This window comes from Microcaecilia unicolor, chromosome 14 (assembly GCF_901765095.1).
Source record: "Microcaecilia unicolor chromosome 14, aMicUni1.1, whole genome shotgun sequence".
Lineage (NCBI taxonomy): Eukaryota > Metazoa > Chordata > Amphibia > Gymnophiona > Siphonopidae > Microcaecilia > Microcaecilia unicolor.
Genome location: NC_044044.1, coordinates 21,794,643 through 21,866,458, shown reverse-complemented (window position 1 = coordinate 21,866,458; position 71,816 = coordinate 21,794,643). Strand labels below are relative to the sequence as shown.

The window sequence follows — 71,816 nt, the reverse complement described above, 5'->3', positions numbered from 1 at the left end:
ATTTCCCCTCAGGGCTTGGTGCAGCCCATTGTAGAAGTGGCAGCTGATTTTCCTCCATCCTTGGGCTTCGGTGTGCCACCTCAACAGCATGTCCAGGCTCTGCAGACCCAAACTTGAGTATTCCGTACTGGGGTGCCGAAAGAATGGGCAGCCTGTGGCATTTATATGTGACAGCTAAATGTTGACATCTAGGCGCTATTCAGTTTCAGTGGGAAGTTTTCTCGAACCACGGATAAGCTGTAGCTTGTTTTTATATAATTCATCTTGGCAGGTTCTTAAGCCCTAGCTTGGTTTTGCACGTCATCAAATTCTATGAGTTATATGATGACAAATTCAGACTATTGATGCAGACCTTGTAAACCGAAACATGGCCGTGTCAAATCGTATGGATTGCCAATAAAAGTATCTTGTGCTTCTTTTGTCACCTCCACAGTGGTGGTTTTTTTTTCTTAGGCGCCTAACTGCCATTTTCCTCCATTTGGGCACCTAACTTCCATTTGAGTGCCTAAAATTAGGTGCCTAATTAGCACTTAGCTTGTGGCACTCTATATAAAATTATGGGGTGAATGACACTGAGAGAAACTACTACTACTACTTATCATTTCCATAGCGCTACTAGACATACGCAGCGCTGTACACTTGAACATGAAGAGACAGTCCCTGCTCAACAGAGCTTACAATCTAATTAGGACAGACAAACAGGACAAACAAGAGATAAGGGAATATTAAAGTGAGGATGATAAAATAAGGGTTCTGGAACAAGTGAACAAGGGTTAGGAGTTAAAAGCAGCATCAAAAAGGTGGGCTTTTAGCTTAGATTTGAAGACGGTCAGAGATGGAGCTTGACGTACTGGCTCAGGAAGTCTATTCCAGGCATATGGTGCAGCAAGATAAAAGGAACGGAGTCTGGAGTTAGCGGTGGAGGAGAAGGGTGCAGATAAGAGAGATTTACCCAGTGAACGGCGTTCCCAAGGAGGAATGTAAGGAGAGATGAGAATGGACAGGTACTGAGGAGCTGCAGAGTGAATGCACTTATAGGTCAATAAGAGGAGCTTGAACTGTATGCGGAAACGGATAGGAAGCCAGTGAAGTGACTTGAGTAGAGGGCTAATATGAGAATAATGACACTGGCAGAATATTAGTCGTGCAGCAGAATTTTGAACAGATTGAAGAGGAGAGAGATGGCTAAGTGGGCGACCTGTGAGAAGCAAGTTGCAATAGTCTAAGCGAGAGGTGATGAGAGCATGGATGAGGGTTCTTGTAGTGTGCTCAGAAAGGAAAGGGCGAATTTTGCTGATATTATAGAGAAAGAAACGACAGGTTTTAGCAGTCTGTTGAATATGTGCAGAGAAGGAGAGGGAGGAGTCGAAGATGACCCCAAGGTTACAAGCTAATGAGACAGGAAGGAAAACAAGCTTTTCTCAAGTCTTAAGACTAGTGAGGGTATTTGTGCCCCACTTCCAGGTGTGCTGTCTAGGCTGGAGGGATTTACATGAGGAAAAAAAATGAGAACCCCCCACTCCCATAGGATCAGCATCAAACCTGATATTCGTGCTTTTAGGTACTGCTTAATGACCTTGCCTAATACAAGAAAGACTGACACCAGCTTTTCTCTTGCAGCTGCTATTGTCTATGCCAGAATGGCACCTTTGGAAGTGATAATGGACAGGCCCTTCCTATTTGTAGTGAGACATAATCCAACAGGTAAGCAGTAACATGGCTACAGCTACACAGCTTTCCTGCATCTGCCCTACCTGTCCTTTTGCTGATACCCTGTGCCTTTCCTTCCATCCCTCTTCTACTCACCTCTCTCTTAGCTAAGATTTCCCCATGTCATCCTGAACAGCACTAAAGTTTTTTTTTTCCATCTTCTCTTCCAGGATCTGTTCTGTTCATGGGCCAAGTCATGGAGCCTTGACGGATCCCCGTTTCAACATGAAGTAAAGCAAACAAGGTCCGGAGGGACCATGGACTGAGCCAAAGGATTTCTGTAAAAGCAGAAATATTTTCCATGGTTTTGGAAAACACTCGGCACCATGTGCCCTCTCCCATTTCAATTACATGAGAATTTTCTGGGGTGGAACATTACCCCCCTCCCCCAAAGGCAGCCTGAAAACCCATATGGTGGACCTAATGGGACTTTGAAATTTTGTGGACATATCGGCTATGAACTACCTCCTTACTGCAGAGCAGGGCGGTGGCTCTGTGAAACATTCTCGGGAGGGGGGGGGGGGGGTTGTTTTTCTTTAGACAGATGGTTCCCAAAGGCTAGGTCTCTTCGCTTTAAGACAGTATAACACCAAATGGGTAAGGTGTGCATAGCTGTCCGCACTGTCCAGGAATTTCATCATAGTTTATTAATGGAGATGGCCTTGTCTACCATAACTGTTGCTGCACTGGCTTCCCTCTTTTTCCATGCCCTTGTAGAGTGCTTAAGTCCCAGGGTTTTTCTTAATAGAAGAATGTCTCTGCTGGGAAGGCAAAACTATTTTTTATCCAACGTATGCTTTCTCTCCTCTTAGTGATTTTGCTTCCCAGGTTGGTTTCTAGTCAACTGTGTCCAAGCAGTTCCTCCCTTGTGTACAACTAGGGTGGGAGAGACAAGTATTAGAAAGAAAAATGCTATTTTTCTTTTCATGTTTGCACTAATGATGTGTACATAAGTAAATATTAGTGGAGTGTTTTATGTTATGTAGCCTGAACAAAAAACCTTATGCACCAGGGCCAATTTCATAGTAACTGTGCTCACATCTTGCTGGCTCTGGCTGGGCAAGCAGTGCCCTCTAGTGGCACCAGGATGAAACCAGGCTTATGTTTTAATGTTTTGCTTAGCACCTTTTCCTGGTTTTACTTACTGAACCTTGGATTTCAACACGAAGTGAATCATGGGCTCAAGTGAAATCGCTGATGTGCCAGGCTCTTTAGATGTGAATAACACATGTCTGTCTGATCTATCTCATTACACACTCAAATATTTCATCAGGACACGGGGGGAAATCTGTAGTTATTAACCTTGTGCAACCTGGAATCAGGCCAAAACCCAGTAATTTGCAAAAGACCATTTATCAGGGGAGGTGCTCATCCTTCCATACTCATGGAAATACGTAGATATAAAACTGGAAAGGTCAATGCAGCACTCGGAAACATGCAGCACTTTACAACTTTCCAATCTCAAAAGCATAGATTTCAGTTTTTATTTATTAAAATGTTAACCTTTTATTTTTTGACATATGTAGACACTGGGGATTATTTTTATATTGTATGGTGTTTGAGATTATACTTCAGATGTTTATATGTTATCGTTTTATACGTAGTTCATGTCCTTCCATAGTCCTGCACTGAGATGCAGTGCTAAGTCAGAAAAGCAACTTACCTGTTGAACAAATGAAATTAATAAAAATGCTGCTTTAGAACTTGTACAGAGACCTGTGCTCCTGAATGTGACAGCTAAACAAATCAGAGATGAAATGTGCTGTAAGATCCGGGTATTATTCATTCAGCCTGTTTTTCCTGGCTCCCTCTTTTGTTGAAGCTGAGGTGGTTGGTGGCCCAGTTTACCAAAGGCTGGACCTTTGATGCCCCTGGTGTTAGCTTGCTAAAGGGTACTTGAAGGATGTACAACAGGGCTGTTTGGCCTTTGCTATGCAGATGGATGTACTCCCGTTATTATCGTTTAACCTGCCCATAGAAGGTTTAGTTCCATTTAATGCTATGCCAACATCACAGTTCAGTGCTATGAGAGCCGTAGGGCTGCATATGAGCTGTAATAAAAATTTAGGTTCAAGTCAAATACCATCTACCCACTAGGTGCCAACCTTGGATCCAGCAGACATCACGAAGCAGTAGGTTTATTCACTTAACAGTGAGGAATAATTTGAGATCAGATTTCAATTATGCAAAAAGGAAGGGGAAAAAATAAGTCGGGAATTGGCTGTATTCCATTTTCATTGAGAAAAGGACTTAAAACAGGGGAGATTTAGGTGGAATTTTGGGCACATAACATTACTGGCATGAACCTCACTTGTAAGCTAGAAGATGCTGGTTATGGTCTCACTTACTCAAATGTAGCACTTTTGTTCTTAATAGTTGAACTGTGCCAAAGAGAACTTCCATCTGGGGAATCAAGCGTTTGGAGTTACCTAAAAAGGTGATGGAATCTCTAACATGGAGGTTTTTAAGAGCAGGACAAACTTTAATCTGTCTGGAGGAACGGATTTACTAAATCCTTTTTTTTTTTTAGCTCATTTTTCTACAACCTTTCTTCCTTCGGGAATCTCCACTGTCTCTCTTCTCCCTCAGTAATTTTTATTTGGAGTCTCCCCCTTGTCTCTCCCTCTTACCAAAGCTACAGACTCTACTAAATTTTTTTCATATCCTCAACATTCCCTGCAGCAGCTCGCTCATATTACTACCGTCTTAGGGGCAATGTTTCCACATGGGTTAGTTTTGAGCATAAATAATCCCAAAATATATTTTCCTAGACAGAGAATCACTATAAATAAAGACCAACTGTATTTAAAAATTTCTTTAAACAATGAAACCTCAACTGCCATAGGGGGTCCCACAATGTAACCACCCCAAAATGCGCTTCTATCACTGGTTTCTTTAGTGAACCCTCCAAAAATGGAAGATCACTAAATCACTATCAGTATACTCTTTATTTCAAAAGGCATTCAATAAACCCAAAAATGTTTCTATATCGAGGTCAGAAAAAGCATATATATTGAAAAAAAACTCATGCACAATCAACTTATCTCCACAGCTGTGAGGCAAAACGTTGTTCATCGTCAGAGAACATGAAACAAGAGAGCCCTTGTCTAGGATTTTGCTCATTTGTGCAACAATGTTGGTTTAGCTGCGCTGGATAATGGCTTTGTCTGGAATCGCCTGTTGAAAGTTTAAGGTTGACGTTTTGCCTCACAGCTGTGGAGATACGTTTATTCTGCATGAGTTTTTTTCAATTTTTCTGAGCTCAATATAGAATTTTTTTTGGAGGGGGGTATTGAATGCATATTGAAATAAAGACTATACTGATAGTGATTTTAGTGATCTTCCATTTTTGGGGGGGGGAACATTGATTTGTTTTTGTTTTTTATCCCTTTGGGAGCTGTTTTTCGCTGTTCCGTTTTTTTCAGATTCACTAAATAAACCAGTGATAGAGGCCAATATTTGGAGTAGTTACATTGTGGGACCCCCCTGTGGCAGTTAAGGGGTCATTGTTTAAAGAAAATTTTAAATACAGTTGGTCTTTCACTAGCAAAATACATTTTGGATTATTTATGTATTAGACATTTTGCTTTTCAATCATTTATTGATCTATATTGGTTTTGAGCATACCATGGCAGTAATGAACCTCACTCCTAAGCAAGGGTATGTGGATATGATCTCAGTCTCTCAAATTTACAGCTGACACTCACTGTCGTTATCATGCAAAAAGAGCTTCCTTTGATTACGGGTCTCCCCTTCTCTTGTATGCTGTAGATCTCTCTGTCCTTAGGACTTTCTAGTCCGAGTCTCCCCCTCACCCTCAGACCTATTATGAATTCACCCCTCCTCCTCCTCCTCCTCAGCACTCTCTGACGTGTCATGGGTGCTGCAGTGCAACGTCGCAGGCGGCGGCTGAACGTAAGTTCTAAATGTTATGGACTCAATGTAAGCTGTTACTAAGGAACATAAAATAATTCTACTTAGCAACTCGTTCTGACCTTCAGGGGCAAAGATGCTGAAGCAAACATATTAACTGAGACTCTGAAGAGAAGATGAATGATGCACGTATTCATATATGTAGGTATCCATTACACAATTCAGGATGCGAGGATTTGTTCCGATGGTATAGAAAAAAAAAATGCAGGTGGCATGGTCATTTCTATGTAGGCATCTTTATCCTCTCCAGAGTCAGGGAGTTGTGACCACAGGTTTATTGCAGAAGGGCAACTGTACTGTCACGTGGCACAGCATGGTTTGTATATTTATTTATTTATTGCATTTAGTACATACATATAAGTAATGTCATACTGGGAAAAGACCAAGGGTCCATCGAGCCCAGCATCCTGTCCACGACAGCGGCCAATCCAGGCCAAGGGCACCTGGCGAGCTTCCCAAACGTACAAACATTCTATACATGTTATTCCTGGAATTTTGGAGTTTTCCAAGTCCGTTTAGTAGCGGTTTATGGACTTGTCCTTTAGGAAACCGTCCAACCCCTTTTTAAACTCTGCTAAGCTAACCGCCTTCACCACTTTCTCTGGCAACGAATTCCAGAGTTTAATTACACGTTGGGTGAAGAAATATTTTCTCCGATTTGTTTTAAATTTACTACATCGCATGCCCCCTAGTCCTAGTATTTTTGGAAAGCGTGAACAGACGCTTCACATCCACCTGTTCCACTCCACTCATTATTTTATATACCTCTATCATGTCTCCCCTCAGCCGTCTCTTCTCCAAGCTGTATAGCCCTAGCCTTTCTTCATAGAGAAGTGGTCCCATCCCCGCTATCATTTGTATCCCACATTTTCCCACCTATTTGCGGGTTCAGTGTGGCTTACAATACATTGCATTGATGGAAGTACAGTTTGTTACAACTCGATTATGGTTACATTGTGAGGAGTAAAGTGAGAACAAAGTCTTTGTATCGCAAGGGGAAAAGGACAATGGAACAGAACAATGGAATAGTGGAAGAACAATGGATACTGATAGGATTACAGAACAATAGCTAGAGAACGTTTGGTTGTTACATTAGTACCTGTAGGTTAAGGTTTGAGTGTGTTAGAATTTCGGGGGATAAGAGTATACATGAGTGTGTATTGATGCAGTATTAACAGTATGCGTGGGCTTCATGTGTTTTAATCCTTTCGATAGATTTCTTCGAAGAGATAAGTCTTCAACGATTTGCGGCAGTCGGTCAGCTCGTAAGTCGTCTTCAGGTTGCGTGGTAGTTTATTCCAGAATTGCGTGGATAGATGAAGTGGATAGAATGGTTTAGGTCATGCCTTCAGTTACCCCGAGCTTGCAAAGAATGGCCCCAGCAACAGATTAAAACAATCATAAAAATTACATCTCAGTCATACTCAATATATCCTTTTTTTCATGTGTGTGAATGAACACACACACACAACTTTATCTCCATATCACACCACACTGCAGTATCTCTTTCACTACTGTATTCACAGATATACTTTACATATATTTTCATGTGTCCATATACACAACGGTGACTGCGTGGCAATGTTTATTATAATTAACCGAATAATCTTGGTTACATCCGCAGAAGGGACAAATGGCCTCAAAGGATCATTTACGACATCTCTGGCTATTCTTGTGCCAATCCAATAAAAAGTATCATGGCGTACAAAATCTCATCTTGCCTCCAAAGTAAACCTTATTAAGAGCAGTCCCATTTTATAAGCAAATGCTCCTGATTTAGTGGGTTACATCACTGCTCACCACGTGATCCAACAGTTTCCTGTCACTGCTTCTACAACAACCGAATGTAGAGGCCACAAGTCACAGCCCAAAATGCTACAGAAGTACCTCGAGGGAGGCAGTAAGAGAGGGGGAATGCAAGGGTTTAGGTGGGCAGAAAAGACACAGGTTTGAAGCTGAGGTGAGAAGGAAGGAAGAACCCAACCATTAAATCAGCGCTTCTTTTTTTCGTGGCACCAACCACTTGGAATAATCTTCCATCTCTGATCCTCGCTATCATTTCAAGCCTACCCAAATGCCCCAACCTAATCTCGCCAACTTCCACCCCCAATTCTGTTCTGACTTAAATACCAACCTCCCATCCTTCTCTTTCCAGCTCTCCTTAATTTTATCCCTCCTTACCCTTTCTCCCAAATTACACTATCCTATCCTGTCTACCCTCTTTTATCCTAGTCATATATTATCTAGCTCAACTTATCATACACTACTAAGCCCAACTTTACATTGTTTTACTACTGTTTTATTAAAATTCTATTAACTTTGTATTTCAAATTACTATGTAAGCCGCATTGAGCCTGCATTATGTTGGAAAGAGCGGGGTACAAATGTAATAATAATAATAATAATATTTAAATCTGCTGTGTAGACTTTTCTTTTTGAGCAGACGTTTCAGAAGCTGTGCGTCTCATAAATTCTGGAAGCCTTCCTGTAATTACAATTGCTAGGTGTTGATTGATGGATGTGACTTGACCTATTTTACAATTGTATACTGTATTTGATTAATGATTATTTATCTTGGCTGAATGAATCTAGCATATTTTATTGGCTGTGGATGACTGTTACAGTAGCTTGGTTGCTTGGATCTTTTCTATCATTTTAATAGGGTTCGGCAAGCCTTAAGATGGAGTCCTACAGACATTTGTAGCATTCCTTGCGTTTCCCCCCACTCTCTATCCTATCTGATATCTCACTCATTGTTATGTATCATTCTAATGATCACTACTTTCACCTTTCTTTGGCTCTTATGTTTTCTTCCTTTCTAGCACCATTAACATGCTAGTAGTGGAGGAGTGGCCTAATGGTTAGGGTGGTGGACTTTGGTCCTGAGAAACTGCGTTCGATTCCCACTTCAGGCACAGGCAGCTCCTCGTGACTCTGGGCAAGTCACTTAACCCTCCATTGCCCCATGTAAGCCGCATTGAGCCTGCCATGAGTGGGAAAGCGCAGGGTACAAATGTAACAAAAATAAAATAGATACTATTGGAGATTCTACATGGAATGCTGCTACTATTGGAGATTCTACATGGAATGTTGCTGCTATTGGAGATTCTACATGGAATGTTGCTGCTATTGGAGATTCTACATGGAATGCTGCTACTATTGGAGATTCTACATGGAATGTTGCTGCTATTGGAGATTCTACATGGAATGCTGCTACTATTGGAGATTCTACATGGAATGCTGCTATTCCATGTAGAAGGCTGCGCAGGCGTCTGTTTCTGTGGCCTAATGGTTAGGGTGGTGGACTTTGGTCCTGAGGAACTGAGTTCGATTCCCACTTCAGGCACAAGCAGCTCCTCGTGACTCTGGGCAAGTCACTTAACCCTCCATTGCCCCATGTAAGCCGCATTGAGCCTGCCATGAGTGGGAAAGCGCAGGGTACAAATGTAACAAAAATAAAATAGATACTATTGGAGATTCTACATGGAATGCTGCTACTATTGGAGATTCTACATGGAATGCTGCTACTATTGGAGATTCTACATGGAATGTTGCTGCTATTGGAGATTCTACATGGAATGCTGCTACTATTGGAGATTCTACATGGAATGCTGCTATTCCATGTAGAAGGCTGCGCAGGCGTCTGTTTCTGTGGCCTAATGGTTAGGGTGGTGGACTTTGGTCCTGAGGAACTGAGTTCGATTCCCACTTCAGGCACAGGCAGCTCCTCGTGACTCTGGGCAAGTCACTTAACCCTCCATTGCCCCATGTAAGCCGCATTGAGCCTGCCATGAGTGGGAAAGCGCAGGGTACAAATGTAACAAAAATAAAATAGATACTATTGGAGATTCTACATGGAATGCTGCTACTATTGGAGATTCTACATGGAATGTTGCTGCTATTGGAGATTCTACATGGAATGCTGCTACTATTGGAGATTCTACATGGAATGTTGCTGCTATTGGAGATTCTACATGGAATGCTGCTACTATTGGAGATTCTACATGGAATGCTGCTATTCCATGTAGAAGGCTGCGCAGGCGTCTGTTTCTGTGGCCTAATGGTTAGGGTGGTGGACTTTGGTCCTGAGGAACTGAGTTCGATTCCCACTTCAGGCACAGGCAGCTCCTCGTGACTCTGGGCAAGTCACTTAACCCTCCATTGCCCCATGTAAGCCGCATTGAGCCTGCCATGAGTGGGAAAGCGCAGGGTACAAATGTAACAAAAATAAAATAGATACTATTGGAGATTCTACATGGAATGTTGCTACTATTGGAGATTCCAAATGGAATGTTGCTACTATTGGAGATTCTACATGGACTGTTTCTATTCCACTAGCAACATTCCATGTAGAAGGCTGCACAGGCTTCTGTTTCTGTGAGTCTGACGTCCTGCACGTACGTGCAGGACGTCAGACTCACAGAAGCAGAAGCCTGCGCGGCCACATTGGTGATCTGCAAGGGCCGACTTCTAGTGGAATAGCAACATTCCATGTAGAATCTCAAATAGTAGCAACAGTGGAGGAGTGGCCTAGTGGTTAGGGTGGTGGACTTTGGTCCTGAGGAACTGAGTTCGATTCCCACTTCAGGCACAGGCAGCTCCTCGTGACTCTGGGCAAGTCACTTAACCCTCCATTGCCCCATGTAAGCCGCATTGAGCCTGCCATGAGTGGGAAAGCGCGGGGTACAAATGTAACAAAAATAAAATAGATACTATTGGAGATTCTACATGGAATGTTGCTACTATTGGAGATTCCAAATGGAATGTTGCTACTATTGGAGATTCTACATGGACTGTTTCTATTCCACTAGCAACATTCCATGTAGAAGGCTGCGCAGGCGTCTGTTTCTGTGGCCTAATGGTTAGGGTGGTGGACTTTGGTCCTGAGGAACTGAGTTCGATTCCCACTTCAGGCACAGGCAGCTCCTCGTGACTCTGGGCAAGTCACTTAACCCTCCATTGCCCCATGTAAGCCGCATTGAGCCTGCCATGAGTGGGAAAGCGCGGGGTACAAATGTAACAAAAATAAATAACAGCTCATTTTCCAATCTTTTGATTCTAACTTTTGCAGGGTCAAGTCCAAGATAACGAAGAATTGTCGCTACCACCACTGCTACATTAGCAATATGTATGATGCTACAGGGCTTCACTTTATTTCCTTCTGTCAACCTAAACTTAGTCATAGGGATTTTTTTCTAAGTGCTACAGTTTTTTTTTATTCATGATTTGCAATCCTTTAGCTTTTGTCATTTATTCATATTTTTTTTTTTTGTGATTCTTAATTATGTGATTTATTTTCACTCTGATACATTGGCCCATTAGCAATTTTATTATTTTATTTTTAATACTGCTTCGCTGCCATAGCGATCGTCAGTGATGTCGGAGATCTTGAAAACCTTTATTTTTAAGAATCAGGTTTTGTTTTTTTGTCTTTGAGTTATTTGCATTAGCTCTTTATATTCTTTCTTTTGTTCCTTTTTCAATTTTGTCTTTTGGTGCGAAAAGATGACATCATCAGGTCTTTTTAATACACTGTGCACAGTTACCCTTTGCCAGATCCTAGAGCTGTGGCCAGCGCTACGTACTGGTGAGAATAATTTCATGACTCTCTGTTAAACATTTGTGCCCTTGTCTACTAGGCCGCGCTAGCTGCTGCCGTGTGCTAATCCTGACACAGCCCATTCACTTTGACTGACTCTACACTTGTCTTCTGACTGTACACTTGTCTCTAGATTTACACCTGTCTTTTAGATTGTACACCTGTCTTTTAGATTGTAAGCTCCTTGAGCAGGGACTGTCCTTCCATGTTAAATTGTACAGCGCTGCGTAACCCTAGTAGAGCTTTAGAAATGTTAAGTAGTAGTAGTGTCGCAAGGCTTAGTAGACAGGTGGTTGGTATGTGTTTATATATTAGACTGGCTTTTTTTTATGTTTCAATGATTTTTATTGACAACAAATGCAAATAAACTTTACATACAAATAAGAAACTTATTCCACATCTCAATGCTGTCACAACATTTTGGTATCTTCCCCATCTCCTCCCTCCCTCTAGTTCCCCCTCCCCCCCCCCCCCCAACCCACCCAATGCATCATATTAAAGTTCAGAAGGAAGCAGGAACTAGGTTTTGAGAATTTGTCTCTTTTTGCTAACGGCTGAAGCGTATTCCAAAATCTGCTCCAGGTCTGCTCCAGACCCCCTCCCCGCCACCGAGTCTAACTCCTTAATTCCGCTCCATCTTCAGCAGATCTATCATAAGTGTTCTCCATTGAGTCAGAAGCGGACCCTGCTGCTCTCCCCAACAAAATAGTATCGCTTTCTTCCCGATCAGAATTGATCTCTGTAGAAACTGCCGGTATCCTGGCAGCTCTGGTTTAGCATATCGATACACACCAAACAGTATCTGTGGTTGTAGGGTCCACCTCCTGTTCCAGTATGTCCAGACCGCCTCGAGCACTTTAGACTGTCTTTTTAATTCCGCACCTAACTTTTGGGTGCAGCACTTATATCTGCCAAAACCTAGTATAAATGCTGGTGTTCAACTAATGTCAGTTGTATGCACAAATGACAGTATTCTATTACATCGTACCTAAATCCTGGGAAGGCCCCTGATCCTGTCCCCCTTCTGAGTAGTGCACCATAAAATTCAGGCGTGCATGTTACAGAATAGTGCGCAGGGCAGATCCGAGCATAAATCTTAATGACAGCCAATTAACACTAATTGACTGTTAATGCGCCATTAACTGATTAGTTTACACACGGTTCTGGGATCCGCCCCCAATAGGGCGCTCTATATAGAATCCATTAGTGACTGACTTAGGTGGTATTGTATAAATGGTGCCCCTAACGCTTAGTAATTTATGCACATATGTGCTTTTCTATACAGTTGTGTACGCAGTTGGCTTCTGACTTTACAGAATTCTCCTGTTACCACAGATTCTATAAAAGGGGCAATGAATTGTGTGTTAAATCGGTCATGCCTCCAATTTATGCACGCTTCCTGAGTAATGAGCCAATCAGTGATGATAACTGGCTGATAACAACCAATTAGTACATAAGTACATAAGCATCGCCTTGCTGGGACAGACCAAGAGTCCATCGAGCCCAGCACCCTGTCACCGACAGCAGCCAAAAGAACAAGCAATTTGTCCCGCCCATCCTAGAAATACTGCATTATTCCCTCGTCCATTCAATAACATTCTATGGCTTTTTCCTCCAGGAAGCCGTCCAACCCTTTTTCGAAGTCCGCTAAGTTAACCGCCTTAGCCACTTTCTCCGGCAGCGAATTCCAGAGTTTAACTAGGCATTGAGTGAAGAAAACTTTCCTCCGATTCGTTTTAAATTTACCACACTGCAGCTTCATCGCATGCCCCCTTGTCCTAGTATTTTTGGAAAGTGTAAACAGACGCTCCATAGCGACCCGTTCCATTCCACTCATTATCTTATAGACCTCTATCATATCTCCCCTCAGCCGCCTTTTCTCCAGGCTGAAGAGCCCCAGCCTCTTCAGGCTACCCTGATAGGGAAGTCGTTCCCATCCCCTGTATCATCTTTGCCGCCTTCTCTGCAGTACAAACTGGCAATAATTGGAATTCACACGCATATCATTTTAAGGCATATTATTAAAAAGAGGTGCGTGTAAATTCTATGTGTAGCTAAAAACATAGGCACAGCCATGGGAGGAGTGTGGGCATGTCGGGGGCCTTCCTCAAACTTACACGCGTGGTTACAGAATTCGGGGGAACGCGCCTACATTTAGGCAGGGGTATTTACACCAGGTTTGCAGTAGCAGAAATGGCCGCACCTACATGTAGCTGCATTCCCTGGTCCTATGCACTATTCTTTAAACTGCACCTAACTTTAGGCGCAGTTTATGGACTACCGCTAAGTGCTATTTTTGGACGCACTTATTTTTAAAAGACTCCATTTAATCTGACAAAGAAATCTGTCACATGAATGCACTGTTTCAGCAGCCAGAGATCCTAGTTATAAAGTGCAGCTGTCTCTGCCTAATTCTGGACTCTTTCACAGAAACTGAAATAGCACAGCCCTCGAGAGAACGCTTCTCATCAGTTCAGCCTTCTACATAACAGGGGCCTCCTACCTTTCAGTGATTAAAGCAGTATAAATGTATCCTAATCACATCTCACAGTCTGAAAAACACTTTCTCCCCCTCGTTTTGGCCCCTTGCACAGAGTAGCCCATATGTCCATGGTAAATGTCATCGCTCCTGCCAGCCTTCCAATCTGCTGAGTCACAAAATGAGGGGGAACTTGTGGTTTATTCCAAAAAAGATGAAATTTTTCAGAATTAAAGTGGATTCATGCAGACATGAATCGAGGTGATGGGAGAGTGACAAATGACAAGGAAAAGGGACTCTTCTAAAGAGAAACCTAAATGACCAAGACCTCGTCTTTCCTGGTATCTTCTTTACCTTAAAGAATGATGCAGAAAAGTAATAGATCGGTTATTTCCTTTCCCTACCCACATCTTTAGCTGAACAACTCCCAGAACGATACACACCAGAAGCTGGAAACCCAGGCACTGCTGAAGTAAAGAACCGTGAGATTTTTTTTTCTCTTACAAATTCTTATATATGTCTCCTCTGGTCAACACAAATACAATGGAATTCAAACATGCGTGGGATATGCATAAAGGAATCCTGTGCAGTAGGAATGGATCCTCAGAAGCTTAGCCGAAATTGGGTGGCGGAGCAGGTGGGGGAAGAGGGGCTGGTGGTTGGGAGGCGAGGATAGTGGAGGGCAGACTTATACGGTCTGTGCCGGAGCCGGTGATGGGAGGCGGGACTGGTGGTTGGGAGGCGGGAAATACTGCTGGGCAGACTTGTACGGTCTGTGCCCTGAATAAGGCAGGTACAAATCGAGGTAAGGTATACACATATGAGTTTGTCTTGTTGGGCAGACTGGATGGACCATGCAGGTCTTTTTCTAACGTCATCTACTATGTATGTTACTATCTCTATATATAAAAGGCACCACCAACGTTCTAAATGAAGCCTCCAGCCGGAAGTGTGAAGGGGGAGAGATATCCGGTTTCCCCATGAGTGTCTGCCCCGCCCTCGCTCTCTCTGTAACACAGTGAAGGAAAACACAGCAAAGCACGAAACCAAATCGCTCTCTCTGTAACAGTGAATGACTCAGAGTGGGGAGGGGAGAGAGGGCAGAAGCCCTCACTATTTCTCTAACACAAACACAGAACAGCAGGAAACTTAACACTGAAGGACTCGACTCCGAGGGGGGAGGGGACAGACAGCACAGGGGAAGGGAGAGAGGGCAGAGGGCAGGGACACACTCACTCTCACATGCACACAGAAGAAAACCTTGCTAGCCCCCGTTTCATTTGCATCAGAAACGGGGCTTTTTTACTAGTGTTATATATGCCTCCTCTGGTCAACACAAATACAACAAAAATAAGCATTGTCCATCTCCGATTGTGTTGGCATCTGTGGCAGGTATTCATGCCTGTTCATCATTTCCACCAAGTTTCTCCCCCATCCTTTTCCAGTCTACCTGTTGCTCATCATGATCATCAGCCAAGTGCACATTGACTTTTGAGTGCATCCTTTGGGTAGTATAGACCATTATCTGAGAGTCCAACATGATTTATTTTAGACAGTGAAACTATAATAGAAATATGTCCTAGTATAAACATTGTTAGATGTCTAGTTAACGCCAAATTTTAGATTCCTTGTAAATGTTTGGATTAAGAATTTAAGATGGCCATTATAACTTGTCTATAAATGCTGAAAGATGCTTCTACTACATACTTATTATAATTTGACAAATTAAAGAGTCTTTTTCATGCAACATGTCTTCAACAGCTAAGTGAAGTGCTTCTATGGCCCTTTCCAATTTCTATTAGTTTACATTCAGTTTTGGGTTTACTTCAAGGGCACTTCTGCAGCTGAAATGTTGTAATGCACCCTACAACCTGTTGGCACAGATGGGGAAACTACTTTACCTTGAAATCTCCCATCGCCTCTCAAAATGCTGTCGAGGTTCATCAGAGAACACTTTCGTATAAGTAAACTCAAAGTCACAATCCACGTCTTATTTTCCCACTGTTCCAATAGAATAGGCCCCTTGAATTTCCCAGTACTCCAGTGGAGGAGGATGGGGATGAAGCAAAGTAAGCATTATGTCCTCGATCTGGTGACCTTCCACCGACAACCTGTCTGGATATCAGGTACTGTAGGAAACAAACTGGACTCAGGAAACTCAAACCTGTTCTGAACATTAGAAAAAGTAAGAAACTCAAAAGGTATTAAAATAAAACTGAATTCAGCTGCATTTTATGAGCAAGGAAGAAAAACTGCCACCTAATCACTATGATGCCCCCAAAAATTATACAGTGACATTCTTGGGACATTCCTACATTGGTTCAATAAAAAAGGTATTGCCCTGCCTGCCAAGAACTCAAGGTGGCAAATAAGCCAAGAGATTTAAGGCATGACCATCATCCCAAATGAGAAAAAGAAACAGTAAATCAAACTCATAAAACAAACTAAGAATAAAATGAATTGTAAAATTTATTCATACCTTTTAACTTCCATTCCTTGAGTCCTGTAAGACCAGTCCGACCTAATCGTTTGTGTCCCCTCCTGACCAGCAGATGGAGGTAGAGAATGTTTCCAATGACATCACTGGTATAAGGGCTGGTGCCTGCTGGAATCCTTCAGTATTGCTTTGCCCAAGCAGTATAAGGACTTAGACAAAAAAAAACCCCAAACAAACCCAATGTTCTCTATAGAGAACGGCTTTGCAGAACATTAGGATTACCATAATCCCCAGCTTCAAGCAAGAGAGGAGCAGAATGAAAACCATAAACAATCCCTGATACTGCAGTTTTCCAGGGTGGGTCATGGACTGGTCTAGTAGGGTTCAAGGAAAGGAAATTAACACTTATGAATAAAATTACACCCTCCTTATTGTACCATTAGACCAGTTTGCACCAAAAGGGACATACAAGAGGAGTCCATTAATGGCAGGGGGGGGGAGATAAGCTTCCTTAACTGCCCTGCCAAAGGCTGCATTCTGTTTGGCCAGAATGTCTATCTGGGACGATCCATAAAGAAGGGGCTCCCTGTGATGCCACTATTGTACCAGAACGTCTATTCCCACAGCTCCAGCCTCCCTTCTACCCACCCACCTTGGGTGTCCACATATAGAACATGCCTCGCACACAGAAAAAAAACTTTAGAAAATTATGTTCAAAGTGGTTAAAAGAGAAACTCCTTTTTCAAAATTTATTATCTGTAGGATTTATTTACCGCCTTTTTGAAGAAATTCACTCAGGGCAGCGTACAGTAAGAACAAATCAAACATGAGCAAAAGGCAATTACAGCAGTAAAAATATTCAAACAACAATACAAAGTATGGCATAGTATACTAATTACAATGTCAACACAATGAGGCATATTTTCAAAGCAGTTTGGGAGGCTAAGTTCCATAGGTTTCTATGGAACTTTGGGAGGCTAAGTGCTTTGAAAATGAGCCTCAATACGTACTAGAACATTTTAATTGACAGTAAAGGGTATAAGCAAAGATGGAACCTATAGATAGGTAAGAGAGCAAGAAAAGTTTGAAAATAAGGTGACTAATTTAAAGAAAATTGCACACGAGGTCAGAGAGATCGTTAACATACAGATGGATAAGAGAAATTAGAAAACAAGGTGACGAATTTAAAGAAAGGTGCACATGAGGTCAGAGAGACGGTTAAATATTAGGGTAGGAGTGGATAAACATGTTCTACTGATAAACGGGATGGAACGACTTCCCTATGAGGAAAGGCTGAGAAGGTTAGGGCTCTTCAGCATGGAGAAAAGGCGGCTGAGGGGTGATATGATAGAAGTCTACAAGATAATGAGCAGAATAGAGCAGACAGATGTGAAGTGTTTGTTTACACTTTCAAACAACAACAAAACCAGGGGACACAAGATGAAGCTAGAATATGGTAGATTTAAAACAAATAGGAAGAGAGGTGTGGTAGCCGTGTTAGTCCACTCTTAAGGTTATCAGTAGAAATCAAACAAAATAAAACATGGAAAAGAAAATAGGATGAAACCTTTTTTATTGGACATAATACATTTCTTGACATTTGCTTATTTCCGATCTGACGAAGAAGGGCAACCTTGGAAAGCTAATCAAGAAATGTATTAAGTTATGTCCAATAAAAAAGGTATCATCTTATTTTCTTCTCCATGTTTTATTTTGTTTGATTTCTATTGATAAACAACTAGGAGAAAGTTTTTCTTTACTCAGCGCGTAGTTAGACTCTGGAACTCGTTGCCGGAGAATGTAGTGACAGCAGCTGGCCTTATTGAGTTTTAGGGGGTTTGGACAGATTCCTGAGGGAAAAGAACATTATAAAAAAAAAATTGGGGGGGGGGGGGGGGAGGGTTGCCGGGTTCTTGAAGCCTGGATTGGCCGCTGTCGGAGACAGGATGCTGGGCTTGATGGTCTTTTCCCAGTATGGCGGTGCTTATGTGCAACAGAACAATTATCATTATTAGCATTTGTATAGAACAATAAACATAGAAAAAAGTCTTGTATTGGCAGATTCAAAGGCACATGTATGCAGAATTGTCTTATAATATTTGCTTGTTTACTAAATAATTTCATGCTTTTTCATTATCATTTCACCCAAGATCCTTCTGTAATGCTAAATGTTTAATTCTTCTACATCTCCACCATTCACGATGTATTTGTAAGCCACATTGCGCCTGCAAAGAGGTGGGATACAAATGCAATAAATAAATGAAGTGTGGGACGCACGGTGCATGTCGCGTGCAGAAACTTGAGCGCAGCAGGAGAAGCTTCGGAGGCTCGCGCTGCTGCTGCCCTGGGACGCACGGTGCATGTCGCGCGCACAAACTTGAGCGCAGCAGGAGAAGCTTCGGAGGCTCGCGCTGCTGCTGCCCTGGGACGCACGGTGCATGTCGCGTGCAGAAACTTGAGCGCAGCAGGAGAAGCTTCGGAGGCTCGCGCTGCTGCTGCTGCCCTGCCTTGACTGCAGTGTGGCCACGCGCACGGCTGTGGGTGGGACGGGCCAACTCTCTCGGACAAACCCACGACCACGGAGCCTCATAAGGTCGAAGCCAAAAGTGAGAGGGAAAGAGGCACTAAACGACCCCGCTTTCCCCGGTGCGGTGTCTCTCCGTCCCTCTTTTTCTCACACCCCCAAACCCCGCCCCCAGCCCAGCCCAGCCCAGCCCAGCTCCGCTCTTACCTTTCCAACCAACGTAACTTTCGGGTGTGTGACCAGGGCTCCTCCTCCTTAGTCCTCTCTCAGGCTCTTTTCCCTTCCCCGAAGCCCCGCCCCTTTGCCCAACCTCTTTCCTTTCAGTCGGCGGCCGCCCGACCGGAAACAGGAAGTTGCGTCAGAGGAGGGCGGGACGCGGCGTCGGCGACAGACGAGAGAGACGTGTGTTGCGTCGCGTCAGCGGTGGCGGGACGCCAGAGAAGGGAACCTGCTGCGGGGGCCGGTCCCGGGCGACCCGGATGCCAAGGCGGAAGGTAGGCCGAGGGGGGTTGGGGGGAACTGAGGAGTGTGAGGGAGAGAGATGTCGGGGAGGCTAGAGGGGAAGAGAGAAGAAAAGATAGGAGACCCGGGGGGAGAGGAGAGAGGAGCGGTGCCCGGTGAGTGTGAGGGCGGTCGAATTAGGTAAAAACATAGTAGATGACGGCAGAAAAAGACCTGCACGGTCCATCCAGTCTGCCCAACAAGATAAACTCATATGTGCTACTTTTTCTGTACACCTGACCTTGATTTGTATCGGCCATTTTCAGGTGTAATGTAGAGGGGTATTGTCAAAGCATTTAGGTTTCCAAAAGTTACATAGTACTGCTACTTAACATTTCTAGAGCGCTACTAGGGTTACACAGCGCTGTACAATTTAACAAAGAGAGACAGTCCCTGCTCAAAGAGCTTACAATCTAATAGATAAGAGTGAGACAAATATAGGACAATCAAGCCATTGTGACATCACTGATGAGGTTGGCTCTTAGGCATTGGTGGAATGAGGCATTATGACATCACAATCTCAGCTCTGGTTAAATCACTGCTATATGTAATACTACTACTACTACTTAACATTTCTAGAGCGCTACTAGGGTTACACAGTGCTGTACAATTTAACAAAGAGAGACAGTCCCTGCTCAAAGAGCTTACAATCTAATAGATAAGAGTGAGACAAATATAGGACAATCAAGCCATTGTGACATCACTGATGAGGTTGGCTCTTAGGCATTGGTGGAATGAGGCATTATGACATCACAATCTCAGCTCTGGATACCAGAGACTGAAACTCTTCACACTAAGGGGGGAAGTGGGCCAAGTATAGGACAGTCGAGCCATTGTGACATCACTGATGAGGTTGGCTCTTAGGCATTGGTAGAATGAGGCATTATGACATCACAATCTCAGCTCTGGTTAAATCACTGCTATATGTAATACTACTACTACTACTTAACATTTCTAGAGCGCTACTAGGGTTACGCAGCGCTGTACAATTTAACAAAGAGAGACAGTCCCTGCTCAAAGAGCTTACAATCTAATAGACAAGTGAACAGTCGGTCCAATTGGGGCAGTCTGGATTCGCTGAACGGTAAGGGTTAGGTGCCGAACGCAGCATTGAAGAGGTGGGCTTTAAGCAAAGACTTGAAGACGGGCAGGGAGGGGGCTTGGCGTAAGGGCTCGGGAAGGTTGTTCCAAGCATAGGGTGAGGCGAGAACATAGTAACCTATATAACTTAGTAAGTCTTAAGTCCTTTGAAATTGAGCCCCTTGGTCTCTCTGTACTACTACTACTTACCATTTCTATAGCGCTGCCAGGGTTACGCAGCGCTGTACAAGTTTAACATGGGGAAGGATAGTCCCTGCTCATGAGAGCTTACAATCTAAAGGTTACAAACTATGTAGTCAGTGTAGGTAACTTACAACTTATGTAGTCAGTGGAGGTAGCTTACAATCTAGAGGTTACAAACTCTGAAGTCAGTGTAGGTAACATGAATGGGGAAGGTGGAGAGACTTCAGATCCCACAGTGTGCAGACATAAATAAAAACCAGGAAAGACCCCCCCCCCCCAAGTGCCTCTTCCTAAAGTTGTCAACTACATCCAGATTCACCCGCAGGGTGGATTCCCGTCCTGGGTGTACCTGTTGAATGCTGGGATTTGTAGTCTTGTTCGTTTTTTTTTGGGGGGGGGGGGGAATGCAGTGGTTTAATCATCAGAACTTGCAGTGGGGTGAACTCAGGACTGGATCGGCCCTGTCGGGTGAATCTGGCTCCGCTTAGCACCTGCTTCACAGTTGTTTTACTCCAGGGGTTCCCAGTCCAGTCCTAGGCACAGCCACCCAGTCAGGTTTCGGGATATTCACAGTGAATATGCACGGGATAAATCCGCGTGCGGCGCGACCTCCAATTGTGTGCAAATTTATCTCGTGCATTCATGGTAAGCATCCTGAAAACCTGACTGGTTAGGTGTGTCCCAAGGACTGGGTTCAGAACCCCTGTTTTTACTCCAAAGAGCAACAAACCAAAAAAAAGTACAAGGAGCCTTCAAGAGTGTTTGGCTTCTGCTTAGTATTTTATTGATCAGAACTTGACGCTGTCTGTATTTTGGCAAAACCAGGGGTCTGGCAATGGTCACAAAATCCAGTGGTGTCAAACAATTATTAGAGAATGCCAAATCTCAAATCATCAGAAAAGACTCTGACAAATGGTGCCAGGTACAAAAGGGAAATTTCAGAAACAGCTCTCCCAGTAGGAATCTGTCAGCCTTGGTACAGGGCGCTGTATAAGTTTATGCTTCATGTATCCCAGTACTCTGAATAGGCTTCTAACCTATCAGGAGGCAGACTACTGGACACAAGCCACAGTGGAGGTCCAGAGGGAGAACATAACATCTATATTAATAAATCCCACCTTGAACGTTCTGAAGCTCACTCCAAGGCAGAGAAGCACAAAACTCCTGTAGCCTTCATAGGCTAGGACCAGTCACCCTCACTCATAGACCCGCCCTCAGCCACGCCCCATCTACTATAATAAAACTCACCCTCAACGTTCTGAAGACAACGTTCTGAAGTCACTCAGTCACTCCCTGAAGGGTTCATGGATTCATGGTGGTGAAGCCACAACACTGACCATGTCTCTCTGCCCCGCCCTCGCATGACGGACCAATCAGAAAAAACACCCTCAACATTCTGAAACACAAAGGACCATCACAACACCGTTGCCAGGCAACACTAGGCAACGTAAGACAGACCAATCAGAGGAAACTACGTGACAATAAGGGAGGAGCATTCCCCAGCAGAATGGCTCATTATCTGTGCAGCACGGAGAGCACAGAACCACCACTGGAACGAGAGAAGAATATTCCTGCTGTGGGTATGTGCAAAAATAGACCGGGGGGGGGGGGGGGGGGGGGGAGAAATTTTTAAATGCCTAATGCCAGTACTGAAGAGTGCCAGAGGGCCAATAGCACAGACTATATTTGGGATCGCTTGACATGGAGTCAGAGGAGCCAGAAAACAATGTGCCCGTCACCATCTGGGACGTGGACGAACAGGACAAGCTGCGGCCCAGCTGGAAGGATTGCCCGCGACCCAGCCAGCAGCAAACAGCGACCAAGGACAGCACAGCACAACCCCCAAGCAAAAAAACAAAACAAAAAAAGACACACATCAACAACCTGCACACACACCGCACCCTCACACACACACACACACACACACACACACAAAAATAACTCTGTGACATACACACAAAAAAAAAGCCACATGCTAGCGCCCGTTTCATTGGTTTCGGAAACGGGCCTTTTTTACTAGTAAGAATATAAGAGAGTAGCTATACTGGTCAGACCAATGGTCCATTAGCCCAGTATTCTGTTTTCCAAACAGTGGCCAATCCAGGTCACAAGTACCTGGCAGAAACCCAGTTAGCAGCAACATTCTATTCTACCAGTCCCAGGGCAAGCAGTTCCTTCCCCATGCCTGACTCAATAGCAGACTATGGACTTTTCCTCCAGGAATTTGTCCAAACCTTTTTAAAACCCAGATCCATTTCCCTCATTTTATTTTAGTCGCCCTTTCGAAAATTAAACGCAGCTACAGTAGATCTCCTTTGTGGGTTCATCCCAGATAATAAACTTGATCATGTTATGATCACTGTTTTCCGGGGGACCCAACACCAGCCACATCTCGCACTTTGCACCAGATCCAAAATGGCTCCTCCTCTTTCTGTGTTCTCCATCCATTAATGATGTGACCCCTCCCCCCCCCACCACCCAAATTTGGTGTCCAAACCCATACTTTGAGATCCACTGTTTTAGCTACTACTCTGATTCCTCTATGAACCCAGCTATACAGGTTCCCTCTACCAAGTCCTGTAGGGATGCGATGTGTAGTCTAATGTGTGTTGTGTGAAGAAGTGGTTACAACATAAGCAGTGCAACAGGGTGGTGTCACTCTTCTCTCTTTTTGTTTTCTCTGCTCTACTCCCTCCTTATTTGTGTAAGCACAGCTTATCTAGTAGTGTGTCCATGGCTCGATGTCAGTGGAGGCTCTGTCCTTTTATTTATTTATTTTATTTATTTATTTGCATTTGTATCCCACATTTTCCCACCTATTTGCGGGCTCAGTGTGGCTTACAATACTTTGAGAATGATGGAAGTACAATTGGTTACAGTACGATTATGGATTACATTATGATGAGTTATAGAAAACAGAGTAAATACAGGATATCGGAGGGAAGGGGGGGAGGAGGGTGGAAGGGGTGGGGAGAAAATGAAAATTGGTGCAAGAGAATAAGGCAAGTCGTGTTGGCAGCTGAGGTCTCATAGCTAACGTACTATGTTGTATAACCATTTATAGATGGGGGTTTGAGCTGGGAGACCTCTATGTTTGATGTTTGCTGATATATGTTTTTGATGTAGTGTATTTTTATTGATACAGTTTGTTCATGGCTACACTTGTGTATTTCTCTTGCCAATAAAGACTATTAACAAAAGAACATCAGAAGATAACAGTGGTGAGTTGAGAGGGGGACAAACAATATCGAGGTAACATAAAGGTCTAACATTCTTATTTGTGGGTAGGGTTTTAAGGGTGGTGAGGATACGGGAGAAGAGACTATCTATTGGTTTGTATGGACTTCATGTGTTTTGATTCTTGCCGTAGATTTTCTCAAACAGATACGTTTTCAGTAGTTTGCGGAAGTCGGTCAGTTTATAGATCGTTTTCAGATTGCGTGGTAGTGTGTTCCAGACTTGTGTGCTCATGTATGCGAAGGTCAATCCGTGCAATGCTTTGTATTTTATTCCTTTGCACTTGGGGAAATGGAGATTGAGGAAGGTTCGGGAAGATCTTTTTGCGTTTCTGGGTGGTAGGTCTATTAAATCAGACATGTATGCAGGGGCTTCCCCGTGAATGATTTTATGGACTAAAGTGCATACTTTGAAAGTGATGCGTTCCTTGAGTGGTAGCCAGTGTAGTTTCTCCCGTAGGGGTTTTGCACTTTCGTATTTTGTATTTTCGTATTTTGTATTGGCTAGCAGGCCAACAACAGCATGGATGCAGCTGAGAAATGTCTCTGGTAGTCGCTTCTTCGCTTGTCCTACTACTCTAACTTACTTGCATCCCTTCGACTTTGGAACATAGCTCCTCCTGCACAATAAATGTTTGAGCGAAGAACTGCTGAGCTAGTTAAGACATAAGCATCGCCACACTGGGACAGACCAAAGGTCCATCTAGCCCAGCACCGTGTCTCCAACAGTGGCCAATCCAGGTCACAAGTACCCAGTAGTAGCAACATTCCATATAGAACCCCAAAGAATAGCAAGATTCTAGAATTCTAAAGAATAACAAGATTCCATGCAGAATTTCAAAGTGTAGCAACATTCCATGTGGAACCACTAAGAATAGCAACATTCCATTCAGAATCCCATGCACATAAGTGTTGCCACACTGGGACAGACCAGAGGTCCATCTAGCCCAGCACCCTGTCTCCGATAGTGGCCAATCCAGGTCACAATCACCCGACAAGATCCACGGAGCAAAGCATTTTGTACCGCTTGTCCCAGGAATAGTGGATTTTCCCCTACGTTCCTTTAATAACATTCTATGGCCTTTTCCTTCAGGAAGCCGTACAGACCTTTCTTAAACTCTGCCTTAACCACATTCTCCGGCAATGAATTCCAGAGTCGAATCACGCGCTGAGTAAAGAAAAACTTTCTCTTATTTGTTTTAAACTTACTGCACTCCAGCTTCATCGCATGCCCCCTTGTCCTAGTATTATTGGAAAGCGTAAACAGACACTCCATATCTAACTTTTCCACTCCACTCATTATTTTATATACCTGTATCATATCACCCCTCAGCTGCCTTTTCTCCAAGCTGAAGAGCCCCAGCTGCTTTAGCCTTTCCTCATAGGAAAGTCGTCCCATCCCCTTAATCATCTTGCACCTGAGGGACCTGAATACACAGGCAGGTTGCCACTCAGCAGAGAAACTCTGTCCTCTGCAGAACCCTCCCTCTTTTCACCTTGTTCTGCGTGGGTCAGTTCAGAGAGCATTCGGCAAAGCTCGAAAGCTGGTACTTCCATTAAGTGGATCAAGTATATAGTTGATTCAGTCCAACCATCACACCTTAGCGCCAGCAATTGCTGGATGCCAGGACAGGATTAACTCCTTGGCAGGCCCTAGGCAAACAAGCATGCCGTGCCCCCTGTTGTAGCATAAATACAATGTGAAATTTCCGCAAGGTTATGACTGCAAAGGAAAACTAGTCGAAGAGGATGCAACAGATAAGAAGCTGCTTGCCCTCTCCTGCTGCCGTCTATAGGACGATATCAATATCAATTCAGTATCAATTTATTGTTTGTATACAACTGTATCCCCAGGAAGGGTTCACTATGGTTTACATTGAGTTACAAGGCAGTGTCCATAGAGTTACAGCTGTATGTCAGGATATCGTATGTATAAGGTTACATGGGAGTATGACCATTTTACAAAACGATTTACAGGAGATTATTAAATCAGGCAGAAAACAGTTTTCTATTAGTTACAACAGCAATATGTAAATCTTAGCGTAAAGATCAATGTACAAAACAGTATCGGACCTTAAGATTTGGAGGGAAGTAATAGATTTACGTAGAGCATTCATCGATGCACAGGGGTTGGGGAGAATGACAGACATCTGCAGTCGGTAGCTCTTTTTTTTTCTCCCCAACCCAGAGACACACTTCTTACTGCCAGCAGCTGACTTACTGGGGCAAACATCTGCCTTGGGAGCCACTGAATTAGCATATCTGAAGAGGTCTAGCCTAAACGTTAGGGTCCTAGGCATGTGCCTAGTTTGCCTATGCCATTATCCTGCCCTGCTTGATGCTCTTTAGTTATTTTGCTGGGAGAAAGAGGGTGAAGAATACTATTTTTCTCCTTGCTTTTTTCCTGAGATTATGCACCTCTTTTTTTTGTATCTCTTCAATGTCATTTTTCCAAGCTGTAGTCATTCATGATCATGTTTGATGATCTTCTCCTTACCTATTTTAATTTTTTGTCTTCTCTTTGAGGTGGTGTGACCAGAACTGCATAGAGCAGTACTCTTCACCACTTTTCAAGTGAAGGCTGCTTTGGCAGATGAAATTTAATATAGACAGATGTAAAGTGATGCACATTGGGAAGAATAATCTGAATCGTTGGTTCTAGGGTCTACTTTTGGACTCAAGAAAAAGACTTCATTGTAGACAATACGCTGAAATCTTCTGCCCAGTGTGCGGTGGTAGCCAGAAAAAGCAAATAAGATGCTAGGAATTATTAGGAGAGGGGATGCAAAATAAGACCAAAAGTATTATTATACCTCTGTAATGCTCCATGTTGTGACCTTACCTTAAGTATTTTGTTCAGTTCTGGTCGCTGTATCTCAAAAACGATATAGCAGAGTTAGAAAAGATTCGGAGAAGAGCAACCAAAATGATAGAGGGGATGGAACTGCTCCCATATGAGTTAGGGCTCTTCAGCTTGGAAAAGAGACGGCTGAGGGGGGAGGGGGATATGTTTGACGTCTACAAAATCCTGTGTGGTGTGGAGCGGGTAGAGGAGAATCGATTTTTCACTCATTCAAAGAGTACAAAGACCAGGGGACACTCAATGAAATTGCATGGAAATACTTTTAAAACAAATAGGAGGAAATATTTTTTTCACTCAACAAATAGTTAAGCTGTGGAACTCATTGCCGGAGGATGTGGTAACGGTGGTTAGTGTATCTGGGTTTAAAAAAGGTTTGGACAAGTTCCTGGAGGAAAAGTCCATAGTCTATTATTGAGATGCACATGGGGGAAGCCACTGCTTGTCCTCAGATTGTTAGCATGGATAGGATTTCTGCTAGGTACTTGTGACCTGGATTGGCCAGTGCTGGAAGCAGGATACTGGGCAAGATGGACCATTGGTCTGACCCAGCATGGCTATTCTTATGTTCTTGTGGCAAAGTGATTTCAGTGTGAATTCAGGATGGTTTCTGCACAAAACCGCTGGTGCCCAGCACAGTGATGCAATGGAAGGGGGGGTCTCCTTCCAGTGTTGCAACCAGTGCAGCTTTTCAGGTACAGTCAGAATTTGATGGAACTAATCCTTCACATTCTGTCTCCCTCCCCCCCCCCCCCCCAATCATATCTCTTTGCACCCCTCAACAAAATTTTGTTCCCAACTCCCATTCTGGCCAGTCTTAGTCTCCAACAACTTCTTCACTCAGTCAGCTGCTATCAACCTATCCCCAGTCTCGCCAAACCAGATCTCTCTCTCCACCCCCCCCCTCCCCAATTTAATGTTTCTCTCGCCTTCCATGGAGTCTTGCTGCTGTTGCTACCTCTTCTGTTTACCTCTAGCATTGCGTGCCTCTCACTGAGTTCAAGCCACATAGAAGCGTATTTTCAAACCGCTTAGTCTTACAAAGTTACATAGCAACCTATGGAACTTTGTAAGTCTAAGTGCTTTGAAAATGAGCCCCATGGTGTCCAGATGCCTTCACAGTTTGCATAGTACTTCAAGAATAGCACAGGAGTTTGTATACTGTACAGATCAAACTGGCTGAGGTTTGCACAGCCCTGAAGGGAAGCAGAATGGCTGTTCTACAAGCAGTGCCAGCATCAGACCTCCAAAGAAGGTAGGCGGAAAGTGGGTACTAGGGAAGACAGCCAGGGAGTCGCACCTAGGGATGATAGAATCTGTCGTTCGCCCCCAGACCTTACAGTGGAAGACTTCCGGTGTAGAGTAATTCAGATGTGAATGAACCTTGGATTTAACAGTATAATATTTACAGTAAACCATTTGTGAATAACTTGTGTCATACTGAGGCATATTTTCAAAGCACTTAGCCTTCCAAAGTTCCATAGAAACCTATGGAACTTTGGAAGGCTAAGTGCTTTGAAAATATGCCTCATAGTCAGCCTTTTGGACCAGCACTGCTCACATTGGGCTACTTCTGGCAGAGATATAATCACAGTGACACCCAAGATTTCTTTCTGGAACTGTGATAGAGAAACTAGAGTCCACTGCTGCGCATGAGACGTTTGGATTGCTTTTTTTTTTCCTTGTATTGTACATTGCTCTTCTCTGTGCTGAAACATATGTGTCATTTTCTTGCCCACTCACTGCTGTTTGTAAGATTTTTCTTTAGCAGCTTTTCACTGTCAGCTTTGGTGTTGATTCTTATCCAGACCAGAATAATTTTGCCGCCTCTGCACTCAGTACCATTATCAGCGTTGATTCGCTTCTCTGAAACCATTTCTGTGTTGTATAGCACCGCTTCCAGCACAGACCTGTGAGGGACACTGCTATTTATCCACCCCTGCTTTGCAGCCCTTCGTTTCTTACTGTCAGCCAGTTTATGAATGTGTTTTTTCTGGGGTCATGCACCTGAAAAGCGCTTGGGTTGTGCACCTGCTGTCAGGTGTGCAAAGTTGTGGATTGCCCCTGGCCAAGCCCCCTTTTGAGTTACACGCTGTGGGATTTAGGTGCACGGTATTGTAGCGTGTAGGCAGATGCGAATGCAAATTCAAAATAGTGCCAGTTATCTTCAATAATTGATAAGACCAATTCATAGTTGATAGCTTGTTAATTAAATTAGTTGCGTGCGCATCTTGGATCTCGAGAGTTGCACGGGGACAGAAATCCAACCTATCCCCGTCGCAAGTAATCTCCTCCATCCCAGCCCCCAGCTCACCCAGTCCCTGCTGCACAGTTGTCACCTTGCTATCCCCCCCCCCCCCCCCAAGAAAGTGATCTGCATGAAATATTTATTTTTATTATTTTGAAGTATGAAAACTACTTGTTTCTGAAACATGCTCAAAACAGAATAATCCATTTGTACAAAAGAGATGAGGTGAAAATGTGATTCCATGTGCCTCAATGAAAGAAGAGTTTTTAATTTTACTTCTAATCTTTATAACACTAGGTGCTCATTTTCAAAGCACTTAGTCTTACAAAGTTCCATAGTAACCTATGGAACTTTGTAAGGCTAAGTGCTTTGAAAATACGGCTTCCCAAGGCAGATTACAACAGTTAAGATAAACTCGTCAGAAAACAGGATATTCTCACTGAAACTTTTTTTTTTTATTATTATTTATACCCCGCGCTTTCCCACTCATGGCAGGCTCAATGCGGCTTAGGTACTTATTTGTACCTGGGGCAATGGAGGGTTAAGTGACTTGCCCAGAGTCACAAGGAGCTGCCTGTGCCTGCAGTGGGAATCGAACCCAGTTCCCCAGGACCAAAGTCCACCACTCTAACCACTAGGCCACTCCTCCACTCCATTTTGCTATACAGAACAGTGTAGAAAAATGAGCACAAAATACAGCCTTTATTAGTGCTGTTTTCACCAGCTAGAATACATTTTGAAGCTGTTTTAGTGATATTCAGTTTTTATTTTATGATATTTACACATGAGAAGCTTTCAAATAAATTCAAAAGCTGCGAAATAAGTTAAAAAAAATAATAATCTTTTGTCCTCCACCCTTTAAGACACTTCCTATCCAACTGGAACAGCTTTTGACTTTTTTACAGATGGGATCACGCATAGGCAGTTCCTTATTTCCAAAAATCTTTTGCTATTGTTTTCACTAGCGTTTGCTGTTTGTTTTGGGTGAACCAGTGTGGCGGCAGTGTCCACCTACCGGCTTCAACCCATTGGGCTAGATAGCAGGTTATTTTCAAGGAGGCCACAGAAATAGTGGCCTCAAAAGCATGTATATATTTTGCACTGATTGCTGGTAAAATCTACCTGCATTATTTGAACCAGTGCAGGCAGTTTAATCGTTGATATTGTAATCACTATCTTATGTAAAAGTTGCCTGAACTTAGGAGAAGCGAAGATGAAAGGGAACAGGGAGACAGAGAGAGAGAGAGAGCAGCGCTGTGACAACAGCAAGATGATGGAAGCGAGCACGCTTAAGAGCGGAGGCGGGAAATGAGAAAGAACATGCAAGCTAAGCAGGCAAACACCCCCCAAAGCGGAGGATGAGATCCTGCTAACAGAAAGAAGCTCCTGTTAGGAAGTAGGAAGCAGATGACACCTTTATCTCTGCCACAGCTGTGCCGAGTCCTGGCCTGCTCTGTGCACTGTGAATAAGATTGTAATATTCTGAAAGAAGACTGTCAGCTTTTTGTTATCTTTTTTTTAGGAAGTGGTAGGCGGTCGTCATATTCTAGACAATGCAGGAGACCTTCAAAGACGTCCCACAGGTGTTTGGTGTTGACATTTTACATTGCTTTTCCTGTGCGTTACAATTGTGAGCAGCTGGTTGGGGTTTCTGAGTTACGACATTTAATAAAAGTACGGAGTAGTCCAGAGGTTTCCTGACCCACTGTCTTGCAGCCAAACAACGTTGTGCACACATAATGGGTTTTGAAGGAAGGAGAGAGGTGTGAAGTCTAAAGACGGATAAGGGAGAGGAATAAGCCAGGGAAGGGGAGAATAATGAATGGAGAAGGGAATCCATTGAAAATCCAAATACACTGAAATGAGAATTGTATTCCTGTTACTGTTTCATTTTACTGTGGTTAGAAATCTGCTCCCCTAAGTTAACTTTCCAGCTGTTTTGGGGCTCTGATGATCATCTCTTCAGCTGTCTGTGCTGTATTCCTGACTTACATTTATCAGTGTGACACCTGCATAAGTATTTGCTCTTCAGCCGTCTTGCTGTATTCATGCTTTGTGTCTATCAACATGACACCTACTTAAGTAGACTAAAATACTAGCTCAGCATTGAGAAGAGAGAAAAGATGTGCTTATGTTGAAAAGAAATCCCTCAGAGCAGCTGGGTAGACCTGGGCAAGGTAAATGCAGGTTATGGGATGGCTGAGCTGGATCAGACTCCTCCACCTGTCATGGCTTAAGCTTTAGTGGTGTCCGTCTGTGTCCTTTGAATGGGAATAGGAATATTCCATGTCATCTGTCTCTGTGGCTCCCGCGGTATGTAATGGTGTTTCCCATTTTCTCTCAGATGCGCTTTATGATATTGTTCAGCCGCCAGGGGAAGCTGCGGCTACAAAAATGGTACATAGCCACTGGAGATCGAGAGAAAAAGAAGATGGTTCGGGAGCTTATGCAAGTGGTTTTGTCACGCAAACCCAAGATGTGCAGCTTCCTGGAGTGGAGAGACCTAAAAATCGTTTACAAGAGGTGCTCGTCCTATTCCATTTCCTCCTATTCTCGCCTAAATCCCAGCCAAACACCGCCAAAACCAGTACCCCTGCCATGAGCCCCTCTCATGTATTCCCAGCCACATTTCCATGGGACCACCAGCATGTATTAGCAGCCACACTCCTTCAGAAATCCCTGATGTGTATTTCCAGCCTTGCGCCTCGCAAACCCCAGCCCCAAATTTTCAGAGCCCCTCCTGTAACTGTAACCTGGATTTCTAGCTGAATGTGTTTCTCTCTCAGGTACGCCAGCCTATATTTCTGTTGCGCGGTCGAAACTCAGGATAACGAGCTCCTCACTCTGGAACTGATTCATCGCTATGTTGAGCTTCTTGATAAATATTTTGGCAGCGTGAGTATTTTTACGTTGTGTTCTCTTTGTTAACGGTGCTGCATGTGTAGGCCAGCGGTTCCCAAACTGTGAGTCAGGGCATCGTATAGGGTCAGAGAAACAGAGCTGCTTCTCCTCGCTCTGGACCTCCACTGTGACTTATGCCTAGTAATGACAGCCAGATGTATGCGAGTCGGTGAATGTTCATAGAGCCCTGCACGTTTCCTGTGTGAGCTCCCTAAAAGACTGGAAACCTTTTGCAAATACCGTGAGTGCGCATTGGTACTCAAGGACCTGAGCTGCTACTGTCCGTGTTTTGGATAAGTGGGGGAAATGGATGGGGTGGGGATAGCGGTAGAGGTCTGCTATTTTATCATCATCTTCTGGGGTCACTGGAGTTTTTAAGCATTATAATGGGTCTTATTGGATACGAGTTTGGGAAGCACTGGCCTCTCTACCACTAGTCTGTGCAGGGTGGGTGAATCTCTCCTGATAAAGCGTGGCACTGTATGTCTGGACCCTTAACTGTGTCATTACCTAGCTGATTAAATCACCGGTGTTAGAATATTAACAGTGCTTAACACATTCCCTCTGTTCAGCTCTTTCCTGGGTTAATTCCGAGAAGCCACCTCTGCTATCCTGACCACTTTGCATACTGACTCTTTGACCTGTAATAAGTGATGGTAGTGAAGAAAGAAGAACGAGTCCCAGCATATGAAATATTCCTCAGAAAGGGGAGTCTCCTCCATTGAGGGCAGATGGCCTCTGCTGTGCTAAGATGGATTGAAGGAGTAGCCTAATGATTAGTGCAATGAACTGAGAACCTGGGGTGCTGGGTTTGATTCCCACTGCAGCTCCTTCTGACCCTGGGCAAGTCACTTAACCCTCTATTCCCCCAGGTACAAAAATACCGAAAACAAAGTTAGACTGTCAGCTCACTAGGAATAGAGAAAGTACCTGTATATAATTTGTAAAGTGCTCTGGTTGTACCACAGAAAGAGGTACCGTATTTTTCGGACTATAAGATGCACTTTTTTTCCCCCCAAATTTGGGAGGAAAATGGGGGGGTGCGTCTTATAGTCCGAAGGTAGACTTCTTCCTACTCATGCGATCTTCCCTGGTGGTCTAGTGACGTCGGGGCAGGAAAGACCCTCCTCTTTCCTGCCCAGCGCGCTGCTCTCCGTCCTCCTGTATGCAGCCTGACGGTCTCGGCGAGATTCAAAATGGCCGCCGAGACTTCAATTCTCGGCGGCCATTTTGAATCTCGCCAGGGAAGATTGCGTGAGTAGGAAGAAGTGGTGACAGGGCCGGGGGGAGGGCGGGATTCGGACAAGACGCACCGGAGCACCTAGGTTTTAGAGTTGGGAAAAAGGAAAAAAAAAAATTTTTCCTATTTCCCTCCTCTAAAACCTAGGTGCGTCTTATAGTCCGAAAAATACGGTATATCAGATCCATGACCCTTTACCCTTTAGGTATAGGTAAGGGAGACGACAAGCCCACATCTCTTGTTCTGGGCAAATAAAGTGACTGTTGTCCTGCAGTTCTTCTGTTCAGCCTTCTCCTACTGGAGCCGATTTCCTAAGCACACTGTTCTCCAAAGACGAGCGGTTTTCCCAATTGCACAGCTCGGTAGCATCATCCAGAGGCTACTAATATGAAACACATTTTCTAGAGCTTTCCAGCAGAGAGTTGAGTAAAGTGGTGTGGTAGCCATGTTAAGTCCACTTTTACAGGTAATAAATAGAAGTAAAACAGAGAAAAGAAAAGATATCTTTTTTTTTTTATTTGACTAAATACATTTTTTTTGATTAGCTTTCGAAGGTAACCCTTCTTCAGATCAGAAATGAGCAAATGTTGACAAATATCAGAATTTTTAAGTAAAACACAAGAGCATTCCAATGACAGTCTCACAGGAAGAGGATGGGGGTGGGTTAGGTGAGAAACAGAGAGTGATGGATGGTTGATAAGAGGGTGACAAAGCACTTCTCTAATCCCTGGAAACAAAGGTCAACGGAAAGTTTTCAGGAGCTGATATTCTCTTCATTGGATCGGAAGTGTCAAATTACGTTGCTCATTTATTTATTTATTTATTTATTTTTGTTACATTTGTACCCTGCGCTTTCCCACTCATGGCAGGCTCAATGCGGCAGGCAATGGAGGGTTAAGTGACTTGCCCAGAGTCACAAGGAGCTGCCTGTGCCTGAAGTGGGAATCAAACTCAGTTCCTCTGGACAGTCCACCACCCTAACCACTAGGCCACTCCTCCACTGTTGCTACTATTTGAGATTCTACATGGAATGTTGCTATTCCACTAGAAGTCGGCCCTTGCAGATCACCAATGTGGCCGCGCAGGCTTCTGCTTCTGTGAGTCTGACAGACTCACAGAAACAGAAGCCTGCGCAGCCTTGTACATGGAATGTTGCTATTCCACTAGCAACATTCCATGTAGAATCTCCAGTAGTAGCAACATTCCATGTAGAATCTCCAACAGTAGCATCATTCCACGCAGAATCTCCAATAGTAGCAGCATTCCATGTAGTCTCCAATAGTAGCAGCATTCCATGTAGAATCTCCAATAGTAGCAGCATTCCATGTAGAATCTCCAATAGTAGCAGCATTCCATGTAGAATCTCCAATAGTAGCAACATTCCATGTAGAATCTCCAATAGTATCTATTTTATTTTTGTTATATTTGTACCCCGCGCTTTCCCACTCATGGCAGGCTCAATGCGGCTTACATGGGGCAATGGAGGGTTAAGTGACTTGCCCAGAGTCACAAGGAGCTGCCTGTGCCTGAAGTGGGAATCGAACTCAGTTCCTCAGGACCAAAGTCCACCACCCTAACCACTAGGCCACTCCTCCACTGTTGCTACTATTTGAGATTCTACATGGAATGTTGCTATTCCACTAGAAGTCGGCCCTTGCAGATCACCAATGTGGCCGCGCAGGCTTCTGCTTCTGTGAGTCTGACAGACTCACAGAAACAGAAGCCTGCGCAGCCTTGTACATGGAATGTTGCTATTCCACTAGCAACATTCCATGTAGAATCTCCAGTAGTAGCAACATTCCATGTAGAATCTCCAACAGTAGCATCATTCCACGCAGAATCTCCAATAGTAGCAGCATTCCATGTAGAATCTCCAATAGTAGCAGCATTCCATGTAGTCTCCAATAGTAGCAGCATTCCATGTAGAATCTCCAATAGTAGCAGCATTCCATGTAGAATCTCCAATAGTAGCAGCATTCCATGTAGAATCTCCAATAGTAGCAGCATTCCATGTAGAATCTCCAATAGTAGCAGCATTCCATGTAGAATCTCCAATAGTAGCAACATTCCATGTAGAATCTCCAATAGTAGCAACATTCCATGTAGAATCTCCAATAGTATCTATTTTATTTGTGTTACCTTTGTACCCCGCGCTTTCCCACTCATGGCAGGCTCAATGCGGCTTACATGGGGCAATGGAGGGTTAAGTGACTTGCCCAGAGTCACAAGGAGCTGCCTGTGCCTGAAGTGGGAATCGAACTCAGTTCCTCAGGACCAAAGTCCACCACCCTAACCACTAGGCCACTCCTCCACTGTTGCTACTATTTGAGATTCTACATGGAATGTTGCTATTCCACTAGCAACATTCCATGTAGAAGTCGGCCCTTGCAGATCACCAATGTGGCCGCGCAGGCTTCTGCTTCTGAGAGTCTGACGTCCTGCAGTGGGAATCAAACTCAGTTCCTCAGTTCCCCAGGACCAAAGTCCACCCCCTAACCACTAGGCCACTCCTTCACCTGTGGGCTGCTGGTAAGCACTTGTGTCACTCTGATTCTCAACCTCTCTTTCAGGTATGCGAGCTAGATATCATCTTTAATTTTGAGAAAGCCTACTTCATCTTGGATGAGTTCCTGATGGGAGGAGAGATCCAGGATACATCTAAGAAGAGCGTGCTGAAAGCCATTGAACAGTCGGACATGTTACAGGAGGTGAGGAGTCTGGCGAAGGGTAAAGAGGGAGATAAAGTACATCTGCCCCTTGCAATTCACGTGGAGGACATTTTTCGAAAGCCATTCATGCGGATTAAAGTGCTTTCTGGAAATTGCCCTTCCTGTATACGGTTAAAAGTATGCTTGCCTTCTCCATAGTGAACGTAATTTTTTCCTGCGTCGTCGTGCAGAGATTCCTGAGAGGAGTTAGGCCAGGGATGCTCAGCTTAGTCCATGGGATACACCCAACCAGTCAGGTTTTGAAGATCTCAAAATAAATATGCATGAGATAAATTTGCATGCACTGCCTCCTTTGTAATCAGTTATATCTCATGCACATTCATTGTGGATATCCTGAAAACCTGACTGGCTGAGTGTGTTCCGAGGATTGGATTGAGAACTCCTAAGTTAGGCAACAGTGCAAGTAGCTTTGCATTTGCACAATTACAAGTAATTTACTGGCTGGAAAAATTACCTACAGGAAAAAAAATAGAACTCAATAAATCACTGTAGATGCTTGTCTCATAGGGAGCTTTAAAAAGGAAAAGCAAGCCAAATCCGTGAGCAAAAGTGCCCGCGGGCTTTGCACTTAGCTTATAAAACAGAAGGTGGGTCTGCTGCCGGGGTGCGAGACATGACTGTACTGAGACACAGGGTGTACGTCTGCCGTCAGTGTGATGCCGACATTAGTTCCGTGGACTCATTCACTGTGTCTGCTTTTTGGTACATATTTCTCCCTTGCTCACGTTCTGTAATATATATGTCTTTAGTTCTGCAGTAGGTAAGTGTCTCCCGTGCTTTACACGTTTGTATGTATATCTGTCATTGCATCTCATTCGGTGGTGCATGGCTTGATGGATAGAGGGGTGTGTGCAGGGATGTCTCAATTGATGAGTATACGTCTCTGAGTGGGTTATATTCACCACCTCCACCCAATATCCAGCCCACAATGGTAGGGAGCAAAGTCTCAGTTCCGGGAAATAGATCATATTTTGCATCAATGACACACAAACATTGAATTAGGAGTTAATACAATATATAGTGCTCATCAAGGAGTGGAAGTTACTGTAACAGTGAGGTCAGTAGAAGCCCCTCCAGGCTGCCTAGAGTTAAGGAAAGTGGATAGGGAGGCAGGATCATAAAATATATACTTAGCAGACTGCAGTTTTAAGCATACACTTAAAGGAAAGTTAAGCCAGCAAAGATCCCTTGTCTGCAAGACCCCTAGGTTGCAAAGAAAGAAATAGTTGCGGCCTTTTCTGTGTGGGCCTAGTCTCATCAAGAAGGGCCAGGATCGTACAATTAAGGGGAAGTGGGACTTGATATACCGCCTTTCTGTGGTATTTTGCAACTACATTCAAAGCGGTTTACATATATACGGGTACTTATTTTGTACCAGGGGCAATGGAGGGTTAAGTGACTTGCCCAGAGTCACAAGGAGCTGCAGTGGGAATCGAACTCAGTTCCCCAGGATCAAAGTCCACTGCACTAACCACTAGATTAAGAAAAAAGATCTGAGTCCTAAGGACCCCATCCCTATCCAGTTCAAAAACAGTAATTATTTTCCATCCAATTAGGGATGGACAAATCAAAAATTATGAGAAAGTAGTTGCATGTGTCTGTTTTTTGGGTGCAGTCTCATATAAACTGCATCTCTGAAAATTTGGGCTGGAGTGAAGAAGTCCACTGGTACAAATGTACTGTACACATCAGTAGCGTAGCCATCTCTCCAATTTTGATGGCACCCAGGAGTGGACTGGAGGGGCAACACATTCATCCTCTCTCCCCCCCCCCCCCCCCTTCCCAACACACATGCTCTAAACATACAGAATATCAGCTAGGACCCACATAAGTATTTCTGGCCACTTCCTCCTCCCCCACCCCCGGTATATCAAATCCCATCCCCTTTCCCTTTCTCCTTCCCCACCGGAAGAACATCAAGATCCTTCTGCGGGATCCCCTCCCCCAGACTATCAAGCCCTTCCTCCGGGATCATGGCGGGCTTACCTGACCGATTCCTGGTGATCAGCCTAGACCTTGTGGGGTGTTGCATTTGCCGACCACCAGATGGAGACAGAGAAATGCAATAGTTCCTGTGATTTGCCCCTTTAAGGGCTCCATTAAGGCAGTGATCTTTAGTATTTTTCTGTCCCTAGCAGCCTAATCTTTGGGGATAATCTTCCCCTGTATGTACACACACAAACACGGAATACCAGTGCCCAAACCTTTTTCATCCTCATTTCTTTGGGGTATTCCTGGCAGTGGTGGAGCTACTGCTTTACCCCCTCGCCGGATGTCCTGGGTTCTTCATACCAGTGTTTGTGTGTTGATTCATATGTTAAAAGTCTATTCTCCCAGAAGCTGTTAGGACTGGCCTGTATTAGCTACTTTGTGACAACCTGAAAAAAAAGTTTGATGTATTTAATTGAATGCAAAATTTATATCCCATTCCCTGCCTTGGGGATCTGAACATTCTTTTTTATTATTTAAACTCATTTGTATCCAGTATTTTAGAAAATAAATATTGATAAAACATAAACTAAGTAGTAATTTCATTAAATTTGTCCAACATTATCAATACCACAGTCAGCCCACATTAAGGATAGAAAAAGATATTTATTTAGCAAATAAGCTAAACAATAATAATAAATAAAAAACAGTTCTAACATATTTTATCAGTCTATCTTGAATGCCTTGTAACCCTATCGCCCTTTATCCAGTCACCTGAACTCAGAATGTTATCGGCAAGAAATTGTTTCAGATGGAGCGGGATCCTCAAACGAGTAGTGTAACCCTGATATTGCCCTCCACACTCAGATCAGGAAGAGGTTAAAAAGTTTTTTTTATTTTCCCTATAACTTTTGCTTGATTATCGGTACCACATGAAATTTGAGTCTTCTGATCGTTATCTCAACTACTACGCTCCAATTAATCCTACTTATGAGGATCAGACAGGAGTCTATCTAATGTGATCTAATTTTGTAAACTGCATTGAACCCTGAATAAGGGATTTTAGCAGTATTTATTATCTCATTTATACCCCACATTTTCCCAACTGCGTCAGGCTCAATGTGGCTTACATCGCACCGTAGAGGCAGACGCCAATGCAGTAAATTAAGCTAATACTACATAAAACCTACATTCCTCAGCGACCCTCCAGACCGGTCAAGACGCGTGGGTTATGTCCTCCTACCAGCAGAGGGAGACTGAGAAAACACTAAGCTTTTGAAGCCTGTATATATAACCTGTGCAGAACCTCCACTAGCCAGTATTTTCTCAGTCTCAGCAGAGGTAGCAGTTGACAGCCTGTGCAGTCTCCAATAATCTGGTGAGGTAGTTTGTCATTGGGTCGTAGGATTTTTTTTTTTCCTTACAAACTTTATTCTGTTGCAGTACCCTGTACGTGTGTGTAAAAAAAAAAAAAAAAAAAAAGTGCTTTGAGGCCCTGGGTCTGGTGGGGCCCAGTTTTTCCCCCTGGGGTGTTACACCTATGTTTGGGTCCCTCCCCCTGTGCTGCTCTCTATTTCTGTTTGCTTGGCAGCTTTGTGCCTCGGCTGCTTTCTCAGTATTGTAGCCTTGAGTGCCTTACAATTTCCAGATGCCAGAATTAGAGTACTGTGCCTTTAAGGTCAGTTATTCTATTTCGTTTTGCTTGGCAGCTTTGTGCCTCGGCTGCTTTCTCAGTATTGTAGCCTTGAGTGCCTTACAATTTCCAGCTGCCAGAGTTGGAGTACTGTGCCTTTAAGGGCATTTATTTCTTTATTTTCAGCGGACCGAACGGGGGTTTCGATTCCTTGCTGGAACGAGAGAGCAGCGCTTCAGTGCTTTTGCAGTGTGAGTGAGTTTTTGGTTTGGCGCGTTTGCGGAACAGCTTTTCCCTTCCCTCGTGGTTTATGGCGGCCCAGCTCCTCCGATGGCGCGCGTGCTCGTGGCGAGGGGTAGAGGCGCCGGGCGCTCAGTGTAGCTTTGCGGTGCACCTATAAAGGTGGCTGCGGCACCCCCCGACTTGACCGCGGAGGGATTGATGGTGTCGGGAGTCTCCGGGTCAGCGGGAGCGTAGGCAGGGCCGCTGTCAGCGGGAACAGTTTCGGCGGGAACAGCCGCCATCTTGAGACTGACGCGGCCCGTGGAGCCAGCTGTTTTTGGGGCCTTCGGCCTCCGTTTTTGGCACAAAAGGGCCTATTGACGGTCCAGGAATGGTGGGCTTTCCTCCAGATTTTGTCTGGACGCGGTATCAGGCCTGGAGATCGGGACCCCCCCCCCCCCTAATTGGAAGAGGGGGCTATTTCCATCTTGGCTGAGAGACCACGGTTAGAGTGGTCAGAGGACAGGCAATGTTTTTTTCCTGTAGCTGCAGAAGCTGTGCTTAGTGATCTGGGGGAGTCAGATGGAATTGACGGCTCTCAGGAGCAGGATTGGTGGATTCCTGGAGAGGATCCTTCAATAGTGCGGATTTTCCATAGAGATGAGCTGTCAGAACTCATAGATCAGGTGTCGTCCACCCTTCAGTTTGGTCCTGAGGTGGCTTTGGGGGAAACTGTCCAGGATCCGTTGGTGAAGGGCATTCAGCGTCAGGCGTGATCCTTCCCTATGAACAAGGATCTCCGGGAGATGATTTGTCAGGAATGGGATTTGCCGTGTATGGTGGCAAAGGCAATGGCGAGGCTTTATCCCCTCCCTCAGGACGATAGGGATTCCTTTAAGGCTCCCACGGTAGATGCAGTAGTGACGGCAGTAATTATAGCTACGGCTATCCCGGTTGATGGAGGAACGGCCCTCCGTGATCCTCAGGATAGGAAGTTGGGATCTTTTCTCAAGCGTAATTTTGTTTTGTCGGCTCTAGCCCTGCAGGCCTCGGTTTGTGGGGGTCTGGTAGCTCGGGCATGTTTTCGTTGGGCCAAGAAGCTCCTGGATGATTCGGTAGATGTTGGTTCTTCTGGGGGTCAGGAGTTAGCCGACTTGGACATGGGTTCATCCTTTTTGTCTGAGGCTTTTATGATTTGTTGCCTACTTCAGACAAAAAATATGGCTATGGTTGTGGGTCTCTGCCACTTAAGGGAGCTATGCTCTTTGGAGAAGATTTGGACAAGTTAGTGTGAGGTCTTAGTGATACCAAGGTTCTATGGCTTCCAGATTTTCGGTTCAAGGCAGGGGCCAGAACTAGTTCCTCTCGGGGACGGTTTAGGGAGGCTCAGCGGTATAGGCCGGGCAGATCGAGTGGGACCTACCCCTAGCTGTCTGTTTGTCTGTCCAATTTAGATTGTAAGCTCTGTTGAGCAGGGACTGTCTTTTCATGTTAATTTGGACAGCGCTGCATAAGTCTAGTAGTGCTATAGAAATGTTTAATAGTAGTAGGACCTCTAGGGGTCGGTTTTTCCAGCGCGCACAGTTCTTTCGTGAGAGTCGTCACGGAGGGCGTGGCTTTTCCGCAGGAGGTTAGTATTCAGGCTGCAATTCCCAATGAAGGTGTGCGGGCTCAGGCTCTGGTGCATGTTGGGGCTCGGCTGAGTCTGTTTTACCAGAGCTGGGCCCAAATCAGGTCAGATCAGTGGGTTCTCAAGGTGTTTCGAGGCGGATATGCGCTGGAATTCGAAAGCTGTTCTCCCGAAGTGTTTCTGGAATCCTTCTGTCGGTCTTGGAGCAAGAGGGCAGCAGTGAGGGACACTCTGCGGTGGCTGCTCGCGTTGGGAGCCGTGGTTCCTGTTCCTTCAGATCAGCAACGCTCAGGGTGCTATTTGATCTATTTTGTGGTCCACAAGAAAGAGGACACTTTTCGTCCCATTTTAGATCTCAAAAGGGTCAATGCGGCACTCAAGGTGCCCTCTTTCCGGATGGAGACGTTGCGGTCGGTCACTGGTGCGGTCCGGAAAGGAGAGTTTCTCACTTCCCTGGATTTGACGGAAGCTTATCTTCACTTTCCTTCGTGCAGCCTTTTGGTTCCAAGTTACAGGGTCCGATTCGTCGGTTCCTTGCAGAGAAGGCGCCGACGGCCCGTACTTATCGTCAGGTCCTGGGCCTGATGGCGGCGACCATAGAGGTAGTTCCGTGGGCCAGGGCGCACATGCGTCAGGTACAGTCAGCTCTGCTCAGTCGTTGGTCCCCTCTGTCGCAGGACTTGGAAATGTGTTGTCTGCTGTCGGTGGCCCCTCGTCTCAGTCTCCGCTGGTGGCTCAACCCGCGCAATTTGGGAAAAGGAATGCCGTTGGAGTCCCCACAGGGGCTGGTAATGGTCACAGATGCCAGTCTGCAAGGTTGGGGGGCACATTGTCTCGGTCAGGTAGCTCAAGGCCGGTGGTCTCGGGCAGAAACAGAGTGGTCCATCAACCGGCTGGAAACTCGGGCCATTCGGGTGGCGCTCCAGGCCTTGACGTCGGTGGTTCGCCACAAGGCAGTCCGAGTGCTCTGTGACAATGCCATGGCAGTAGCATATGTCAACCGTCAAGGGGGGACGAAGAGCCTTGGCGGCGCAGTTGAACTCATCTTCAGGCTCTCTTGGCAGCGCATGTGGCCGGGGTAGGTCACATAGATGCAGATTATCTCAGCAGGCACACTCTAGATCCCAGAGAGTGGTCTTTTCTTCGGTCAGTGTTCCAGTGAGTTGTGTCGGTCTGGGGACTTTCGGTGATCTTAGGGCAACGGCTCGCTATGCGCAAGTTCAGAGATTTTTTTTTTTTTTCAGTCGCTGAAGAGACCCTTGAGCGGAGGGAATCGACGCTCTTGTTGCCTTGGCCTCGGGAGTGACTGTATGTGTTTCCTCCGTGGCTGTTAGTCGGTCGAGTAATATAGCGCATCGAACATCACTTCGGTCGGGTGATTCTGGTAGCTCCGGATTGGCAGCGTCGACCATGGTACGGAGACCTGGTGCGGTTGGCAGGGGCGGCGGCCCTGCCTTTGTTGGGATCAGTTCTGTGTCAAGGCCCGATAATCATGCCGGATCCGGCTCGGTTTTCGCTTATGGCTTGGCTCTTGAGCGGCACAAGTTGAAGAAGAAGGGGCTTTCGTCCAGTGGCTTTGCTACGATGTTGAGTTGCCGTAGACGATCCACTTCCTTGGCGTATGTCCGGGTTTGGAGAATCTTTGAGCACTGGTGTGAAGACCATCGAGTTCGGCCGTTTCGCTCTTCGGTGGCGGAAGTTTTGGAATTTTTGCACGATGGTGTTGATAGGGGTCTGGCCTTGTCTACACTGAAGGTTCAGGTGGCAGCTTTGTCATGTTTTCGTGGGAAGCTTCAGTGAAAGTCCTTCGCGTCTGTGCCTGAGGTAGTGCGCCTCAGTGACGGATGGTGCCTCCGTGGGATTTGAAGCTAGTTTTGGATGCTTTGATCAGGCCTCCGTTTGTGCCGCTGGTATCGGCATCTTGTAAGGATTTATCTTTAAAGACGGTCTTGTTGGTGGCGATTACTTCAGCACGGAGTGTTTCAGAGCTTCAGGCTTTGTCTTGTAGGGAACCATTTTTGTCCTTTCTGAGGGAAAGGTTTCGTTGCGGACGGTGCTTTCCTTTTTTGCCCAAGGTGGTTTCCGAGTTCCATGTTAATCAGGTCATCTCTCTGCCAGTGTTGGGTGATATGGCTGGAGATTCGGAGCAGCGTGGTATTGCCAAGCTGGATGTCAGGAGAGTTTTGAGTTGTTATCTCTCTGGAACTCAGGACTTCAGAGCCTCTGACCATTTGTTCGTTCTTCAGGGTGGCCCAAAGAAGGGTGCAGCGGCTCCTAAGGTGACCATAGCACGGTGGTTGAAGGAGGCGGTTGCATCTGCTTACTTGGTGAAGGGTCCTGTGGTGCCTAGGGGCTAGTCTGCTCATTCCACTAGGGGAATGGCAGCCTCGTGGGCGGAGAATAGTATGATTTCTCTGTTAGATATTTGTCGGGCTGCGGTTTGGTTTTCGTTGCATTCCTTTGTGAAGCATTATAGGATTCCTGTGCATGCAAAGGACGAGGTGCACTTTGGGGCAGCAGTTTTGACCTCTGGCCTTAGTAGGTCCCTCCCGTAAGTTAGTTACTGCTCTGGTACGTCCCACGCGTCTTGACCGGTCTGGAGGGTCGCTGAGGAAGGTGAAATTAGATCTTACCTGCTAATTTTCTTTCCTCTAGACCCTCCAGACCGGTCAAGAGCCCGCCCTGTCTGTATTGGAGGCCAGGAGGTGTGTTTGTTGGATAATTCTTGGCTGCTGTAGATTGTTGTTTCTCTAATTGCAGACTGTTTATTTCTGTTTTGTGATAGGAGTCCGGGACTGGTGGGGCTCTTCTTTGATAGTCCACCTGTAGAAGCCCAACTGTTTATCAAAGGCAAAGGAACATGTTTCTGTAAGAGCAAGCGGAAGATGTTTCTTGTTTTTGCAGTTTACTGTGACCACGTACAGGGTTGCTAGTTGTTGTTAGTGTTTTTTGTTTCTCTGCTTTGTCAGGGTTATACTAGCTAGTGGAGGTTCTGCACAGGTTATATATACAGGCTTCAAAAGCTTAGTGTTTTCTCAGTCTCCCTCTGCTGGTAGGAGGACATAACCCACGCGTCTTGACCGGTCTGGAGGGTCTAGAGGAAAGAAAATTAGCAGGTAAGATCTAATTTCACCTTAGAAATAATGGAGAGGATGGTGAAGGAACGGAAGGAACAGGAAAACCAGGGGAGAGGAAGGAAGGGTGGATGTATCCAAAATTGTCATTAGATTGATGTGTATCAAGCAGTGGAGACACATGCTGAGTCTTTGGGGTAGGCTTTTCCCAATAACATGGTCTTGAGAGATTTCCTGAAATTTAGATGGTTGTGGATGGTTTTTATAGTTTTTGGCAAAGAATTCCATAGTTATGAGCTGATGAAGGAGAAGGATCAAGCATACGTGGATTTGTACTTAAGTCCGTTGCCGTTTGGGTAATGAAGGTTTAGGTATGAACGGGATAGTCTTAATGCATTCCTGGGTGGTAGGGTGATTAGTTTAATCATGTAGCCAGGGACTTCACCATAGAGAATTTTGTGAACTAGGGAGCCGATTTTAAAGGTGATTCGATCCTTGACAGGAAGCCAATGCAATTTCTCTCGGAGGGGTTTGGCACTTTCAAATTTGGATTTTCCATAAATTAATCTGGCCGCTGTGTTTTGGAGTATATAAGATCAAATTTGAATTTGATCTCCAAAAAGGCGTTATGATGAATCTGGGTTGCTCATGAGAGACGTCTGAGAATACCAACACCCTTTGACCACAGAAAAGAACATTCCTCAGCTTGAAAGAAGCCTTAAGAATCTCAGTGTTTGTTAGTTGCATAGCTGAAAAAAGCAGGAAGGGTGGCCTTAGTTCTAATGGTATCTTTAAGGCTTTGAGAGTTTCAAATGATCAAGACCACCATCCGCATGATCCGGCCCCCACGACAGTTTAGAAATGTAATAGCAGTAATTCAGTACACTTTTATCTGATTCAAGAAAATACAGCGTTTCAGAAATAAACTTCTGGAGTATAGTTCTGCTGAAAAAGTAAATGAGTCGGAGGAAAATTAAGGAGCCTCAGTTTTCTAGCTCTGCAAATTTTCTAAATTGTCATATTTATAATGGAGTTTAGAGAGTTCTTTGTACTGGATCTGCCTGAAACAATTGTACTTGAGGTTTCAAAGTTAAATGGTCTTTGTGAAGAAAATCCATTTTCTGGACCAAATCCTGTAATTTATCAAATGCGTCTGAAGAAAAATTACACAAGCCTGAAGCAGTGCCCTGCAGTAATCCTCCTGTCCGCCAGATAGCCAACAAGGCAGTTCCCCTATAGAAGACATACATAGAAGCTTGCTCATTAGAAGAAATCATACCCTCCCCCTGGATAGTCTGAGGGGGTCTAGGGATCTGATCTTCCTTTCAAAGGGAGAGTCTGAAGTCCTTTCATGTGACCTTTCTGGAAGTGTGACAGAAAACAATTTGCCATCAGTCTTATCAGACAGACCTGTATATGGACATGAGACTATTTGAGGGGTGTATGAAAGAGAATTCATTTTCCCACCGAACTCTGACCCTAACTCTTGCAGTGTTCTCTGAAGACTGCACAGGCAGTATTGGTGCATCACCTCCCCACCCCACCCCACCCCAGCTGCCTTCTTGGTATTTGTTTGGCCCATGCCTTTAGGATTTGGGTCTTCGTGCAAGTATTGGTGCTGCTTTACTTCTCTCCCCATGTCCTGGGTTCTTTATTTATTTATGGGTTGCTTATATCCCACATTTTCCCACTCATGCAGGCGCAATGTGGCTTACAGAAAGTTATGTAAAAATTACAAAGGCAAAAGCACAGAAAAGCGTACAAGATGCAAAAAGGGGGAGGAGAATCTAACAGTATGAGCTAGGCAGGGAAGGGACAAGGGGGTGCATCAATCAACAGCGGAAATTAGGGAGTAAGTCTTGGCAAAGAAGGAGGTCTTTAACAGCTTCTTGAAGAGGGTATGGTCCTCTTGAGTTTTAAGGTGGCGAGGTAGAGCGTTCCAGTGTTTGGGACTCCAGTAGCGGAAGGACGAGGTGAAGATCTTCTTGTACTTGACACCCTTACAGCTCGGGAAGTGGAGGTGGAGATAGGACCGAGCAGCAGAGTTGGCATTTCTAGGCGGAAGGTCGATCAATGGGAGCATGTAATCCGGGGCAGCTATTCATGGCTATTTCATGCTACTGTTAGTGCCCTTCTTGGTGTTGTGGGGTCTTCATTCTTCCGTGGCAGATACCTGCTAGTAGGTTTGCTTTAAAAATGGTTGGAAAACCTCACTCGCTGTATTTACTTCAGTGGACCCAAATCATTTGGAATAGGAATGTGAACTGGAACTTTTCCCATGCACCTACCTAGTCTCTAGTTTTATGGCGGATGGGTCTGGTTGCCATATGTCAAGAGTCTCTCTCTGGTGAGTGAATGTGTGTCGTATGTATGTCTCACTTTTGGTCTCTTCTCTGTGGTGGATGGATGGTTTCCTCCAGCTGCTGAATTTTTCTCCTTGGCTGTAATCAGTGCTGTCTTCTCTGCTGCAGAGGTGACTCATCCATCTCACAGCCTTCAGTCCATCATTAGCGACACACAAAACTGATGCAGTTTATCTCTGGCAAGAACATGTTTTGTTTCTGTACGGCTGAAAAGGCTAGCGGCTTCACCTCTGCCACGTGCAGACAGCAAACTGTTCAGAGCGGATAATGTTATTATGTTCTTTGGGAGGTGGATGTGTCTGTGTTGGGAGCTGGGGGTGCAAGAGAGGGGGTGGGGTGAATCTGCTGAAATCAAGGGGGGTACAGGAAGTGGGTTTATCTGCTGCTGGTACATAGTATAGAGTTGTTGGGAGTCAGAGTGCAGGAGGAGAGGGTGTGGTTGCCATGTTAGTCCACCTGAATGCACAGAACTAAAAGTTTAAACAAAAATAAAGAAAAAGAAATTTGGCTCATTTAATAACACTTCTTGACAAGCTTTCAGGCACCAGCTGTTCTTAACCTAAGAAATGAAAACCTATGAAAAGGGATTTGTCTTATTTTGTTTTTATCATCTTTCTTTCTGAGCTGAGAACGAGAGAATGCAGGACGTAGGTATCTGTGCTGGATTTCTTTATTGTAGGAGGTATGTCTCTGTCCTTGCTGGAGAGAGAAATGGTGCAGGAGGTGGGTGTGAGTGGCAAGATTGAAGAGGTGCGGAAGGTGAGTTAGTGTTAGTGTATGGGTGAGATGCAGAAAGTGACCGTCTCTGTGCTTGGAATCGACCGTTTGGATGACTGCAGTGTGTCTATATTGAGAGTGAGGGTGCTAGAATTGGAGGGATGTGATCTGTTGGCAGTGGAAATAAGAGACGTAGAAGATAGGTGCTGCTGACCCTGTACTGTTTGACTCCTCTCCCTCAATTTCCTTTTGTTTTGTCTCTGCTGCAGGAGGATGAGTCACCCCGTAGTGTGCTGGAAGAAATGGGACTTGCCTAGCAACCAGCTGCAGCCGCTTTCGCTAGGGAACTTTAATCACTTTGTTCTTGACTTATGAGGGGCACCAACAATACAGCTTTGCCTTCCCCATGTGCCCAGGACCCCTTCTTGTACAACTCCCATTAACCCCGTGTACCCCAAAATGTATTGGGTATAATGTCCACTCTCCCAAATCTACGTAGGAGCCTGTCTTATACATCTGCCATTGCCACCGTTTGCCTAAGCGCCAAGCCTGGGTGCCGCCTGTCCTCGCGACACTAGGGCAACACAGCAAAGGCTACTGCAATGTTGAGGTAACCTAACACTAACTAGAGAATAGCAATAACCTGAAACATTTAAAATACTGAAAAAATACTTTTTAAAGGAGAAAAGCCCTCAAACTAAAGGACAAAGCCTTTAGTATGGTCTGGTTTAATATTTCAAACCAATGCGTTGTTTCTATCATCGGGCAAAAAACTCCTTATTGTGAAGACTTTTTTACTCTTTTAGACTTCTTTGTGTGATTACAGGAAATCTTTCAAAATGTGCAAAAGCACGAAAGATAAGTGCTGAGTTTTTGCACATTTTGAAAGATTTCCTGTAATCACACAAAGAAGTCTAAAAGAGTAAAAAAAAGTCTTCACAATAAGGAGATTTTTGCCCAATGATAGAAACAACGCATTGGTTTGAAATATTAAACCAGACCATACTAAAGGCTTTGCCCTTTAGTTTCTGAGGGCTTTTCTCCTTTAAAAAGCATTTTTTCAGTATTTTAAATGTTTCAGGTTATTGCTGTTCTCTAGCTGGTAGTAGATTGCTGCCTGTCCTCCCCATGTGCCCAATCTACGACTCTCACCCTCCTCACATGCCCAGTAACAGCCGTGTCCTGCTTATATTTGCATAAATATACATAAATGTGGAGTCTTCTCTCATGCATACATTTCATATCATCCTACCTACAAATTATTCCTCCAGATGTTTGGAGGGGAGAGGAGCAGATGTATGCAAAACCAGCCCCTGGTGCGTTGGAAGAAAGGGCAGATGCATATATTACAAGCTCATAGCGTAGGGGAGATTTGTACATACCTCAGTCCTGAGGCACATTGTGTAGGTTATAGTAGAGTTGTCTTTCTGCTGATGCCTTGAGGGTTCGAGGTGGTTTTGACATCTTTTTTGAAAGGAAACACAAAATCATTGATTTTTGTACATTTGAAGAATTTCAAACAATCAGAGGAAATTATAAGGGATTCTTAGAGGGACCAAGTATTTATCTGGACATTCTGCAGTGGATCCTAAAAGGAACCGAGTGTCCACCCCGGCCAACTACTGGATGCTCAGAGGGACCAAGTGTGGAGGTCTGTGACGATCCTAAAAGGGACTGAGTGTCCATCCTGGGCAAATGCGATGAATGCTAACAGAGACCAAATAACTATTCAGATACCTGTAATGGATCCTAAAATGGAACTGGCATTCATCCTGACCAATCACGATGGATCCTAACAGAATTTGCATCCATCCTATCTAGATATGGTAAAGCTGAAAAAAAGGGACAAAGTATTGATCTTATAAGATAATCAGCATCCGTCTTGGCCAGACGGGACAAATCATAAAGGGAATCAGCATCTATCCTGCCAGGTATGATGAATCCTAAAAGGGTATTGGCATCAGTCCTGCGAGAGGTGATGAATTCTAAAAGGGAATCGGCATCCGTCCCTTCCAGATAAGGGACAGAGGATTCATCTTAAGCCTGACACAGTGGACCCTAAAAGGGAATCCGCATCCATTCTGACCAAATACAATGGACCCCCACAAGGGACCAAGTGTCCACCATGGCCAGGTATGATGAATCCTAAAAGGGTATTGGCATCAGTCCTGCGAGAGGTGATGAATTCTAAAAGGGAATCGGCATCCGTCCCTTCCAGATAAGGGACAGAGGATTCATCATAAGCCTGACACAGTGGACCCTAAAAGGGAATCCGCATCCATTCTGACCAAATACAATGGACCCCCACAAGGGACCAAGTGTCCACCGTGGCCAGGTATGATGAATCCTAAAAGGGTATTGGCATCAGTCCTGCGAGAGGTGATGAATTCTAAAAGGGAATCGGCATCCGTCCCTTCCAGATAAGGGACAAAGGATTCATCATAAGCCTGACACAGTGGACCCTAAAAGGGAATCCGCATCCATTCTGACCAAATACAATGGACCCCCACAAGGGACCAAGTGTCCACCGTGGCCAGGTGTGATGGATCCTAAAACAGGGTGTATCTGCTGCAGCCAAACGGGAACCATTGTTTGGCAGATAGGGATGACAGAGAAGTCCTGTCCTCAAATTCGCTTTAGATTTATCCAGTTACGTTGTGTTTCTCTATTTAATTTTTTTTTTCAGACAAGGGTTTATTAATGAGTTAGAACTTGCTAAGCTCTGTGCTTTACACCCCAATTTCTCTCTCCATTTTTTTTTATTTTGTTTTATTTAACCTTACACCAGATGAAACCAAAAGAAAATGCTTTCTCCATAATGAGCCTCCTCCAGGTACCAAAATCCTCCACCCTCCTCCTCCTCATTTTGGTAGGAAATAGGAGGAGTCTTGTAATCTCTCAGATGGCCAGGCTTCGGGAGGGGGTGCCTGTGGCAGCTCGGTGCTAAGGGCTAGTGTACCTTTGTTCCCTAACATCTTTTTTTTTTTTCTCTCTCTCTCTGTCCCTAATCACAGGGTCCTCAAATCCAGTCTTCGGGGTTTACAACCCAGCCTGGTTTTCAGGATTTTCACAATGAATATGCATGAGCTCTGTTTGTATGCAATGGAAGCAGCAAATGCAAATATCCATTGTAGAAATCCTGAAAACCAGGCTGGGTTGTGGACCTCGAAGGCTGGATTTGAAGACCCCCCCCCCCTCCCTAAGGGATGGGAGTGGAATAGTCTTGAGCTGATTTTTAGGTGATGTATCATGATTGCTATTGTCTTTTATTGTCAAAATTATACAAAAGGAGATGTCAGTTTACTTTCCACAGACTGATCCTGTCTTACCTTTACCTAATAAAGTACACCTGGAGATTTTGTGATCATGTCTTTGTGTACTTGATTTATCTTTAAATCTTTTTACTAGGACATAAACATTAACATAGATGACAAGACATCTATTACATGAAATTGCAAAGAGGTAATATCGCATATCCCAATGAATATTAAGCCTTGGATTTTCTTAAGTTTCATAATTTCACTCTTCATGTCTCTATACTCCCATCCTGTTCAAATTCAGTAACACAGTACATGACGGCAGATAAAGACCTGCACAGTCCATCCAGTCTGCCCAACAAGGTCTTAATATGGGGCTGTTCCCAGCCAACAGCTCACGTGGTATTGTCTCATTTTTATTCTTTCCAACCAATGCAAGTTGGAAAGGATTATACAAAAGGAGGCAAGAAATGTCTGTCTGGGAGTAGAGTAAAACATCTAAACATTTAACAGAATGTGACGAAACTTGGCATGTAGGAAGGTAAAAAGACATATTCAGTTTGAAAATGGGTCGAATCGATTTGGGGGTTCCAGAGAAATAACCCCCCTCCCCCCCCCCCCCCCCCCCAAAAAAAGAAGAAAACATACAAAGCACAATTGGCCAAATGCATTTCTGTGAGAGGAGTTCAAGCTTCTGTAGAAACTAGCATAGAGCAAAACAGCAGGAATTTCATCTTTCGTAGCTGCATCTCCTTGTTTCCTACCCTCCCAGATTCCCCAAACTGTGTTTACCTCCCCTTCCACCCCACACAATTATCCCACCACCCTCAAACTGCACCCACAACCCAAAAGTGCCCCCTCTCAAGCAAATGGCTGGCTTCCCCAATTTGTCCAGAGGCACATCCTATGGGCCTCCTGTTCTTATGTTTACAGTTTCTATGGCTGCCACTCCCTTCACATGCCCAGCGGCAGTGGCGTCCTGCATATATATATTTTTGCATAAATATACACATTTGTAGCCTTCTCTCGTGCATACATTCATATCATCCTATACATAAATTTTCTGTACTGGACCTTAAGGACTAGATTCTATATATGGCACTGAAAAAATGTCCGCCTAGGTGTATGCTATAATCACCTATCTAGGTGTGGTTTATAGATTATGCCTAGAGGCCATTCCTGCACTTAACTCTAGGCACATCCATTTACACCAAGTAAAACTAGGAGGAAATAATATTTTTTCACTCAGTAGTTAAGCTCTGGAATTCTTTGCCGGAGGATGTGGTAACAGCGGTCAGCGTATCTGGGTTTAAAAAAAGGTTTGGACACATTCCTGGAGGAAAAGTCCATAGTCTGCTATTGAGACAGACATGGGAAGCCAACTGCTTGCCCTGGGATTTGTAGTATGGAATGTTGGTACTCTGAGATTCTGCATGGAATCTCGTCACTGTTTAGGATTCCAGAATCTTGCTATTCTTTGGGGTTCTACATGGAATGTTGCTACCCTTTGAGATTCTGCATGGAATCTTGTCACTCTTTAGGATTCCAGAATCTTGCTATGATTTGGGTTTCTGCCAGGTACTTGTGGCCTGGATTGGCCATTTCTGGGCTAGATGGACCATTGGTCTGACCCAGCATGGCTACTCTTATGTATGTTCTTATGTTGGTGTAAATACCAGCGCCTAAGGCACAGAACCAGGTGTATTCTATAACCCTGCATATAATTTTTCGGAACGCCCATGGTCCGCCTGTGGCCATACCCCTTTTTTGGCAATGTGCATTGGAATTAACGTGCACCACTTTACAGAATATGCTTAGAAATTGGGCTCGTAAATTCTAATTTATTTGTTTATTTTATTTATTTATTTGTTACATTTGTATCCCACATTTTCCCACCTATTTGCAGGCTCAATGTGGCTTACATAATACCGTAGAGGTAATTGCCTTTTCCGGTAGTGAAATACAGAGAGTTGTAGTAGACGAGTAAGGTTCATGCGTTATAGGCACATTGGGGAATCGTAGAGGGGAAGAGTTGCGTAGAGTCTATTACGAGCTTTGGTTTCATTGTGTTGCGAGGTTTAGGCACTTAGGTTGGGTCGGATGGGTATGCCTTTTGAACAGGTTGGTTTTTAGTGCTTTCCTGAAGTTCAGGTGGTTGTACATGGTTTTCACGGCTTTTGGTAATGCGTTTCACATTTGTGTGCTTATGTAGGAGAAGCTGGATGCGTAGGTTGATTTGTATTTGAGTCCTTTGCAGCTTGGGTAGTGGAGGTTTAGGTATGTTCGTGTTGATCTGATTGTGTTTCTTATTGGTAGGTCTATGAGGTCTGTCATGTATCCCGGGGCTGCGCCATAGATAATTTTGTGGACCAAGGTGTAGATTTTGAAAGTGATACATTTGATTGGTAGCCAGTGTAGTTTTTCTCTGAGTGGTTTGGCGCTTTCGAATCGTGCTTTGCCAAATATGTCTGGCAGCTGTATTTTGAGCAGTCTGAAGTTTCTTTATGAATTCTTCTTTGCATCCCGCGTAGATTCCATTGCAGTAATCTGCATGGCTTAGTACCATTGATTGTATCATGCTGCGAAATGTTTCCCTCTGGAAGAAAGGTTTCACGCGTTTGAGTTTCCACATTGCGTTGAACATTTTCTTAGTTGTAGATTTAACTTGGCTCTCAAGTGTAAGGTTTTGGTCAATAGTGATGCCAAGGATTTTCAGGCTGTCTGCAATAGGGAGGGTGTGGTCCGGAGTGTTTATGGTTGTGGGTTTGTACGTGTTGTATTGGGATGAGAGGATGAGGCAGTGTGTTTTATCTGTGTTGATTTTTAGTTGAAATGAGTTTGCCCATGAGTCCACGATGTTTAGACTGAGTTCGATTTCGGCTTCTAGTCTACAAATACCTGAACTGTTCAATGCGGATTACAAAAAAAGAAAACTGGACTAACACAATCCAGGAATTGCATATTAAAACTTAATAAAGATCAGTCAGCTCAGAACTACTTATCAAACAACCAAATATTTGAAATTGGTACAAATTTTCAAAGGTAATGAATTCCATAATACCACAGATTGGTACTGAGGAGAAGCATTAAATATGGACCTATAAGATGTTTCACAGATGGAAAGTGTAAAAGCATGAAGTTATGAGTGTTATATGGTGAATTAATATGCAGTACACTGGCCCAGTCACAAATATAGAAAGACGCTAAACCGTTTAAGATGTTATAAATAAAAGTACAGTGCTTAAAATTAGCCCTGGCTGAAAATATAAGTCGAGCTGCTGCATTCTGCAGCAGTTGATCTCTATTAACTAGAGTTCTTTAACAACCCATGTATATAATATTACTGTAATCCACTCTGGACAAAACCAAAGCCCGAACCACATTAGATCTCACATATATCACTCCATACAGTTCTTAAACAACAATTCATCTAACTCAACTGTATAAGATTGTCCTAGGATGCAATCATCCAAAAATAGTCCATCGTGGACCAATCACTCCGCGTTGGCAGTACACAAATATGTCCTGGTAGTCCACTGTCCAATCAGTGAAAAGTTCAGCAGATGAAAAACACAGCGTTCACAGCTAAGGGATTGATGAGCAGCAAATGAGTAAATAAAAGTTCTGCTGCAATCTCAGTCTCGCCCACCATCAGATGTGAAATCTTCACAGCTTCCAATTCTTATATGGAGATCGTTAAGGGTTGACTTGTTCCTTTCATTCACCATCCAACCATCAATCTGGTCTCAACACAAGCCGTGTTTCATTTTTACTTCATCAGGAGACCTTTCACAAATAACATTAACCGTTACATTCATATAATGAGAGATTTGTATTAAAAAAAAACAAAACAGCGAAGATGACTAAAAGTAAATAGAAGACGCTCCAGATAAAAATCCAAAGTTTATTGATCGGTGAGCAAGACTCAGGAGTCTTTTGCGATCAGAGAAATCAATTCTTGTATTCGTCAAACAGTTGTGGAGCTGCAACGCCTCTTATGTCTGAATAAAATAGTGCTCTGGAAAGCTTTCTAATCTCGAGTATGGACCCGGATCAAAAATTGTAAAACCAAGAGGTTTGTATACTATGGAGGCAGTGCATGCAATCCCTCATGCATATTCATTGTGGATATCCTGAAGCTGATGTGCCCCAAGGACTGGGTTGAGAACTACAGGTATAGGGGAAGATTCTGTATATGGCGCCTAAAAAGATCAGCGCTGAAATCGGTGCTGACTAAGCGTGTTCTATAAACGACGCCTAGGCGCCGTATATAGAATATACTTAGTTGATATTTCAGCGCCTAAGTCTAAGCACATCCATTTACACCAACCAAAACTTGGCGTAAATCCTGGCACATAGATTACTAGAATATTCACTCATAAAGTACTCCTTACAACCTTAATTTCTTCAACTTGTTTATTACGCATATACCTATATCCTGCTTCAATCCTCGGAACTCTCAATCACTCACCGCTTTCACTCATAGCATTCTGTTCTCATTCACTATCGTGGTGACATTATCACTTCTAGTCAATTAACACAAAGACCTTCATTTACTTGTGGATAAGAGCATAAATTCAAAGAACATGCTTCAATCATTTGCTATATAACAAATCTCCTTGAACGTGCTATAGATGTTCCATCCACTGTTCACTAACGCAAACAAAGTCTTCGAATACAAGTTCATGTATTGTGAAAATTGTCATATTACAAAGATCCCTTTCTGTGGCTGTCCTTTGCAATGAAAAAGCCCCAACCCTGGATTAAGTTATGCATTCCTTGAGAAGGGTAAATAAATTCGGTAGACGTACGAGGATTGATACCAACCTCTTCAGAACTGCCATCCAGACCCATCTCATTGGCTTGATAACTACACTATACTTTATTGACTGAGGAAGTTATGTTTGCTCTGACATGTATCATAAGAACATAAGAGTAGCCATACTGGGTCAGCCCAGTGGTCCATCTAGCCCAGTATCCTGTTTTCCAAACAGTGGCCAAGTAACCTCGCAGAAACCCAAGTCGTGGCAACATTCCAGAACCCCAAAGAGTAACAAGATACCGGAATCATAATGAATAGTAAGATTCCATGCAGAATCTCAAAGAGTAGCAACACTCCGGAACCCCAATAGTAGCAACATTCCATGGTACCAATCCCCGGGCAAGCAAGCAGTGGCTTCCCATGTCTGTCTCAATACATACAGGGCAGGATTAAAGCATATGCAAGCTAGGCACGTGCCTAGGGGCCCATATGTTTAGGAAGGGCCCTCTCGGATGTGCTGATTCAGTGGCTCCTGAGGCAGATTGTTACCCTGCTAAATCAGCTGTGGTAGAAAGAAGAGGCTGGGGTGGAGAAACAGAGCCACTGCTGCCCGCAGAGACCTGTCCGTTCTTCACACGCTCCTCTTGTTGGCGAGTGGCGCTTCTTACCGCTGTTTCTTCCTCTGCCAGTTTTCCTCTGTTGACAGAAAGTCATGGGCCCCCATTTGTGGGAATTGTAAAACGTACTTAAATTACAGTGGTGGGGGAGGGGGAACAATGTGCTTGTGTGCTTAGAGCCCACCAAAGAGTCCTGCCCTGAACATGTAAGACAGAGGGGCTGAGGGGATGCGCAATGTTCAGAAATACTGCCAATCCGGTCCTTCACTTCTCCGCGTGCTTATTTTAAATTGCTTTCATTTGAACTCCTCTTTAATTCTCTCATTATTTATAGGTTTGTGATTCTTAGTCACCTGATTGTAAGTGTTTGCAAGGCTGCATTGCCTTTCAGCAGATTTTTTTATTCTAAAACAGACTTGAAGAGAAGCAGCTGAACTTAAATAGCATCCTTACTGAGATTTTATTGCGAATTTGGCCTCTTTCCCAGGTTTCCATAATGTACTTACTGGCTTTGTATATTCCCACTGTTTGGTGACTCTCTGTTATTTGTAAACCATACAGACCTTAAGGTGGGGACAGTATATAAGATCTTTGCTTATTATTATTATTATTATTATTAAAATGATAAAGGGGATGGGACGACTTCCCTATGAGGAAAGGCTAAAGCGGCTAGGGCTCTTCAGCTTGGAGAAAAGGCAGCTGAGGGGAGATATGATAGAGGTCTATAAAATAATGAGTGGAGTTGAACGGGTAGATGTGAAGCGTCTGTTCACACTTTCCAAAAATACTAGGACTAGGGGGCATGTGATGAAGCTACAATGTAGTAAATTTAAAATGAATTGGAGAAAATGTTTCTTCACTCAACGTGTAATTAAACTTTGGAATTCGTTGCCAGAGAATGTGGTAAAGGCGGTTAGCATAGCGGAGTTTAAAAAAAAAGGTTTGGACGGCTTCCTAAAGGAAAAGTCCATAGACCGTTATTAAATGGGGAAAATCCACTATTTTGGGGATCTTGCCGGGTATCTGTGACCTGGATTGGCCACTGTTGGAAACAAGGTGCTGGGCTTGATGGACCTTTGGTTTGTCCCAGTATGGCAATACTTAGAGATACCAAAGCATTCCTATGGGCGTGTCTAACGTTTAGCGCGCCCACAATTTTAGCGCACGCTAAAAACGTGAGCGCGCCTTAGTAAAAGACGCCTTTAGTTACTATGCAACACTGATTATTGATTTTATTTCAAAGACGGTGTGAACAGGAAGGGATACTGGGGGGGTTCGTATGTCAGCAGGATGATAGGGCAACGGAATAATATCTGACAATGAGTTTAAATACTTCAAGTTTTTGTTAAGTCCTTTTCTGTTAGCTTTAGATAGTTTGATCAGATGCCTTTTGAAAGCAGAGAACGCGGTCCCTCGGCACACTTTTTATTATTGCAAGGATGGAGCTTTCTGCTCCTCTCCTCATGTTGTTTTCTTTTCTTCTCTCTTGGGTTCTTTCAGCTGGAGCTCAGGTTTCTCTGATTCCAGTGCTGTGATATTATTAAGGGTCTGCTAGAACAGCCTTCATATTGTTAGACCAAGAATAGGTAATGGTGAACAGGCTTTTCATGGTTGTATCTCAGAGTCTGCTTACGTGCAGGGTCTCTGATTTTTTAGTGATAGCGGAAAATGCACCTGCTGGCTAATGTTCTCATGTGAATTCCAGTGCTCTCATATTGCTTTTCAGGTTTGTGCAGGTGGTATACCCTGAGAATAAGACAAATGTTTTCTGGTACATGTGGTTTCTGATGTCTCATGGATTCAACACTGTGCTGTATCCATTAGTGCTTCCAGTGGCCTGGGCTTCTCTGCAGAGTCCCATAAACGTGGATTCCTCCTTTGCAACCGCAGATCTGAATATCCCATGATTTCAGCACTACTCGTGACCTGTATTGTGATCCAGTGAAAATGCTCAAGGTATTTTCTATCCTATAGCCTGTGGACTTGAGAGTTTTCAGCTCTGGTCCTCGAGAGAAACTGCTTTTCTGGATATTCACCATGAATATTCATGAGACACATTTAAGGTTAGATTTACGAAAAAGCACTACTGCATACTAACAGGCATTAATGTGCTTTATTTACCACATGCCGACATGCACTGATGTGTATTATTTACTGCACACTATCATGCGTTGATGTGCATTATTTTTCACACACTGATATGCAATATTTACCACACACTGACATACATTGATGTATATTGTTTACTGCACATTAACGTGCATTTTTTATTACACGTGGACATGTATTGATGTGTATTATTTACTGCGTACTAACATGCATCGATGTGCATTATTTACTGTGTTATTTCACGTTATTTCTGGAAACGTTTGTTTTATTCGTTTTTGTTTGGCCATTTTTTCGTCATATGTGCAAAGTTGTTGAGTGTGCATGCTTTTGCATGTGCAAAGAGGGTACACTGTTTGTAAAGAGTGCGAACTGTGCATATATGTGCAGCGGTTCATGCGTGTGTGATAGTTCATGTATGCATAATGATCCCCCTCTTTGCAGAAAGTGTGCACTCTCTGAAAAGACTGTGCACTATTATTGGCAATCAATTACGTGCAAAGTTTCCTGCTTTTCCCTGCTTATTTTTAAAAATATATAACGATATACAATGACATGGAATATGTCATTTTGACATTTCCCATATCATTGCAAACATAGTAACATAGTAGATGACGGCAGAAAAAGACCTGCACGGTCCATCTAGTCTGCCCACGATAAACTCATATGTGTATACCTTACCTTGATTTGTACCTGTCTTTTCCAGGGCACAGACCGTATAAGTCTGTCCAGCAGTATTTCCCGCCTCCCATCACCGGCTCTGGCACAGACCCCGTATAGGTCTGCCCTCCCCTATCCTAGCCTCTCAACCACCAACCCCTCTTCCCCCTGCCCATCCCTGTTATTTACTGCACATTAACATTCATTGATGTGCTTTATTTACTGCAGGTGCCTGTCCTATGCTTTCTTAAATTCAGACACACTCCTTGTCTCCACCACCTCCACCAGGAGGCTATTCCACGCTTCCACCACCCTTTCCGTGAAAAAAGTATTCCCTTAGATTACTCCTGAGCCTATAACCTCTTAACGTCATCCTGTTCCTTCTCATTCCAGGGTTTTCTTTCATTTGAAAAAGGCTCATCTCCTGTACATTAATGCCACGGAGATATTTAAATGTCTCTATCATATTCCCTATCTCCCACCTTTCTTCCAGAGTATACATATTGATGTCTGTAAGTCTGTCCCCATACACTGTATGACAGAGATCCAGGGCTGCCGAGGGAGGGGAGGCAGAGGGGGGGCAAAATTCCTTAGGCCTGGCCTCCAAGGGGGGACCCGGTTCTTGCAAGCTTTTTCTTGCTGCCTGCTTCCAGGTCTGTCCTCCCCTGCTCCTGCTTGCTGTCCAGGACCAGGGTGATTGCATTAGCCTGATTGTTAATGCAATCATCCAGGTCCTGACTCCCAGCATGGACAGGAGCAGGAGAGGACAGACCGTGGGAGCAGGAAGTGGTTTGCCGGTTCATAAGTATTGCCACACTGGGACATTAAGCCCAACATCCTGTTTCCAACAGTGGCCAATCCATGTCACAAATACCTGGCAAGATCCCGAGAATGTTCAATAGTGATTTAAATCTTGACAAGAAAGGGAATGGGGCTTGATATCACGCCTTTCTGTGGGTTTTTGTAACTACATTCAAAGCGGTTTACATAGTATACAGGTACTTATTCATACCTGGGGCAATGGAGGGTTAAATGACTTGCCCAGAGTCACAAGGAGCTGCCTGTGTCTGAAGTGGGAATCGAACTCAGTTCCCCAGGACTAAAGTCCACCACCCTAACCACTAGGCCACTCCTCCATTGTTGCTACTATTTGAGATTCTACATGGAATGTTGCTATTCCACTAGCAACATTCCATGTAGAAGTCGGCCTTTGCAGGTCAGCAATATGGCCGCGCAGGCTTCTGCTTCTGTGAGTCTGACGTCCAGCCTTCTACATGGAATGTTGCTAGTGGAATAGCAACATTCCATGTAGAATCTCCAATATTCCATGTAGAATCTCCAATAGTAGCAACATTCCATGTAGAATATCCAGTAGTAGCAACATTCCATGTAGAATCTCCAATAGTATCTATTTTATTTTTGTTACATTTGTACCCTGCGCTTTCCCACTCATGGCAGGCTCAATGCGGCTTACATGGGGCAATGGAGGGTTAAGTGACTTGCCCAGAGCCACAAGGATCTGCCTGTGCCTGAAGTGGGAATCAAACTCAGTTCCTCAGGACCAGAGTCCACCACCCTAACCACTAGGCTACTCCTCCACTCAAAAGTTTTCTGCTCTAATGTCAGAGGGCAGATTATTCCAGAGACTTGGTGTCAAATAGAAAAATGCTGAAGACATGGTGTATTCGTATTGCTCACAAACTTGGAGTAATCTTTCCTTGCTTTTACCTTCTGTGAAACAGATTCATTGCAGGTGATTTTTTTTTTTTTTATGCATCATTTCATTACCCAGCATTTGAACACTGAAATTCTCTTCCTGTAGAGATTAGATGCGAACGCTCTTATTGAAAATTTTGTAAATTTTTAAAAACCCATTTATTTAGGAAGTTTTGAAGATATGGTTTGTGTAATCTTATGTAATGGGGTCCTTATTATGCATTGTTCAGAGATTATTAATCTCCATTGAATTGTTGTAATCTGCACTAAGCAGGCACATAGCCAAACCTCGATTTGGGTGTTGAGGGGGGGTCCTGCTGCTGCAACCTCACATACCTGGGCTGGAGGGGGTCCCCAAACTCCGCCAACAGAAGCCTTCCAGCAATAATGCCTCACAATGCTCAATTTCACTAAAACTGGGCATGCACTTATTTTTTTTTGGGGGGGGGGGGCTTCTGCTGGTGGGGCGTGGGGACTTCCATCAGTCAATCCAGCAGACTTTGGGAGCCCAAATCAAAATTGGGGGGGGGGGGGGGCAGGTCCCCCATCCTCCCCTTGGCTACACCACTGGCACTAAGCCTTCGGGGATAGAAGTTCCTTGTAGATGTATGAATGCAGCAGACCTTCAGTGCATGCATGTGCTGAGGCCCCTCGCTGTTTACCTAGAGGCTTGCCTGCTCATTCCCAGTGTGTGGGGAAATGTAATACTTGCCCAGGCTGCCTGCTATTTTGCTCCCCCCACCTACCAAATCTCAGCATTCCAGGTGACTGCCTAGCATGCTTAATGGAAGCACCCGCCCTGGTTGTTGGAATGATGACCACAGAATGCAGAAGAATTGTTTTCTGTGTATGTTGGCCATTCTTTAATGCCATTGGTGATACTGTTTAACAGGTGAAACAAAAGGCTTCAGTCACCCAATAACCTTTACCTATTTTGTGACTGTTTAAATGAAACATTAAATCAATTACTTATCTCCAGCAGATTTTTTTTTTTAATTTCCAAAAGTCTTTTCTGTCCTGGACTATTTCTGTGCAGCCCACTCTCTCCCCCCTCCCTCCATTCTTCTCGTGGCCAAAACAGGACTCTGCAGATGGCAACAACAGTTGAGTGGGTTAAAAGGAATTGCAGTGCCTGTCTGGCAGCAGGCTATAGCCGAGGTGTTTATGGTTCCATGCCCAAGAGAATCACTGTGCCTGATTCCAAATGAATTTTTCCAGCTATAGCGCTGAGGTTATCATTCTACGTTCTTCAAAGATGGATTGTTTTCCCCAAATTGTGATGCTTTATTTAACTCCACCCCTCTCAATTCAGTTAGGACATGTAGCAACCAAGTAATATATATGATCATGTGTCCCCCCTCCCATAGACAACTCATTCAATTTTGGGAGAAAATATTTTTGGAAATGTTGTTAAAAGAAATCGTCTCCTGTGAAGGATTATTAAACCTCCGTGCTTTGATGAGTCACTCTGATTTCCATGGAGCCATTTCAGTATGGGGTAAAATGATGTTATCGAAATGTGTCAGGGATTGCAACGGCATGATTGAGCAGGAACGGAGGCAGGAGTTAAAGGAGGACTTCTCAAACCTATCCTGAAGACCTCCCAGCAAGCAGGTTTTTCAGGATAATCCACAGTGAACACGCATGAGATTAATTGATCTATTTGAAAATGTTTACATGTCGCCTATCACAAAAACCTGAATGTCGTACAACATTTTAAATAATAAATAAAACATAAAAACACCATACTTAAAACCAATGATAAAATATAAACCATAAAATGTAATTTAAACAAATAATTAGCCCACCTGTTTACAAAGCTGCGTTGGCAACTGCTGGTGCGCTAGTCCCAACACAGCCCGTTCATTTTGAATGGGCTGTATTGGTGCTGCCGCACGGCTTTGTAAACAGGGAATATTCTTTTCACATTAATATCCAATTCAACTATTAGACTAAAGATCCAAACGCCTGCCCTAAAACAAACGTTTTGTGCCTTTTCTTAAACCTTCAATAATAAGATGATGAGAGATATGCAATAAATACCACAATTGAGGCCACACAAGAAAAGGTCCTGGTACAAGTTTAAGCTGCATGCATTGCCTTCATGAGAGGGACCATCAACCTATTCTGATCCTCACATTACAGTGATCTTGAAGGAAAGTGTTTTTTGCAAAACATCAGTGACACAACCAGCAACAAGGTCATGCAATACCTTAAAAAAGAGTCATTATTTTAAATTGAACCCAACAATGTACTGGAAGCCACTGCAGTTGAGAAAGGTTAGAAAAGATACGTATGCTAAGATCTCCAGTGTGTGCAAATTGATCTTATGTATATTAATTGTGGATATCCTGAAAACCCAACTGTCAGTGGGGTCCCCAGGACAGATTTGGGAAGCCCTGAGCTAAAAGCCCCTTCATTCAGGTTTCTGCACCTCAAAGCATGTGTCTCCCATTTCATCCGAATGCACCAACAGTAAGTGGCAATTAAACATTCAACAGCTGTAGTGTTGGATCTCAAAGGCTTAACGTGCTTTTTGGTTTCCGTGAGCTAAGCTTTTGAAGGAGAGATGGAAGTTAAGTCAGTTTTGGCACTGGGTTCTACTGATTTGCTTTTAAGATTTTGTTCTCTTAGTATGTGATATAAGGAGTAACCAAACTGTCTTCAGTGCGTGCAGATCTTTGTCGTATTCATTGTGGAAGTCCCGAAAACTCCACTGGCTGGAGATCTCCAGAACAGGTCTGGGAGCCACTGAAGCAGAGGCAGTTTCTTCCATTTTGTGCCTATGGAATGAACGCTTAGTACATCCGACCCTTAAATCCCAACCTTTCATCTTTCTCTTTTTCATAGAAACTGCAGATGAGATGCGGAAACACCGTTCTGCAAATAAGGAGAGTAACTCGTAATAAAATAGTTGCTTTTATTTCTTAGCAAAACTAGTAATCCACATGCTATTTACAACAGGCAAAACAGTGTTTATTAAGTACAACAGTTGTGCAAGGACAGAAAAAACAAGTTTACAGGACTCAGAATCTAACTTCACAAAAGCAAGACCTGGAGCAAGGCGGTAAATGACATGACTGGAGAAGGACATGCTCTTTGCATGTAGGTTACTTGTAAGGTTACTTTCTAGTCAGTCCTTCTTTCCATTTGTTTTCATCGTGTTTTGAATAATGTCGTTTTGAGTAGTTTAATTGGAAATGCTGGTGAACTTTCTGAGACACTGTGTTCTTTGGATATGATGAAGTCACATGGCAAACACGCACAACATGCCAACTTGTTCACGTCTACAACACCATTATAGTGTAACATGAGCAAATTCACAACATGTATCTAATTTTTGTGTGTGTGTATGTATATATGTCACAGGCAAATAGAGGCAAGGGTAAAGGGGGATGATAAGGTGTCAACTGGGGGTTAGATTTCTTTAGGGTACTTTAATATAAAATTATTATTTTATGTCAATTTGGAAAGGGGAACAATACAAATTGATGCAAACTGCATTTACACTCTCTGGAGCTTTGATAGTGCTTGGGAGAAGTGCCAGGCTACTTAATTGTGGAAAAGTCTTCCCCCTCCCCAATCGTGACCTTTCTGTTGAATAAGTGTGTGGAAATGAGGGGGTATATTTTCCCAAGAAGTAAGATGAACTATGTGGCATACAGGTTCGACAACAAAGAGACCTTTTTCTTTCACCCCTTCCCCGCTTTATTTAACATAATTCCATTTTATGATTTAATTCAAAGCACTTTAGTTGCATGGGGTGCCAAGACAGAGGGATTTGCAATTGTTTATTCTTTAAGCTGTTCTGTGGAATCTCAAAGGCTTTATGAACAGTTTTGGCTTCTGTGAGTTAAATTTGTGAAGGAGAACTCAGAAAGTCAGCCCAAGCACTGCGTTCTACTCATCTGCTTTTACGGTTCTGTTACGTTTGTGATTTGCAGGAATAATTGAACACTCAAAGATCATATTTAAAAAATCTATATCAAATTTTATTAAAATATTTGTATTGTTTCCCTTTATTACATTTGTACATGAGAAATTTACAAAAAAAATGTGAAAAGGCAACAGAAAAGATTGATACCTTAAAGGATTAAACCTGCCTTTCTTCTATCTAGGCAAGCCCTTGGAATTTTTTGCGCACGTTCATTCTGTCTGGAAAAACTGAAATGACCACAATTAATGATCTGGTCCAGTAACAGATCTACCCCCCCCCCCCCCTAAAAAAAAGAGCTGGGCCACGTGTTCTTTCTTTCCTGAAACGTCTCATGGGAAGGGAGAAGGGGTTAATTTCTAGGACTTAGAGAAAATATATTGATGGTATGTCTCAACAGCGGAGGAATATTAATCTTTATTGTAGGGAAATTGAATAGCAAAAAGAGTTTAGGGATTTTTCACATTTTGGGATGTGTTTTATGAATATTTTAGAGATGCTTTGGTGTATCAGAATTACTGGAGGGAACATATATTAGGAAAGCTTAGGAGCAGTCATCAGACAAAGCTCTTGGCTTTGGAATTAGAAATTGTCCTTATCCCCCCCCCAATCCCCCTGTATCCTCACCTCTTATTGAGAATGTAACAAAGTCCAATGTTTATGGGGCCTTGTCCACTTTCAGCTCTGGTCACTGGGGCTACCAGCTACACAGACTGAAATGTGGTCTTTATGTTCCTGACTCATGCATAACCTGATTATGTTTAACACACAAAAATGGTTTTATTTTGTTGCTTTCTTGTTTTTTAACGACAAAGTGGTTTTTGCAGTTTACTGAAAGACTTCTGGGTGCTTCAACAAGATCTTCTCAATGTAATTCTCCAGCTCTTCCTCCTTCTCTTGGCTATCATCATAATAATCTTCCCTCTGCATCAAGAGTCCTGGTGCCTTGTAGTAGTATTGGCGAGGTTGCTGGAAAGTCCTAGGCCTGATATAGTTGGGGTAGGTATTCTGCTTGGGTCGGTACCTTCTAGGCACTACAATGGGCACCTCCTCATAGTCTAAGTCATTGCTCAGCACGTCATTCCAGGCCACATCTTCCTTCATACGGCGTCTGGAGGATCTCTCGGTCTGGTAGGATGGGTAGTAGATCTTGTGTGGGGTTTCATGTCGGGCAGGGGGTGTCCTCACCTTCTGTCTATGGGATTGTCGGTGCTTGGGTTCTATCCTCTCTGGAGAATCTTTCTTCTTCTTTTCCACATCATTGATGATATCTATGACATCATCAGCAGGCAGATGAAGTTTGCTGGAGATCTCGATGAGTTTATCTATAGTTTGGGGATCAATGTCATCCCCCTCTTCATTGGATCGCTTATCCTCTGCTCCAGTGTCTTCCTCCCTATGTCTTTCCTCCTCAGTGGCACCTCCATTTTCTTCATCCTCAAAGAGGAAAGAGTTCTTTTTTGTTTCATCCCTGAAGGCTTCCTGCTCCTCTTTGCCATTGTTGTCCTGATCGATGTTCTCCTCACCCTTCAGCAAGTACTGCAGCAACAGGTCTGAGGCAATATCTTCTATCTTCTCTTCTTCCGCCTGCTTAGCCTCCAGTCTCTTCCTTTCTGCTAGCTCTTCTAGATACTTCATTTTTTCCTGTCCCTTTTCCCTGGAGTACAAGCTCCTTTCCTCCTTGCTCTCCACAGCCTCTGTTGCTTGCTGTTTGTCCTTCATCAGTTCCTGAAATTCCTCCAGTTCTTTCAGGATATCTTTCTGATTTTGATCATAGTCCTCCTCCCTTTTTGGGCTGGAGAGCTCCTTTGCTGGGTTAGACCTCTCCCTCTTGGAAGTAGTGCTGTATTTCTGCAGTTCCTCCAACATTGATTTTAGCTTCTCCAGGTCCTGTTCATCCTGTTCCTCTTCTTCCTTCCAGCTTGGAGCATTTTCCTTGAATGTGGCTTGTTTGGCAGCGTCCAGGCCGGAGCTCCTGGTTCTGCTGTGCACTTTCTCAGTCATCTTCTCCTCCTGCAATGCGGGGACTTCAGGCTCCATATAGCTGCCCCCATATTGCTGAAAGTGAGTATCACTTCGATATTTGTCACCTGGTAGCTGCTGCTTCTCCGAGTCCTGGTTCAGAGCTTCGAGGAGCACGGCTGCCAAGGTTTGTGGGTCAATGTCTTTGAAGAGGTCATCATCCTCTTCAGTCTGGGCTTCATTCTTGGAGAGAGATTTGTCAGGATATTCAGAAGCAGGCTTGACATGCCCGTCCTTGAATGAGTGCTGGGGAGCAGATCTTGTTTGTACCTCCTTGGCTGGGTACTCGGAAGCGGGCTTAGCTTGCACCTCCTTGGATTTTTCAGCTTGACTTTTACTTTCTAGAGTCGTTTCCTCCCTGCTGCCTGTAGTCTCCTCCTGGTACAATGTTTTCTGTAGGTAATCTGGATGTTGGCCATCTACCAGAGGCACCCCATGAACACTGTAGTTGTGCAACAGACTAACAGAAAGGATGAGAGCAGCTCCCAGCAGAGAGGTTATCCAAACCATCGCCTTGCTCTGAGGGCTGTGGGAGAGAAGGAAACAAAAAAAAAAAAAAGAGAGAGAGAGAAGGGTTTAATGATGCTCAGAATCATTTTTTTTTCTTCTAACCTATTAAACCAGATGCAGAGCTGAGAAATCACTGAATGCAGCAGGCAGGCCCCTAAAGCAGAAAACAAGGCTAATGAGTCTGACCATTTCCCACAACTCGTTCAGTCCCTGAAGTGCAATTTTGGAAAGAAAACAATAGCAAATTCCTTTTAAGAGTTCAGATTTCCCGAAACCACAGAGGAGGCGTTTGAAGGTGCAGGCTCTTTTCCTACTCTTTGCATGGCTAAGAATATGCTGTGGCTGGCCCACTTAGTAACCGAAAGTAATTATAGATGGTTCAATAGATATAATCATAAAGCAAATAAATATAGCTAGGTCCATAGCTATGGTTATATATAGCTACATTTAATGTGCTTTACGAGCAGTTCGTGTACATTTACAGGCACTAAACCAAATGCATTGACGCTTCTTGTAAATCTTCCCTTTTCTGTTTGGCTTTCTAGCTCGGGAAACCCTAGCACTGCCAGGGATCTATCTGGGAGGGAAGGGGGATTGTCCGGAGTCTTGTCGGAAACGTTTGCACTCACATCTGTCTTAGTTAGAAGAGATAGACACACAGAAACCTTGACAGTAACGCAGAAAACGGAAAGACAATAGATCTAGACCTGTGCAGCACCGTAGAGAGCGGACCGGATGGATCAAGTGTGGTCCTGAGCCGCCCGTCATCTTGGGTGTTGGCAGATTTGGAGACGCAAACGAGGTGCCCTCAGAGCCTAGACTGACCTGTTTCTGCAAAAGAAACAGGAACTAATTCTGCAATTAGGAGAATCCGATACTGAATTATTAAGTCCAGTCCGAGAAACAGACAAAAATAAATAAATAAAGAGAAGGGGGAATCGATAAAGGGCGAGAGCCACACACAGACACGACGGATAGATATAAACACAAAGCCACGTAGAAACAAAAGGAAGAAAACGATGGAAGAATAAGAGACAGAGACATTTGTAAATAGACTACTGAATAAATGGGCTACCAGTTGTTTTTAATGAGGAGAGCTCGGTTTATGCATTTTATCGGGAGTTGAAGGAATTGCCTACCATGCATCCGAAGACAGAAAACTTCTACCATGATATGTGACTTTTGTGTGTCCAAATTCTTTGCTTGCCAAGACACTGTCCGTTCTTTAGAGACCCAAACAAAACTGACTGCCAGCTTCAGAGACAGCGCTGATGCCTGATCCCCGAGGTTTGCTAGATGGGATTCCCTCCTTGTGCTCCCCAGCTGCGGGAGGAGGTTGTTACAGGGACTGGTCTATCCTATCGCTGACACAAGTACAGCCACAAACAGCGCCAAGTAAGACCCACATAGCAAATGTATCATTTCCTCCCTTCTGTTTTCTTTATGCCTTGTTCTTTCTTTATACCTTTTCTCTTTTTTTCCCCTAATATTTTCTTTCGATCTTATTACAAGTTGTGCCCATCATTTAAAAAATATATTTTCTATTCTTTCTTTCTCCTTCTGAGAAGGTCTTATTTTTCATTTTTTTTTATTGTATCCGTTTCTACATGCATATATGCAATATACGTGTGCCAAGTCCGCGGGCATGGTCTAAAGATGAGGATCAGCCGGTTATCTAGGGCAGATTTAAGGGAGGCTTGATCTTGCTAGCCTCTTTCCCTGTATAAGCTTTGGCTATCACTACCCCCCTTTCCCCCCACCCCTGCACAAATAAAGTCTAGAGCAAAACAGCCGACAGAAGGGGGAACCAAGAAGGAACAAACAAATCATCACACCCTATGCGTTTCAGCCCTGTGCATGCGACGCATATACACACAAACACAAACCAAAACTAAAGAAAAAACAACCAGGCACAGATGGAAGAAGAAGAAACTAATTGGTGGGAAACCGTCTTGCATAATCCACAAATACACTGGGATATAATGTACATATAACACTGTGATCTATAATATACATAATACACTTGAGGTACAACAGATCTAGCATGCTAATTTTGGTAACCTGGGACTTTCTGCATGGGGTAAATGAGGAGTAATAGTGTCATTAGCTCTTACTTTGGGGAGCGGGTTGGGTCGTGCTCGGGATCTGGCTGGGCTCTCTCTCTCTCTCCAGTCTCCGCTTGGTCCTGCTACGTTGCCGGTCGCTGCTTCAGTTTCAGCACCGCGGACAGCGCTCGCCGGATTTATACCAGCCTGGGTCACATGCACCTCTCTTCGCCCCTCCCACCCTTGGCGTCACCGTTCATTCACAAGGAATCTGCGGCCGGGATTGGAAGGGACAGCGCGTGCGCAGCGCCGGACTCGGAAAAGGATGAATGGAGCAATGAATGAAAGAAGGGATGAATGAACAGGCGCGTTGTACTCCAGGCAACTAGAGTGGGGGGAGGAGGGTGGTCTGCAAGAACCCTTCACCGTCCTCCTCCTGCAGACGAGAAAATAAAAATTAGAAACTTCTTTATTGCAGAGCCCCAGGACCAGGCAGTAAGCGAGGAGATTGAGTACTGGCTGCTTCAGGTCGTGGACAGGCATCCGGGGGGGGGGGGGGGGGGGGGGGTATTAAGAATAGGGCATGCAGTTATGCACTGGGAGTACAAGGATCCCTAGGCTCTGCACTTCAGCTGCTGCACAGACGTATCAGCCCCCCAGCCTTTGTAAACTCGTGCATAGACACTCTGGTCTAGCAATCTTTCCTGTCTCTTACATGTCTTTTCCCCTCAAAAATTAAAAACGTATGTCTTCTCTATTCTCTGTGAATTTTTTTTTTTCCTCTTCATTTCTGCCACCTCTTGGCTGTTTCATACTATATCGGTTTCCAGTCCTGGAGTGAGCCTCTCTGTCTGTCTCTCTGTGTGTATTAGTTCGTGCATACTGTCTCAGACTCACTCTCTCCTTCCTTCTTATGTTTATAAACCATTTGAAGGCATAAATTTACCTCTACACCTCCCTCTCTCCCCCTCAGTCCATGAAAAAAAAGAGAGTGACGCCAGCTCTTACTTCAAGATTCTAATCTTAGAAGGACCTTCGAGCCTTCCTTTCAGGTCTGGAGTCTGTGGCAAGTAAGATAAATTTTTTTTTCCCTTCCTTTGTCAGTTCAGAAGCCGATGATTCACGCTACAGCGCCTGGCTCTGTCGAATTACCCTCGTCATTTGCACAGGGAGCCCAATGATCAGATTGAGAGGCTAGTGACGTCACCATTTGCGCAGTAGTCATCGATCAAAACCCTGCTCCGGTTCTGGAAGACAGGAGAGGGGAGGGGGGGGGGTGATATCTGAAGTTCCTAACCCCCATCTCCTTAAATTACCAAGCAATCCCTTAATCCCCTCTGCAGTCATTTCTGCCCTAAATGCAGCCCCCGTTCCTGTTTCCGGCTCTTTTTTTTTTTTATTAACTCCACGCACCTGGAGTCTTAGATGGCTTAAAAAAAAACTTGGGAGGGGAGGCAAAGAGATATTCTTTCCTTGCCTGACTTTCCAAAATTAAACCACAGACGGGGTTGAAAGTAAGATAAGGTAAAAGTTAAGCAAAGAAAACAGCCAGAATTATAGCCCTGACTGATAACCCAGTATATACCAGCTTGATCTCTTTACATTCTAGATTGCCACTTGGTAGCTCTCTAAACACTGGATTCTCACCCTCTATCCAAGAGATTCTCGTTTGAGTTATTGTATAATCAAGACTCTCACCAGGTGTAGATCTGAGTATCCTGCTTGATTCCGTTTACACAGAGGCTCTCATTTGATCTCTGTATAGTGAAGAATGCTATCTGACTTCTAGATGTACTAGACTAGACTCGTGTCCAATCTCTCTGTATAACACAATCTCTTGCCTGATTTCTGTTTCCTAGAAAATGGCGCCTAAGTTTACATGGAACCACACCAGACTTCACTTTGACTTTCCTATACTCTATCTACCGTGATCTATGTGATCTTTTCTTCGAAAAGGCGAGCTTTGACTTCCCTTTCCGAAATAGTAACTGATATTTCTTATCAGTTACTATTTCGGAAAGGGAAGTCAAAGCTCGCCTTTTCGAAGAACCCTAAAAGAAGGGAGGAAAAAAAGACGTAACTCCTCAGAGCTGATCTTATAAATTTCACTGACAAAGACTATCTTCTTAACAGGTATCGATCCCGAATGAGGGATTTAAAAAGAATGAAAGAAAGAAACCCTCATATGAGGTCGCCTGAATCTTCTATTGGATACGCGATGTCTATTGAGTTCTGGTTACATTGCATTCCGCCCTTAAATATTCAGAATATAACATAGGCTCCTGCTGTTAGATATTCAGGTTGCATCACAACGCGTATATCATCTCTGTAGTCTTTAGATATCCTGGATACACATGCAGCGTAGAAACCCAACATCAACCGTCTATGAAAAACCGCTTATGGCTATTTATTCAGTCCTAAGATGCTCGAGATATCTCATCAAATATCTCTCCCCCCCCCCCCCCGACAGAGTACAGAAGAACAAAGAAACGTTTGTAAATTACCCTGCAAAATATTACAAAGGGGGTGGGGGGGGGGTCGAACGGGTACCCTTAGGATGGGGGCTGTGGTTCTTGCATCAAATGCAAGATCAAGAAAAGCTCGCTCGAAAGCCGATGTCTGAAAATTGCTTTTTGTTTGCCAGATGGTGGAGAAGGTCTGACCTTGTACCTATCCAAACTTTTCATACTATAGACGCATAACTATTAGAGAAACGGAGAGAGAGAGAGAGACAAAGGTAGAAGAATGGAAGACGTGGGAAAGGAATTTCCTCACAGAGCCAGAAAATATTGCCAAACTGTCCCATTCTGGAATTCCTGGCAGCTGCCCTAATTATTACTTATAGGCTTCTGTCCAACTCAATCCCATCTCCAGAAAACTCCCAAGAGCCTTAGAAAAAAAAAAGAAATCCGCTCGCCAAATAAACTAACTTCTGGAC

General features: G+C 44.0%; 3 protein-coding genes across 3 annotated transcripts in view; 2 read left to right on the top strand and 1 right to left on the bottom strand.

Annotated features, from left to right (window-relative positions):
- Positions 1–3,423, top strand: part of SERPINE1 (serpin family E member 1) — a 14,572-nt gene extending 11,149 nt beyond the window's left edge. Inside the window, exons 8-9 of the mRNA XM_030187923.1 lie at positions 1,621–1,704; positions 1,881–3,423. Coding sequence (XP_030043783.1) covers positions 1,621–1,704; positions 1,881–1,918 — 122 coding nt within the window. The 3' untranslated portion in view covers positions 1,919–3,423. The remainder of the gene's footprint in view (positions 1–1,620; positions 1,705–1,880) is intronic.
- Positions 3,424–19,045: 15,622 nt separating this feature from the next.
- Positions 19,046–50,610, top strand: AP1S1 (adaptor related protein complex 1 subunit sigma 1). Its single transcript, XM_030187339.1, has 7 exons — positions 19,046–19,176; positions 31,156–31,334; positions 31,598–31,706; positions 35,523–35,660; positions 47,519–49,180; positions 49,383–49,584; positions 49,787–50,610. Exons 1-5 carry the CDS (start codon positions 19,162–19,164, stop codon positions 47,564–47,566), a joined length of 489 nt encoding a protein of 162 aa, XP_030043199.1. The 5' UTR covers positions 19,046–19,161; the 3' UTR covers positions 47,567–49,180; positions 49,383–49,584; positions 49,787–50,610.
- A 14,401-nt stretch (positions 50,611–65,011) lies between these two features.
- Positions 65,012–69,039, bottom strand: VGF (VGF nerve growth factor inducible). Its single transcript, XM_030187982.1, has 2 exons — positions 68,948–69,039; positions 65,012–66,849 (listed from the first exon to the last, which is right to left on the bottom strand). The coding sequence occupies exon 2, from the start codon at positions 66,831–66,833 to the stop codon at positions 65,130–65,132; it is 1,704 nt and encodes a 567-aa protein (XP_030043842.1). The 5' UTR covers positions 66,834–66,849; positions 68,948–69,039; the 3' UTR covers positions 65,012–65,129.
- Between the last annotated feature and the right edge of the window lie 2,777 nt (positions 69,040–71,816).

Bases quoted from the DNA above. Each gene is read 5' to 3' on its own strand.
- AP1S1 (XM_030187339.1), top strand. The intron at 31,335-31,597 runs GTGCTCGTCCTA...TTTCTCTCTCAG, and splicing joins CTAAAAATCGTTTACAAGAG to GTACGCCAGCCTATATTTCT. The intron at 31,707-35,522 runs GTGAGTATTTTT...CCTCTCTTTCAG, and splicing joins TTGATAAATATTTTGGCAGC to GTATGCGAGCTAGATATCAT.
- VGF (XM_030187982.1), bottom strand. From the start codon at position 66,833: ATGGTTTGGATAACCTCTCTGCTGGGAGCTGCTCTCATCCTTTCTGTT.